The 72,089-nt window shown below is 43.5% G+C and overlaps 2 protein-coding genes and 1 pseudogene across 3 annotated transcripts; 1 reads left to right on the top strand and 2 right to left on the bottom strand.

Moving 5' to 3' along the window:
* Nucleotides 1-39,011: 39,011 nt before the first annotated feature.
* Nucleotides 39,012-43,032, bottom strand: LOC123401806 (annotated as a pseudogene).
* Nucleotides 43,033-44,998: 1,966 nt separating this feature from the next.
* On the top strand, nt 44,999-51,819 carry LOC123401805 (multiple organellar RNA editing factor 3, mitochondrial-like). Its single transcript, XM_045095655.1, has 4 exons — nt 44,999-45,397; nt 50,510-50,607; nt 50,696-50,761; nt 51,452-51,819. Exons 1-4 carry the CDS (start codon nt 45,039-45,041, stop codon nt 51,685-51,687), a joined length of 759 nt encoding a protein of 252 aa, XP_044951590.1. The 5' UTR covers nt 44,999-45,038; the 3' UTR covers nt 51,688-51,819.
* A 3,675-nt stretch (nt 51,820-55,494) lies between these two features.
* On the bottom strand, nt 55,495-58,345 carry LOC123401804. Of its 2 annotated transcripts, none has more exons than XM_045095654.1 (2): nt 57,165-58,345; nt 55,495-55,877 (listed from the first exon to the last, which is right to left on the bottom strand). In XM_045095654.1, exons 1-2 carry the CDS (start codon nt 58,282-58,284, stop codon nt 55,840-55,842), a joined length of 1,158 nt encoding a protein of 385 aa, XP_044951589.1. In that variant the 5' UTR covers nt 58,285-58,345; the 3' UTR covers nt 55,495-55,839. The 2 variants fall into 2 exon arrangements, with proteins under 2 accessions (XP_044951589.1, XP_044951588.1); XM_045095653.1 differs by lacking the exon at nt 55,495-55,877 and adding an exon at nt 56,912-57,072.
* Nucleotides 58,346-72,089: the final 13,744 nt, after the last annotated feature.

Genomic DNA, 72,089 nt, shown 5'->3' with positions numbered 1-72,089 from the left:
ATTTTTTACTTTCCCATAAGAATATTTATGATATATTGATGTCCTATGTGTGATCATGATGCCCTCATGTCCGTATTATGTTTTATCGACACCTTCGTCCCTCAACATGTGGACATGTTTATGGAACTTGGTTTTTGCTTGAGGACAAGCGAGATCTAAGCTTGGGGGAGTTGATACGTCCATTTTGCATCATGCTTTCATGTTGATATTTATTGCTTTTTGGGATGTTATATTACTTGTGGTGCCATATTTATGCCTTTTCTCTCTTATTTTGCAAGGTTTATTTGAAGAGGGAGAATTCAGGCAGCTGGAATTCTGGACTGGAAGAGGAGCAAATCCTAGTCCACTATTCTGCACATCTCCAAATGCCCTAAAAATTTATGTGGATTTTTTCTGGAATATATTACAAATAATGGGCGAAAGAACTACCGGAGGGGAGCCACCAGGGCCCCACAAGCCCCACTCCGCCACCACCCCCCTGGTGGCGGTGGGCAAGCTTGTGGGCTGCCTGAAGGCCCACTAGCCCCCCTCTTTTGCTATATGAAGCGTCCTGGTCTGGAAAAAATTAGGAGGGAGCTTTTTCGTGGTTTCGCCACCGCCACGAGGCGGAACTTGAGCAGATCCAATCTAGAGCTCCGGCAGGCAATCCTGTCGGGGAAACTTCCCTCCCGGAGGGGGAAATCGTCGCCATCGTCATCACCAACACTCCTCTCGTCGGAGGGGAGGCATCTTCATAAACATCTTCATCAGCACCATCTCCTCTCCAATCCCTAGTTCATCTCTTGTAACCAATCTTCGTCTCGCAACTCCGATTGGTACTTGTAAGGTTGCTAGTAGTGTTGATTACTCTTTGTACTTGATGCTAGTTGGATTATTTGGTGGAAGAGTTTATGTTCAGATACTTGATGCTATTCATTACACCTCTGATCATGATTACGATTATGTCTTGTGATTAGTTACTTTTGTTCCTGAGGACATGGGATAAGTCATGTTAATAATAGTCATGTGAATTTGATATTCGTTCGGTATTTTGATATGATGTATGTTGTTTTTCCTCTAGTGGTGTTATGTGAACGTAGACTACATAACACTTCACCATACTTGGGCCTAGAGGAAGGCATTGGGAAGTAGTAAGTAGATGATGGGTTGCTGGAGTGACAGAAGCTTAAACCCCAGTCTATGCGTTGCTTCGTGAGGGGCTGATTTGGATCCACTAGTTTAATGCTATGGTTAGACTTTGTCTTAATTCTTCTTTTGTAGTTGTGGATGCTTGCGAGAGAGGTTAATCATAAGTGGGATGCTTTTCCAAGTAAGGTCAGTACCCAAGCGCCAGTCCACCCACATATCAAACTATCAAAGTAACGAGCGCGAATCATATGAACATGATGAAACTAGCATGACAGAAATTCTCGTGTGTCCTCGGGAGCGTTTTTCCTCCTATAAGACTTTGTTCAGGCTTGTCCCTTGCTACAAAAGGGATTGGGCCACTTGCTGCACCGTTGATACTACTTCTTACTTGTTACTCTTTGCTTGCTACATTTCACCTCGCTACACAATCACTTGTTACCGCTACTTTCAGTGCTTGCAGTTATTACCTTGCTGAAATCCGTTTATCAGAGCCTTCTGCTCCTCGTTGGGTTCGACACTCTTACTTATCGAAAGGACTACGATTGATCCCCTATACTTGTGGGTCATCACGGCCTCCCCCCTGGTCACGCCTAGGGGGCTTGTGGGCTCCCAGCTGGCCCTCTGGCTCCCCCCTTTTGCTACAAGAAGGGTTCCGTTCCAAAAAAAATCAAGAGGAGGCTTTCGGGAGGAATCGCCGCCGCCACGAGGCGGAACTTGAGCAGAACCAATCTAGAGCTCCGGCAGGATGATCCTGGCGGGGAAACTTCCCTCCGAGAGGGGGAAATTGTCACCATCGTCATCACCAACACACCTCTCATCGGAGGGGACTCATCACCATCAACATCTTCATCAGCACCATCTCATCTCCAAACCCTAGTTCATCTCTTGTAACCAATCTTCATCTCGCGACTCCGATTGGTACTTGTAAGGTTGCTAGTAGTGTTAATTACTCTTTGTAGTTGATGCTAGTTGGATTACTTAGTGGAAGATTAAATGTTCAGATCTTTGATGCTACTCATTACCTCTCTGGTCATGAATATGATTATGCTTTGTGAGTAGTCACTTTTGTTCCTAAGGACATGGGATAAGTCATGCTATAAGTAATCATGTGAATTTGGTATTTGTTTGATATTTTGATGTGTTTTATGTTGTTTTTCCTCTAGTGGTGTTATGTGAACATCGACTACATAACACTTCACCATTATTTGGGCCTAGAAGAAGGCATTGGGAAGTAAAAGTAGATGATGGGTTGCTACAGTGACAGAAGCTTAAACCCTAGTTTATGCGTTGCTTCGTAAGGGGCTGATTTGGATCCACTAGTTTAATGCTATGGTTAGACTTTGTCTTAATTCTTCTTTCGTAGTTGTGGATGCTTACGAGAGGGGTTAATCATAAGTGGGATGCTTGTCCAAGTAAGGGCAGTACCCAAGCGTCGATCCACCCACATATCAAACTATCAAAGTAGCAAACGCGAATCATATGAACATGATGAAAACTAGCTTGACAGAAATTCCCATGTGTCCTCGGGAGCGTTTTACCTCCTATAAGAGTTTGTCCAGGCTTGTCCCTTGCTAAAAAAGGGATTGGGCCACTTTGCTGCACCGTTGTTACTTTTGTTACTTGCTACTTGCTACGAATCATCTTATCACACAACTATCTGTTACCGATAATTTCAGTGCTTGCTGAGAATACCTTATTGAAAACCACTTGTTAGATCCTTCTGCTCCTCGTTGGGTTCGACACTCTTACTTATCAAAAGGACTATGATAGATCCCCTATACTTGTGGGTCATCAAGACTCTTTTCTGGTGCCGTTGCCGGGGAGTGAAGCGCCTTTGGTAACTGGAATTTGGTAAGGAAACATTTATATAGTGTGCTGAAATTTATTGTCACTTGTCACTATGGAAACTATCTTTGAGGAGCTTGTTCGGGGTATCTTCACCTCGAACGTAAGCAGAAGGAGTTGCTCCTCAACCTGCTGCACCTACTGAAAATATTTACTATGAATTTCCTTCGGGTATGCTTGAGAAACTGTTGGCTAATCCTTTTTCACGAGATGGAACATCACATCCCAACTTGCATCTAATCTATGTAGATGAAGTTTGTGGTTTATTTAAGCTTGCAGGTTTGCCCGGGGATGAGGTCAAGAAGAAGCTCTTTCCCTTATCTTTGAGGGATAAGGCGTTGACATGGTATAGGCTATGTGATGATACTAGATCATGGAACTACAATTGGTTGAAATTGGAATTTCATCAAAAGTTTTATCCTATGCATCTAGTACATCGTGATCAGAATTATATTTATAATTTATGGCCTCGTGAGAGAGAAAGCATCGCTGAAGCTTGGGGGAGGCTTAAATCAATGTTCTATTCATGCCCCAACCATGAGCTCTCGAGATAAATTATCATTCAAAACTTCTATGCTCGGCTTTCTCATGATGATCGCACCATGCTTGACACTTCTTGTACGGGTTCTTTTATGAAGAGAGATATTGACTTCAAATGGAATTTATTGGAAAGAATTAAACGCAACTTTGAAGATTGGGAGTTTGATGAAGGTAAGGAGTCAGGTATGAATTTCAAGTTTGATTGCGTTAAATCCTTTGTTGAAACAAATAGTTTTTGTGATTTTAGCGCTAAGTATGGACTTGACTCTGAGATAGTAGCTTCATTGTGTGAATCATTTGCTTCTCATATCGATCTCCCCAAAGAAAAGTGGTTTAAATATCATCCTCCCTTAGAAGTCAACGTAGTTAAACCCAATCCAGTTGAAGAGAAAGTCATTGCCTATAATGATCCTATTGTTCCCAGTGCTTATGTTGAGAAACCACCTTTCCCTGTTAGGATGAAGGATCATTCTAAAGTTTCAACTGTGATACATAGGGGCTACATTAGAACACCTACACCCCCTGAGCAAATTAGAGTTGAACCTAGCATTGCTATTATCAAAGATCTCCTGTCCGACAATGTTGATCGCCATGATATTCACTTTTGTGAAGATGCTGCTAGAATTGCTAAACCACATGCTAGAGACAAACATAGGCCTGTTGTTGGCACGCCTGTTGTTTCTGTTAAGATAGGAGATCATTGTTATCATGGTTTATGTGACGTGGGTGCTAGTGTTAGTGCAATTCCTCAATCCTTATATGATGAAATCAAAGACGAGATTGCACCTGTCGAGATAGAACCCATTGATGTCACTATTCAGCTTGCCAATAGAGATACTATCTACCATGTGGGAATTGTTAGGCATGTTGAAGTCTTGTGTGGTAAAACGAAGTATCGTGCTGATTTCCTCGTTCTTGCTACCATACAAGATAGCTTTTGTCCCATCATATTTGGCAGACCCTCCCTCAATACCGTCAATGCTCATATTGATTGTGAGAAGCAAACTGTCACTGTTGGCTTTGAAGGTGTGTCACATGAGTTCAATTTCTCCAAGTTTGGTAGACAACCTCATGAAAAGGAGTTGTCTAGTAAGGATGAAATTATTTCCCTAGCTTCTATTGTCGTGCCTCCTGCTGATCCTTTAGAGCAATACTTGCTTGAGCATGAAAATGATATGCATATGGATGAAAGGGATGAGATAGATAAAGTTATCTTTGAACAATATCCCATCCTTAAGAATAATTTGCCTGTTGAACTGCTTGGAGAACCACACCCACCAAAGGGTGATCCTGTGTTCGAGCTTAAACAGTTGCCAGATACTCTTAAGTATGCTTATCTTGATGAAAAAGAGATATCTCTTGTTATAATTAGTGCTAGCCTCTCGGAGAATGAATAAAAGAAGTTACTAAAAACTCTGAGGAAGCACCGTGCTTCTATTGGATATACTCTTGATGATCTTAAGGGCATTAGTCCCACTCTATGCCAGCACAAGACTAAAACCGATCCTGATTCCAAACCAGTTGCTGATCATCAAAGGAGACTAAATCCTAAGATGAAAGAGGTAGTAAGAAAAGAAATACTAAAGCTCCTGGAAGCAGGTATTATCTATCCAGTTGCTTATAATGATTGGGTAAGTCCGGTGCATTGCGTCCCTAAGAAGGGAGGTATTACCGTTGTCCCTAATGATAAGGATGAATTGATCCCTCAGAGGATTATTACTAGCTATAGGATGGTGATCGATTTTAGGAAATTGAATAAGGCCACTAGGAAGGATCATTACCCTTTGCCTTTTATCGACCAAATGCTAGAAAGACTATTGATACGTCTCAAACGTATCTATAATTTTTGATGGTTTCATGCTGTTATCTTGTCATCTTTGGATGTTTTATGTGCCTTTTATATCTTTTTTGGGACTATCTTATTAATTCAGTGCCAAGTGCAAGTTCCTGTTTTTTCTGTGTTTTTGGCTCTTTTCAGATCTGATTTTGGAACGGAGTCCAAACGGAATAAAATCCCTGAAATGATTATAGAAGATCAGGGGGCTTGTGGGCCAAGCCAGGAGGGCTACAGGGAGCCCACAAACCCCCACTCCGCCACCAGGGGGCGGCGGTGGGCAGGATTGTGGCCTCCCTGGCGCCCCCCTGACCTAGATCTTGCGCCTATATATTCCCTAAAAATCAGAAAAAATCAAGGGATCCACGAAAATACTTTTCCGCCGCCGCAAGCTTCCGTTTCCGCGAGATCTCATCTGGAGACCCTTCCCGGTGCCCTGCCAAAGACGTTTCCGATGTAATCTTCTTTGGCGGTGTGTTTGTCGAGATCCGATGAATTGTGGATTTGTGATCAGATTATCTATGATATGTATTTGAGTCTTTGCTGATTTCTTATATGCATGATTTGATATCCTTGTAAGTCTCTCCGAGTCTTGGGTTTTCTTTGGCCAACTAGATCTATGATTCTTGCAATGGGAGAAGTGCTTGGTTTTGTGTTCTTACCGTGTGGTGACCTTTCCCAGTGACAATAGGGGGAGCAAGACACACATCATGTAGTTGCCATCAAGGGTAACAAGGTGGGCTCTGTCGTAGATATGAGATTGTCAACCTACATCATGTCATCTTGCTTAAGGCGTTACTCTGTTCCTTTGGACTTAATACACTAGATGCATGCTGGATAGCAGTCGACGTGTGGACTAATAGTAGTAGATGCAAAAAGTATCGGTCTACTTGTTTTGGACGTGATGCCTATAGATATAATCATTGCCATAGATGACGTCACGACTTTGCGCGGTTCTGTTAATTGCTCGATAGTAATTTGTTCACCCACCGTCTACTTGCTTTCATGAGAGAAGCCACTAGTAAACACTACGGCCCCCGGGTCTATTCACACCTATCATTTCCACTTTCGCTTTTACTTTGCTTTGTTACTTTCTTGCTTTCAGTTCTCACTTGGCGAACAATCTATAAGGGATTGACAACCCCTTCATAGCGTTGGGAACAAGCTTTTTATGTTTGTGCAAGCTCTTGTGATACTCCTTCACTGGATCGATACCTTGGTTCTCAAACTGGGGGAAATACTTACCACCGCTGCGCTACATCACCCTTTCCGCTTCGAGGGAACACCAAAGCAAGGCTCCAAGGCTACGGGGGAAATCCTTTGCATATTTTCTTAGGAAGTCCCTTAAGGCGTAGCCGTAGCAGAAGGATTCCTGGTGCCGTCAACACACCTATTTCTGGCGCCATTGGAAGGTCTTTTGTTGCAGTAGCAGAAGTATTTCTGGCGCTGTTGCCGGGGAAGGAGAGATCTATCCAAGTAGGTCTCACAAACTCATCTCTCGCATTTACTTTTTTTCTAGTTGCCTCTCGTTTTTCTCTCCCCCACTTCACATTTGCCGTTTTCATTTGCCTTTTTCCTTTGTCGTTTTCTTTTGCCTTTGTCGTTTTCCTTTGTCGGTTTTCTTGCTTGCTTGTGTGCTTGTTTGTTTGTTGAAGTCATCATGGCTGAAAACACCAAACTTTGCGACTTCTCGAGTACCAATAATAATGATTTTATTAGTACTCCGATTGTTCCCGCCACTAGTGCGGAATCGTATGAAATCAACGCAGCTTTGATGAATCTTGTTATGAAAGAGCAATTATCTGGCCTTCCTAGTGAAGATGCCGCATCCCATCTCAATACCTTCATTGAGCTTTGTGATATGCAAAAGAAAAGAGATGTGGATAATGACGTGATTAAGTTGAAACTTTTTCCTTTCTCGTTGCGAGATCGCGCAAAAACTTGGTTTTCTTATTTGCCTAAAAATAGTATCGATTCTTGGGATAAGTGCAAAGATGCTTACATATCCAAGTATTTTCCGCAGGCTAAGATCATCTCCTTACGTAACGATATCATGAATTTCAAGCAACTTGATCATGAACACGTTGCACAATCTTGGGAGAGGATGAAGCTTATGATTAGAAATTGTCCCGCTCATGGCTTGAGTTTGTGGATGATTATACAAATCTTTTACGCTGGCTTGAATTTCGCTTCTTGCAATATCTTGGACTCTGCCTCAGGTGGAACGTCCATGGAAATCACGTTAGGAGATGCTACAAAACTCCTAGACAATATCATGACCAACTACTCTCAGTGGCACACTGAAAGGTCACCTGCTAGCAAAAAGGTACACGCTATAGAAGAGATTAACTCGCTTAGCGCTAAGATGGATGAGTTGATGAATTTGGTTGCTAGTAGAAACGCTGGTGTAGATCCTAATGACATGCCACTATCTTCCTTGATTGAGAGTAGCAATGCTAGTTTGGACATGAATTTTGTTGGTAGGAACAATTTTGGCAACAACAATGCTTTTAGAGGAAACTATGTTCCTAGGCCTTTTCCTAGTAACTCCTCTAACAATTATGGCAATTCCTACAACAACACTTATGGAAATCACAACAAATTACCCTTTTATTTAGAGAGTAATATCAAAGAGTTCATCAACTCTCAAAAGATTTTCAATGCGTCCATAGAGGAAAAACTACTCAAAATTGACGATTTGGCTAAGAGCGTTGATAGGATGTCTTGTGATATTGATGCTTTGAAAGTTAGATGCGCTCCTCCCAAGGTCAACTTGGATGAAACTTTGAAAGCTATGCGTGTCTCCATGAATGAGAGCAAAGAAAGAACCGCCCAAATTCACGCTAGGCATGAATGGTTTAAAAGGGTGCGTTCTAGTGATGCAAATCACGAAGATCTTAAAGTGCTTGGTGTGTCTCCTCTTGAATCTTTGTTTTCGCGTGTCAAACCTATTTATGGAGGGGCTGGATATGAATCCACTTTGGTTGAAAAACGCCCCAATGATTCGGAGTCCACCCATCTTGATGATAAAGGTGTGGAGAGTGGAGTAGAAGAAATCAAAATTTTGGGTAGTAATGAAACTCCCACTTTGGATTTCAAGGAATTCAATTATGATAATTGCTCCTTGTTTGAATGCATTTCTTTGATGCAATCCATTGCAAACTCTCCACACGCTTATAGCCAAAGCAAAGCCTTTACCGCGCATATCGTAGATGCTATGATGACATCTCTTCAAGACAAGCTCGAACTAGAAGTCTCTATACCTAGAAAACTTCATGATGAGTGGGAACCTACTATCAAAATCAAGATCAAAAACTATGAGTGCATTGCTTTGTGTGATTTGGGTGCTAGTGTTTCCGCGATTCCAAAGTCTTTATGTGATATTCTTGGTTTTCATGAGATTGAAGAGTGTTCTCTTAATTTGCATCTTGCGGATTCTACTGTCAAGAAACCCATGGGAAGGATCGATGATGTTCTTATTGTTGCAAATAAGAACTATGTACCCGTGGATTTCATTGTACTTGACATAGATTGCAATCCTTCATGTCCCATTATTCTTGGTAGACCTTTCCTAAGGACTATTGGTGCTATCATCGATATGAAGGAAGGGAATATTCGATTTCAATTTCCTTTAAAGAAGGGCATGGAGCACTTTCCTAGAAAGAAAATAAGATTGCCTTATGAATCTATGATGAGGGCTACTTATGGTTTGAGCACCAAAGATGACTATACGTGATTCTATCACCTTTTGCCTAGCTAAGGGCGTTAAACAAAAGCGCTTGTAGGGAGGCAACCCAATGAATCTATCCTTTTTCTTTCTGTTTTGTGTTTTCCACACTTTCATAATTCTGTTATGATTGTGTTTCTTTTTGCGTTTGTGCCAAGCAAAACCGTTATGATTAGTCTTGGGGATGATCGTTTGGTCATGCTGGAAAAAACAGAAACTTTCTGCTCACGAAAATAATTTTCATTTTTTCTGTAAGAGCTTTTGAGTTGATTCTTTTTTCTGCTGATTTCTACACAAATACTTCAGACTGTCGTAATTTTTCAGAATTTTTGAAGTACCAGAATTATACGAAATATATAGTTTGCTACAGACTGGTCTGCTGTTAACAGATTCTATTTTTGTTGTGTTGGTTGCTTATTTTGATGAAACTATGGATAGTATCGGGGGTATTAGCCATGGAAGATTGAAAATACAGTAACCCAACATCAGCATAAGCAGAATTTAAGTTTGCTACAGTACCTAAGGAAGTGGTGGTTTGCTTTCTCATACTAATGTTATCACGAGTTTCTGTTTAAGTTTCGTGTTGTGAAATTTTCAAGTTTTGGGTGAAGTTCTTATGGAAAAAGACATAAAGAGTGGCAAGAGATCAAGCTTGGGGATTCCCAAGGCACCCCAAGAGATTCAAGGACGCCGTAAAAGCCAAAGCTTGGGGATGCCCCGGGAAGGCATCCCCTCTCTCGTCTTCAATCCATCGGTAACGTTACTTGGGGCTATATTTTTATTCACCACATGTTATGTGTTTTTTCTTGGAGCATCTTGTATCGTAGGAGTCTTTTATTTTTTTTGTGTCACAATCATCCTTGCTGCACACCTAGAGAGAGATACATGCACTCACCGTGATTTTGTCGAGCTTCACTTATATCTTTTGGTAGACAATTCAGCCCACATGTGCTTCACTTATATCTTTTGAGCTAGATACTTTTGCTCTGTGTGCTTCACTTATATCTTTTAGAGCACAGCGGTGCGTGGCTTGGTAGTTGATCTATGCTTTGAAAGTAGTCTCAAAAGTGTTAGTTATCCAAAGGGATACGAAAACTTCCACCTTCATGTGCATTGAATAGTTAGAAAAGTTCGATTCATCTCAATTAGTTTTGAGTTATCGTTTTGGTAATATTGAAGTTATGCTAGTAAGGTGTTGTGGATCTAGAAATACTTGTGTTGAAGTTAGTGGTTCCCGTAACATGCACCTATGGTGAACCACTATGTGATGAAATCTAAGCATGATTAGTCTATTGATTGTCATTCTTTGCGTGGCGGTCGGGATCGCGCGATGGTTTATACCTACCAACCCTTCCCCTAGGAGTATGTGTTGAATGCTTTGTTTCGGTTACTAACAAAACTTTTGCAACAAGTATATGAGTTCTTCATCATAATTTTGAGTCCATGGTTTAGATGCACTTTCACCTTCCACCATCACTATCTTCTTAGTGTCGTGCAACTTTCGCCGGTGCACAAAACCCACCATTAGCCTCCCTCAAAACAGCCACCATACCTACCTACTATGGCTTTTTCAAAGTCATTCCGAGATATATTGCCATGCATCTACCACCATGACATGTGCCATCACGTCTACATTTCCATTGCATGATCGTAAGATAGCTAGCATGATATTTCCATTAATGTCTATGCCATGCTAGATAATTGTCACGGTACACTACCGAAGGCATTCCATATAGAGTCATCATTGCTCTGAGTTTTCAGTTGAAAGTGTGATGATCATCATTGATGGAGCATTGTCCCATGTGAGGAAATAAAAGAGGCCAAAGAAGCCCACCAAAATAAATAAATAAATAAATAAAAGTCCAAAGAGCCCACCAAAAAATGAGAGAAAAAGAGAGAAGGGACAATGTTACCACTTTTCCAAACTTGTGCATATTAAGCACCATGATCTTCATGATTGAGAGTCTCTCATTTTGTCACCACCATATAGCTAGTGGAAAATTTTCATTATATAACTTGGCTTGTATATTCCAATGATAGGCTTCCTCAAAATTGCCTTAGGTCTTCGTGAGCAAGCAAGTTGGATGCACACCCACTAGTTTTCTTTAAGAGCTTTCACATACTCGTAGCTCTAGTGCATCATTTGTATGACAATCCCTACTCATTCACATTGATATCTATTGATGAGCATCTCCACAGCTCATTGATATGCCTAGTTAATGTTACCATCTTCTCCTTGTTTTGTCTTGCAACCTCCACCACACTCCACACCATCTATAGTGCTATAACCATGGCTCACGCTCATGTATTGCGCGAGAGTTGAAAAGGTTTGAGAAAGTAAAGGTGTGAAACAATTACTTGGCCAATACCGGGGTTGTGCATGATTTAAATTCGCTGTGCAATGATGATAGAGCATAGCCAGACTATATGCCTTTGTAGGGATAACTTTCTTTTGGCCTTGTTATTTTGAAAGTTCATGATTACCTTGCTAGTTTGCTTGAATTATTATTGTTTCCACATCAATAGCAAACTATTGTTTTGAATCTAATGGATCTGAACATTCACGTCACATAAGAGGAGTTACAAAGGACATCTATGCTAGGTAGCATGAAAGCATCAAAAATTCATTCTTTATCACTTCCCTACTCGAGGACGAGCATGAGTTAAGCTTGGGGATGCTTGATACGTCTCAAATGTATCTATAATTTTTGATGGTTTCATGCTGTTATCTTGTCATCTTTGGATGTTTTATGTACCTTTTATATCTTTTTTGGGACTAACTTATTAATTCAGTGCCAAGTGCCAGTTCCTGTTTTTTCTGTGTTTTTGGCTCTTTTCACATTTGATTTTGGAACGAAGTCCAAACGGAATAAAATCCCCGAAATGATTTTTTTCCCGAACAAAAGAAGATCAGGTGGCTTGTGGGCCAAGCCAGGAGGGCTACAGGGATCCCACAAGCCCCCACTCCGCCACCAGGGGGCGGCGGTGGGCAAGCTTGTGGCCTCTCTGGCGCCCCCTGACCTAGATATTGCGCCTATATATTCCCTAAAAAATAGAAAAAAAATCAAGGGATCCACGAAAATACTTTTCCGCCGCCGCAAGCTTCCGTTTCCGCGAGATCTCATCTGGAGACCCTTCCCGGTGCCCTGCCGGAGCGGACTTTGGAGTTGGAGGGCTTCTACATCAACATCATCGCCCCTCCAATGACTCGTGAGTAGTTCACTTCAGACCTACGGGTCCGAAGTTAGTAGATAGATGGCTTCTTCTCTCTCTTGGATCTTTAATACAAAGTTCTCCATGATCTTCATGGAGATCTATCCGATGTAATCTTCTTTGGCGGTGTGTTTGTCGAGATCCGATGAATTGTGGATTTGTGATCAGATTATCTATGATATATATTTGAGTCTTTGCTGATTTCTTATATGCATGGTTTGATATCCTTGTAAGTCTCTCCGAGTCTTGGGTTTTGTTTGGCCAACTAGATCTATGATTCTTGCAATGGGAGAAGTGCTTGGTTTTGGGTTCTTACCGTGTGGTGACCTTTCCCAGTGACAGTAGGGGCAGCAAGGCACACATCGTGTAGTTGCCATCAAGGGTAACAAGGTGGGCTCTGTCGTAGATATGAGATTGTCCATCTACATCATGTCATCTTGCTTAAGGCGTTACTCTGTTCCTTTGGACTTAATACACTAGATGCATGCTGGATAGCGGTCGACGTGTGGAGTAAAAGTAGTAGATGCAGAAAGTATCGATCTACTTGTTTTGGACGTGATGCCTATAGATATAATCATTGCCATAGATGGCGTCACAACTTTGCGCGGTTCTATCAATTGCTCGACATTACTTGCTTTCATGAGAGAAGCCACTAGTAAACACTACGGCCCCCGGATATATACACACCTATCTTTTCCACTTTCGCTTTTACTTTGCTTTGTTACTTTGTTGCTTTCAGTTCTCACTTGGCGAACAATCTATAAGGGATTGACAACCCCTTCATAGTGTTGGGAGCAAACTTTTTGTGTTTGTGCAGGCTCTTGTGATACTCCTTCACTGGATCAATACCTTGGTTCTCAAACTGAGGGAAATACTTACCACCGCTGCGCTACATCACCCTTTCCGCTTCGAGGGAACACCAACGGAAGGCTCCAAGGCCACGGGGGAAATCCTTTGCATATTTGCCTAGGAAGTCCCTTAAGGCGTAGCCGTAGCAGAAGGATTCCTGGTGTTGTCAACACGCCTATTTCTGGCGCCATTGGAAGGTCTTTTGTTGTAGTAGCAACTGTCTAAACACACACACTTCTGCTTTCTAGATGGTTATTCTGGTTTCTCCCAAATACCAGTTGCACAATCTGATCGGGAGAAAACCACTTTCACGTGCCCTTTCGGTACCTTTGCTTATAGACGTATGCCTTTTGGCTTATGTAACGCACCTACCACCTTTCAAAGATGTATGATGGCTATATTCTCTGACTTTTGTGAAAGATTGTTGAGGTTTTCATGGATGACTTCTCCGTTTATGGGTCTTCTTTTGATGATTGCCTTAGCAACCTTGATCGAGTCTTGCAAGGATGTAAAGATACCAATCTTGTCTTGAATTGGGAGAAGTGCCACTTTATGGTTAATGAAGGCATCGTCTTAGGACATAAAATTTCTGAAAGAGGTATTGAAGTCGATGAGGCTTAGGTTGATGCAATCGAGAAAATGCCATGCCCCACAGATATCAAAGGTATAAGAAGTTTCCTTGGTCATGCTAGTTTCTATAGAAGGTTTATTAAAGACTTCTCTAAGATTTCTAGGCCTCTTACCAATCTCTTGCAAAAGGATATTCCTTTTGTTTTTGACGATGACTGTGAGGAAGCCTTTGAAATACTTAAGAAGGCCTTGATAACTGCGCCTATTGTTCAACCACCTGATTGGAACCTACCTTTTGAAATCATGTGTGATGCTAGTGATTATGTTATTGGCGTTGTCCTAGGACAAAGAGTTGATAAGAAGTTGAATGTTATTCACTATGCTAGTAAAACTCTAGACAGTGCCCAAAGAAACTATGCTACTACTGAAAAGGAATTTTTAGCAGTCGTGTTTGCATGTGAAAAGTTCAGGTCTTACATTGTTGATTCCAAAGTCACTATTCACACTGATCATGCCGCTATTAAGTACCTCATGGAAAAGAAAGACACTAAACCTAGACTTATCAGATGGGTTCTCTTGCTACAAGAATTTGATTTGCATGTTCTCAACAGGAAGGGTGCTGAGAACCGAGTAGCAGATAACTTGTCTAGGTTGGAGAATGTACTTGATGACCCACAACCTATTGATGATAGCTTTCCTGATGAGCAACTGAATGTCATCAATACTTCACGTAGTGCACCGTGGTATGCTGATTGTGCAAATTATATCGTTGCCAAATATATACCACCTAGTTTCATATACCAGCAAAAGAAGAAATTCTTCTTTGATTTGAGACATTACTTTTGGGATGATCCTCACCCTTATAAGGAAGGAGTAGATGGTTTTATTAGACGTTGTGTACCTGAACCTGAACAGGGACAGATCCTACAGAAGTGTCACTCCGAGGCCTACGGAGGACACCATGTGGGAGATAGAACTGCACACAAGGTATTGCAATCAGGTTTCTATTGGCCCACTCTCTTCAAGGATGCCCGTAAGTTTGTCTTGTCTTGTGACGAATGTCAAAGAATAGGTAATATCGGTAAACGTCAGGAAATGCCTATAAACTATTCACTTGTCATTGAACCATTTGATGTTTGGGGCTTTGATTATATGGGACCTTTTCCAAAATCCAACGGGTATACTCATATCCTAGTTGCTGTTGATTACGTTACTAAGTGGGTAGAAGCTATCCCGACTATTAGTGTTGATCACAACACCTCTATCAGGATGCTTAAAGAAGTTATTTTCCCTAGATTTGGAGTCCCTAGATATCTAATGACCGACGGTGGTTCACATTTCATTCATGGTGCTTTCCATAAAACTCTTGCTAAGTATGATGTCAATCATAGAATTGCATCTCCCTATCACCCTCAGTCCAGTGGTCAAGTAGAGCTAAGCAATAGAGAGATTAAACTAATTCTACAAAAGACTGTCAATAGGTCTAGAAAGAATTGGTCTAAGAAGCTCGATGATGCACTGTGAGCTTATAGAACTGCCTATAAGAATCCCATGGGCATGTTTCCATACAAAATGGTATACCGTAAAGCTGTCATTGACCTCTTGAGCTAGAGCATAAGGCTTATTGGGCAATCATAGAGCTCAACTTTGATTTCAAACTTGCTAGTGAGAAGAGGTTATTTGACATTAGCTCGCTTGATGAATGGAGAACTCAGGCATATGAAAATGCCAAGTTGTTCAAAGAAAAGGTTAAGAGGTGGCATGCTAAAAGGATACAAAAGCGTGAATTCAATGTAGGTGATTATGTCTTGCTATATAATTCTCGTTTAAGATTTTTTGCAGGAAAGCTTCTCTCCAAGTGGGAAGGTCCTTACATTGTTAAGGAAGTATATCGTTCCGGTATCATCAAGATCAACAACACGGAAGGTAATTTTCCGAGAGTGGTAAATGGGCAAAGAATCAAGCATTATATCTCAGGTACTCCCATAAATGTTGAAAGCAATACTATCAACACCATAACTCCGGAGGAGTACATAAGTGATATTTATCAGCCTGTTTCAGACTCCAAAAATGAAGAGGTATGTGATTCGGTAAGTAAACAGACTCCAAAACATTTCCAGTAGGAATTTTTCTCCGTTTTGGATTTTTTAGAAAAATAGAAAAATATAAAGTAGTCCGGAAAGCGCACGAGGAGGCGACAAGCCTGCGAGGTGCGGGCCACCCCCCCCCCCCCCCCGCCCCCAGGCCACACCTGGGGGGCTTGTGGCCACCTCGTGTGCCTCCCGGACTCCGTTTTCTTGCGGAGTACTCCTTCTCGTATGAAAAAAACATTATATATTCTCCCGTAAGGTCTGACCCTCGTATCACGCAAATTTCCTCTGTTTTTGTTTCGAGTCTGTTTTCTGCCGCAGATTTAGAGCAAGATGTCGTCTCAGGAATCTATGGGGGAGAACGATCTCCCTCAAGTCTATGGAGAATTAAATGCTGATCTGAAAAGAATGGAGGTCATGGAGGCCAAGGAAAGGCTACCTAAAGAAACCAAGGGCAAAACTAAGGAGGAGAATCAGGCGTGGGACGAAGGGCAATCTGTGTTCAACAAGGAAGAAGTTGAAGAAGTGGATTTCCTTCAACCCTACCTCCACCTATTGTCTCCATCCTTGATTGAAATCTTAAGTTTTGTGAAACAACTCGTGTTCGCAATACTTTTCTCACTCGTGAAGTTGTTTTGCTGAAACATATCATAGAGCTCCAAGGTATAAATCGAAGATTGATGGCCCTCTTGGAATCAAAGGACAAAACAACTCCACCACCATCACCTCCAAAGGAAGACAGCTAAGCATGGGTATGCGCAATCCCCTTGGCTTGTGCCAAGCTTGGGGGAGTTGTCCCGGTATCGTATCACCATCACATCTTGTGCCTTTACCTTTCTTAGTTCGTTCCTTTTTGGTTTTATCTTTCTCTAGTAGAATAAAGTTCTTAGTGTTTTAGGCTTGAGTTTTGCTTTGTGTCACCCCTGATGTATTCGAGCTCGTGAGCCATATAATAAAGAGTGTCTTAGTTAAGGGCCTTGCCTCATTCCATGATCAAGAGAATGAGAAAAGAACAAAAGCATGAAAGATCATGTAATGATCTTATGGGAAGTGATGGCTTCACATATAAAAGAATGTTGATTGAAACTTGTTGAGGGTAGACAAACGTAGACCTTGGTCATTGTTGCAATTAATAGGAAGTGATAGAGAAGGAGAGGTTCACATATAAATATATCATCTTTGACACTATCTATGATTGTGAACACTCACTAAACTATTACATGCTTAGAAGTAGATGTTCGACAAGGAAGATAACATAATGGATTATGCTTGCTTGGTTCCGAACAATGTTATATGACTAGAGATCCCTTAGCATGTGACGATTGCTCCCACCTCATATTAGCCAAAACTCCCGCACCAAGTAGAGATACTACTTGTGCATCCATAAACCTTCAACCCAGTTTTGCCATGAGAGTCCACCATACCTACCTATGGATTGAATAAGATCCCTCAAGTAAGTTGTCATCGGTGCAAGCAATAAAAATTACTCCCTAAATATGTATGATCTATTAGTGTGTGGAAAATAAGCTTTGTACGAACCTGTGATGAGGAAGACATAAAAGTGACATACTGCATAATAAAGTTCTTTATCATAGGAGGCAATATAAAGTGACGTTCCTTCACACTAAGAGGACACGCATCCAAACCTCAAAAGTGCATGACAACCTATGCTTCCCTCTGCGAAGGGCCTATCTTGTACCTTTAATTTTTGTCCCTAAAAGAGTCATGGTGATCTACACCAATTCCTTATTCCGCCTTTATCTTGACTAACATCATATGCTAGGGAAAGATCTATATTCATATGTCAACTTGGAAGTAAGTATTCGTGAACTATTATTGTTGACATTACCCTTGAGGTAAGTGGTTGGCAGGTGAAACTATAAGCCCTTATCTTTCTCTGTGTTCGGCTGAAACTTTGATCTCATGAGTACCACGTGAGTTGTAGCAATTGTAGAAGATAAAAGGATGATTGAGTATGTGGATTTGCTTTACAAGCTCTTATTTGACTCTTTTTGATGTTATGATAAATTGCAATTACTTCAATGACTAAAGGCTATCGGTTGTTAATTCTCGGTAAGGCTCTTGACCCATACTTTACCTTGTGAAGGAATTGTGACTTTAGCATAAGAGTTCATACGATGGTATTGCTATTCTGACAATGATCATGATGCCTGCATGTCCGTATCTTGTTTGGTCGACACATCTCTCTCTAAACATGTGGGCATATTTATTGATCTCGGTTTCCACTTGAGGACAAGCGAAGTCTAAGCTTGGGGGAGTTGATACGTCCATTTTGCAACATGCTTTCATGTTGATATTTATCGCTTTATGGGCTGCTATTACACTTCAGGGTACAATACTTATGTCGTTTCTCTCTTATTTTGCAAGGTTTACATGAAGAGGGAGAATGCCAACAGCTGGAATTCTGGCCTGAAAAAGGAGCAAGTTTGAGATACCTATTCTGCGCAACTCCAAAAGCCGTGAAAATCAACGAGGATTTATTTTGGATTTTATAAAAAATACTAGGCCGAAGAAGTACCAGAGGGGCGCCAGCACGAGGCCACAAGCCTGCTAGGCGCGGTCTCCCCCCTGGCTGCGCCTAGGGGGCTTGTGGGCTCCCAGCTGGCCCTCTGCCCCCCCCCCTTTCCTACAAGAAGGGTTTCGTTCCATAAAAATCAAGAGGAGTCTTTCGGGAGTAATCGCCGCCGCCACGAGGCAAAACTTGAGCATAACCAATCTAGAGCTCCGGCAGGACGATCCTGCCGGGGAAACTTCCCTCCCGGAGGGGGAAATCATCGCCATCGTCATCACCAACACTCCTCTCATCTGAGGGGACTCATCACCATCAACATCTTCATCAGCACCATCTCATCTCCAAACCCTAGTTCATCTCTTGTAACCAATCTCCGTCTCGCGACTCTGATTGGTACTTGTAAGGTTGCTAGTAGTGTTAATTACTCTTTGTAGTTGATGCTAGTTGGATTACTTGGTGGAAGATTATATGTTCAGATCTTTGATGCTACTCATTACCTCTCTGGTCATGAATATGATTATGCTTTGTGAGTAGTCACTTTTGTTCCCGAGGGCATGGGATAAGTCATGCTATAAGTAATCATGTCAATTTGGTATTCGTTCAATATTTTGATGTGTTGTATGTTGTTTTTCCTCTAGTGGTGTTATGTGAACGTCGACTACATAACACTTCACCATTATTTGGGCCTACAGGAAGGCATTGGGAAGTAATAAGTAGATGATGGGTTGCTAGAGTGACAGAAGCTTAAACCCTAGTTTATGTGTTGCTTCGTAAGGGGCTGATTTGGATCCGCTAGTTTAATGCTATGGTTAGACTTTGTCTTAATTCTTCTTTCGTATTTGCGGATGCTTGCGAGAGGGGTTAATCATAAGTGGGATGCTTGTCCAAGTAAGGGCAGTACCCAAGCGTCGGTCCGCCCACATATCAAACTATCAAAGTAGAGAACGTGAATCATATGAACATGATGAAAACTAGCTTGACAGAAATTCCCATGTGTCCTCGGGAGCGTTTTACCTCCTATAAGAGTTTGTCCAGGCTTGTCCCTTGCTACAAAAGGGATTGGGCCACTTTGCTGCACCATTGTTACTTTTGTTACTTGCTACGAATCATCTTATCACACAACTATCTGTTACCGATAATTTCAGTGCTTGCAGAGAATACCTTGCCGAAAACCACTTGTCAGATCCTTCTGCTCCTCGTTGGGTTCAACACTCTTACTTATCGAAAGGACTATGATAGATCCCCTATACTTGTGGGTCATCATTTGTGTGCGTCTAAGAGGATGTCAGGTTATGTGGTTGATGCCAAATTTGAGTTGCAATCAGTTAATGCTTGTGTCAACTCCATAAGGTTGTACATAATTGTACTAACTTTTATGTATTATATGTCATTAGTTTCATTAAACAAAAGCATGTAACCATTATGTATTGGTATTTTCATAGCAGTGCATTCATAAGACACAAGTAACACGTTGAACTTAAATAATTCCTTGATGTGGCTATACACTCTACAGGGCCATCAACATTAGATTTTGGCCCTCTTTTGATGGTGATACGATTGAGGAACTATACCTATGTTTAATTTGTGTTTTCATGATTAAGCTATGGAAGAGGTTTGAATAACAGTTATACTGGATACACATGCATGTTTAACATAATGATTTCCTACAGAGTGGTAAAGATGGCATCATATTGCATATTAGTTGGGATACATACTTGAGAATTTTATATGTAAACAAGACACCAAACTATAGGTTTTAGCTACAATATGTAATAGAGAATGCAAAAAGTCGTATATCTAGAGAATCTAGGTTTTGTATTCTCTTATAGGGAATAAGATAGCATGAGTCTTTTTCATTGATGAGAGGTGTGTCAAGAAAATAATGAGAATATTCTTTTACCATGTGAGAAATTGGAAAATATTATGACAATTTCTGGGCTGAAAACATGTAAAAGTTGTTTGGAATGATCGTCAATCCTGATTTTGAGCTCCTTTTTTTTCTAAGGATGCCGGCAAAAGAAATGTAATAGAAGCATTGTTTCCCAACTGCCAAGGTTGCATTTCAATGGTGTGATGACACATAGTGGTGTTATTCATGTCATCAAAGCCTAAAATAGATTCAGGTCATTGGTGATTTACCAACATGGTGAAATTTGCATCCACAATATACTTGATCTTCTTCGTGGGCAAAGGAAAGTCTCGAGAAGAAGCAGAACTGTAACAGCCCGATGCTTCAGAAGATTTCCCTTTATTTCGGTTGTCGCCGTGTTGTTTTGTTGTCGCATTCATCATTGCATCATTCGCATCATATGCATTGCATCGTCACTCCGTTGCCGTATGTTTTCAAACTTGCATTCGTTATTAGTTGTCGGTTCTCTCTGTTTTCGTCGTTGACTGTTTTGATCCCGACCACACTCGCACGCACCCGTGGCATCGTTAAAATATTGTTTTTAAAAGTGCATGAAAAATATTCTCGGATTGGGTTGAAACTTGGCGTGCGGTCTTAATATAGTGTAGGTAGGCCGCCTGCCAATTTTCATTGCAATCGGAGTTTGTTTTGACACCCCAACCGTTAAATCTATAGCGGCAATATAGCCGGTGATTTTGTCGTACATTTTCGGTTTATAAAACTCTGTGTCGGGTCGCAAACTTCCCTTACTTCTCGCATCCCGAACACTCTATACAACCCAACACCACCCACCTAACCCCCTCGGCTTTTGAACCGTCTGATAAAAATCCGACGATCCGAAACGGGTGATACTAGCTAACCCTAGGCATACCTGCTATAAATAGAAGCCTATCCGTGCCTAAGTTGAAAACCTAGATGCACACCTCTATTTCCCGCCTCACCAGCCCCAACCACCACCTAGTCGTCCATGTCTCCCACCTCCAGCCGCCAAGCCCGCCTGGACCCAGATCGGGCCCTGGGAAGTGATAAGTCTCCAACATATCTATAATTTTATATGGTTCCATGTTATTATCTTGTCAACTTTGGATGTTTTATATGCATGAATATCATATTTTATATATTTTTTGGGACTAACCTATTAACTCAGTGCCAAGTGCAAGTTTCTGCTTTTTCTGTGTTTTTGACCTTTTTCAGAGAAGAATATTAAACCGAGTCCAAACGGAATAAAACCTACGGGGTGATTTTTTTCCATAACAGAAGATACGCATGGGACTTGACAACCAAGGCAGAAGACCCCGGGGGAGGTCACAAGCCCCCTAGCCGCGGCCTGGGGGCGCGCCTAGCAGGCTTATGGCTCCTTTGCCCTACTTCTATCGCCTATAAATTCCCTAAAAATCCAGAACCACCACAGAGAGCCACGAAAATACTTCTCCGCTGCTACAAGCTTCTCTCTCCGCAAGATCCCATCTCGGGACCGTTCTGGTGCCCTACCGGAGGGGGATTCGGACATAGAGGGCTTCTTCATCAACACCATTGCCTCTCTGATGATGCGTGAGTAGTTCACCACAGACCTTCGGGTCCATAGCTAGTAGCTAGATGGCTTCTTCTCTCTCTTGGATCTTCAATACAAAGTTCTCCATGATCTTCATGGAGATCTATCCGATGTAACTTTCTTTTGCAGTGTGTTTGTCGAGATCAGATGAATTGTGGATTTATGATCATATTATCTATGAATATTATTTGAGTCTCCTCTGATCTCTTATATGCATGATTTCGTATCCTTGTAATTCTCTTCGAGTTGTGGGCTTCATTTGGCCAACTTGATCTATAATTCTTGCAATGGGAGAAGTGCTTGGTTTTGGGTTCATACCGTGCGGTGTCCTCACCTAGTGACAGAAGGGGTAGCGAGGCATGCATCGTGTTGTTTCCATCAAGGGTAAAAAGATGGGGGTTATATCTATTGCATGAATTTATCCCTCTACATCATGTCATCTTGCTTAAGGCGTGACTCTGTTTGTTATGAACTCAATACACTAGATGCATGCTGGATAGCGGTCGATGTGTGGAGTAATAGTAGTAGATGCAGAAAGTATCGGTCTACTTGTCTCGGACGTGATGCCTATATGTATGATCATTGCCTTAGATATCATCATGACTTTGTGCGATTCTATCAATTCCTCGATAGTAATTCGTTCACCCACCGTAATACTTGCTATCATGAGAGAAGCCTCTAGTGAACACTATGGCCCCCGGATCTACTTCACATCCTATTTTCAGATCCACAAAATTACTTTGTTGCACTTTTCACCTTTCAGATCTCACCTTGCAAATAATTGTGAAGGGATTGACAACCCCTTTATAGCGTTGGGTGCAAGTTTGTTTGTTTTTGCGCAGGTACATTGGTGCCTCATCTTGATACTCCTACTGGATTGATACCTTGGTTCTCAAACTGAGGGAAATACTTAGTGCTACTGTGTTGCATCACCCTTTCCTCTTCAAGAGGAAAACCAACCCAAGATCAAGAGGTAGCAAGAAGAATTTCTGGCGCCGTTGCCGGGGAGTATTCAAAGTGAAGCTTACCCAAGTGACTATCGCAAACTCATCTATTGCATTTACATTATTTTCCTATTGCCTCTCTTTTTCCTCTCCCCCATTTCTGAAAAAACAAAATTTACAAAAATATTTGCCTTTTTCGTTCGCCCTTTTCTTTCGCTTGCTTTCTGTTTGCTTGTGTGCTTGTCTTCTTGCTAAGTCACCATGACTGAAAACACCAAATTGTGTGACTTCTCGAATACTAATAATAATGATTTTATTAGTACTCCGATTGCTCCCACCACTAGTTCGGAATCATATGAAATCAATGTTGCATTGCTGAATCTTGTTATGAAAGAGCAATTTTCCGGCCTTCCTAGTGAAGATGTCGCATCCCATCTTAATACCTTTATTGAGTTATGCGATATGCAAAAGAAGAAAGATGTGGATAATGATATGATTAAATTGAAGCTATTTCCGTTCTCATTACGAGATCGAGCAAAAACTTGGTTTTCATCTTTACCCAAAAATAGTATTGATTCTTGGAACAAGTGTAAATATACTTATATTTCCAAGTATTTTCCATCGGCTAAGATTATCTCTCTCCGTAATGATATCATGAATTTTAAGCAACTAGATCATGAACATGTTGCACAATCTTGGGAGAGAATGAAATTGATAATTAGAAATTGTCCCGCTCATGGCCTGAGTCTTTGGATGATTATACAAATCTTCTTTGCTGGTTTGAATTTTGCTTCTAGAAATATCTTGGATTCCCCCTTCGGTGGAACTTTCAAGGAAATCACACTAGGAGAAGCCACAAAACTCCTAGATAATATCATGACAAACTATTCTCAATGGCACACTGAAAGGTCACCTACTAGTAAAAAAATGCATGCTATAGCAGAAATTAACTCTTTGAGTGCTAAGATGGATGAGTTAATGAAATTATTTGCTAGTAAAAGTGCTCCTTTAGATCCAAATGATATGCCTTTGTCTTCCTTGGTTGAGAATAGCAATGAGAGCTTGGATGTTAATTTTGTTGGTAGGAATAATTTTGGCAACAACAATGCTTATAGAGGTAACTTTAATCCTAGGCCTTTTCCTAGTAATCCCTCTAATTACTTTGGCAATTCCTACAACAATGCTCATGGAAATTACAATAAATTACCCTCTAATCTTGAGAGTAATATTAAAGAGTTTATCAACTCGCAAAAGATTTTCAATGCGTCCATAGAATAAAAACTTCTCAAAATTAATGACTTGGCTAGGACCGTTGATAGAATGTCTCTTGATATTGATGCTTTGAAATTGAGATGTGCTCCCCCCAAGATTAATATGGATGAAACTTTGAAAGCTATGTGTGTTTCCATGAATGAGAGTAAAGAAAGAACCGCCCAAATTCGTGCTAGACATGAATGGCTTAAAAAGGCGTGTTCTCGTGATGAGAATCACGAAGATCCTAAAGTGCTTGGTGTGACTCATATTGAATCCTTGTTTTCTAATGTCAATCCTAATGATGATGGGGCTCGATATGAATCCACTTTGGTTGAGAAACGCCCCCAATGATTCGGAGTCTATTTATCTTGATGCTAAAGGCACTAAAAGTGGAGTAGAGGATATCAAAACTTTGAGTAGTGATGAAATTACTACTTTGGATTTCAAGGAATTCAATTATGATAGTTGCTCTTTGATTGAATGTATTTCCTTGATGCAATCAATGCTAAACTCTCCACATGCTTATAGCCAAAATAAAGCCTTTACCGATCATATCGTTGATGCTATGATGAAATCTCTTGAAGAGAAACTTGAGTTGGAGATATCTATTCCTAGAAAACTTCATGATGAGTGGGAACCTACTATCAAAATCAAGATTAAAAACTATGAATGCAATGCTTTGTGTGATTTGGGTGCTAGTGTTTCCGCTATTCCAAAGTCTTTATGTGATGTTCTAGGCTTCAATGAGATTGATGAGTGCTCTCTTAATTTGCATCTTGCTGATTCTACTATTAAGAAACCTATGGGAAGGATCAATGATGTTCTTATAATTTCAAATAGGAACTACGTGCCCGTAGATTTCATTGTTCTTGATATTGATTGCAATCCGACATGTCCTATCATTCTAGGTAGAACTTTCCTTAGGACTATTGGTGCTATCATCGATATGAAGGAAGGGAATATTAGATTTCAATTTCCATTAAAGAAGGGCATGTAACACTTTCCTAGAAATAAAATAAGATTGCCTTATGAATCCATGATGAGGGCTACTTATGGTTTGAGCACCAAAGATGACGACACTTGATTCTATCGCCTTATGCCTAGCTAAGGGTGTTAAACAATAGCGCTTGTTGGGAGGCAACCCAATGAATTTATCTTTGCTTTTTGCTTTCTGTTTTGTTGTGTCCACACCATCATAATTCTGTTATGATTGTGTTTTTATGTTTATTTTTGTGTTTGTGCCAAGTAGAACCTTTATGATCAGTTTTGGTGATGTTTGTTTGATCGTGCTGAAAAAGACAAAAACTTTCTGCTCACAATTTTTTTTAATTCCTATCCAGAAAGAGCTTTTGAGTTGATTCTTTTTGCTGATGGTTCATATACAAATTGCCCTAATTTTAATAATTGTTGAGAATTTTTGGGATACCATAGGTATACGAAGTATACAGATTGCTACAGAGTGGTATGTTTTTGACAGATTCTGTTTTTGTTGTGTCGATTGCTTATTTTTATGAAACTATGGATAGTATCGGGGGGTACTAGCCATGGAAAAGTGAGAATACAGTAATATAACATCAATATAAATAGAAATCAAGTTTACTACAGTACCTAAAGAGTTGGTGGTTTGTTTTCTTATGCTAATGATATCACGAGTTTCTGTTTAAGTTTTGTGTTGTGAAGTTTTCAAGTTTTGGATGATGTTCTCATGGACAATGGGATAAAGAGTGGAAAGAGATTAAGCTTGGGGATTCCCAAGGCATCCCAATCCAAATTCAAGGACACCAAAAAGCCTAAGCTTGGGGATGCCCCGGGAAGGCATCCCCTCTTTCGTCTTCAATCCATCGGTAACGTTACCTGGAGCTATATTTTTATTCCCCACATGATATGTGTTTTGCTTGGAGCGTCGTGTATTATAGGAGTCTTTTCTTTTTGTTTTGTCACAATCATCCTTGCTGCACACCTTTTTGAGAGGGACATGCACTCATCGTGAATTTGCTAGAATACTCATTGAGCTTCACTTATATCTTTTGAGTTAGGCAATTTAGCTCGCATGTGCTTCACTTATATCTTTTGAGCTAGATAACTTTGCTCTAGTGCTTCACTTAGATATTTTTAGAGCAAGGCGGTGTCATATTTTGAAGAAATAAGAACTCTCGATCTTCACTTATATCTTTTTGAGAGTGCTCTCTCTAAGTAACTTGGTAATTGGCGTGTGCTATGAAGTAGTCCTAAAGATGATAGGCATCCAAAGAGGATATAATAAAAACTTCTATATTCAAGTGCATTGATTAGTAAAGAGAAGTTTGATTCCTCTCAATTAGTTTTGAGATGTGGATATGGTAATATTAGAGTTATGTTAGTAGGGTGTTGTGAATCTAGAAATACTTGTGTTGAAGTTAGTGATTCCCGCAACATGCACGTATGGTGAACCGCTATGTTAGGAAGTCAGAGCATAATTGATTTATTGTTTTTCATCATTTGTGTGGCGGTCGGGATCGCGTGATGGTTAAACACCTACCAACCCTTCCCCTAGGAGTATGCATTTAGCACTTTGTTTTGATTACTAATAAAACTTTCGCAATAAGTATATGAGTTCTTCATGACTAATGTGAGTCCATGGTATAGATGCACTTTCACCTTCCACCATTGCTAGCCTCTATAGTGCCGCGCAACTTTCGCCGATGCACAAACCCACCATATACCTTCCTCAAAACAGCAACCATACGTACCTATTATGGCATTTTCATAGCCATTCCGAGATATATTGCCATGCAACTCCCACTGTTCCGTCTCATGACATGTGCCGTCACTTTCATATTGCCATTGCATGATCGTAAGATATCTAGCAAGATGTTTCAACGTCATACGCTAAGCTAGATCGTTGCACATCCTGGTACACTGTCGGAGGCATTTCCTATAGAGTCATCATTGTTCTAAGTATTGAGTTGTAAGTAAATAAAAGTGTGATGATCATCATTATTAGAGCATTGTCCCATGTGAGGAAATAAAAAAATGCCAAAGATGCCCACCAAAAAAAATTAAAAAAGAGAGGCCAAAGAGCCCAAACAAAAAAAGGAGAGAAAAAGAGAGAAGGGACAATGCTACTATATTTTTCCACACTTGTGCTTCAAAATAGCACCATGTTCTTCATGATAGAGAGTCTCTCGTTTTGTCACCTCCATATACTAGTGGGAATTTTCATTATATAACTTGGCTTGTATATTCCAATGATGGGCTTCCTCAAAATTTCCCTAGGTCTTCGTGAGCAAGCAAGTTGGGTGCACACCCACTAGTTTTCCTTTTGAGCTTTCACACACTTATAGCTCTAGTGCATCCATTGCATGGTAATACCTACTCATTCACATTGATATCTATTGATGGGCATCTCCATAGCCCGTTGATATGCCGAGTCAATGTGACCATCTCCTCCTTTTTGCCTCACAACCTCCACCACACTCTATTCCACCTATAGTGCTATATCCATGGCTCACGCTCATGTATTGCATGAGAGTTGAAAAAGTTTGAGAAAGTAAGAGTGCGAAAACAATTACTTGGCCAATATCGGGGTTGTGCATGATTTAAATTCGTTGTGTGGGGATGATGGAGCATAGCCAGACTATATGATTTTGTAGGGATAACTTTCTTTGGCCTTGTTATTTCAAAAGTTCATGATCACTTTGCTAGTATGCTTGAAGTACTATTGTTTTCATGTCAATAGTAAACTATTGTTTTGAATCTTACGGTTCTGAACATTCATGCCACAAGAAAGAAGTTACAAAGGACAAATATGTTAGGTAGCATTCCACATCAAAAATTCGGTCTTTATCACTTCCCTACTCGAGGACGAGCAGGAGTTAAGCTTGGGAATGTTTGATACGTCTCCAACGTATCTATAATTTTTGATGGTTCCATGTTATTATCTTTTCAACTTTGGATGTTTTATATGCATAAATATGCTATTTTATATCTTTTTTGGGACTAACCTATTAACTCACTGCCAAATGCCAGTTTCTGTTTTTTCCATGTTTTTGACCTTTTTTGGAGAAGAATATTAAACGGAGTCCAAACGGAATAAAACCTGCGTTATGATTTTTTCCATAACAGGAGATACGCAAGGGACTTGAGAACCAAGGCAGAAGACCCAGGGGGTCACAAGCCCCCTAGTCGCGGCCTGGGGGGCGCGCCTAGCAGGCTTGTGGGCCCCATGTGGCTCCTTTGCCCTACTTCTTTCGCCTATAAATTCCCTAAAAATCCAGAACCACCAGAGGGAGCCATGAAAATACTTTTCTGCCACCGCAAGCTTCCGTGTCCGCAAGATCCCATCTGGGGACCGTTCTGGTGCCCTACCGGAGGGGGATTCGGACACGGAGGGCTTCTTCATCAACACCATTGCCTCTCCGATGATGCGTGAGTAGTTCACCACAGACCTTCGGGTCCATAGCTAGTAGCTAGATGGCTTCTTATCTCTCTTGGATCTTCAATACAAAGTTCTCCATGATCTTCATGGAGATCTATCCAATGTAACTTTCTTTCGTGGTGTGTTTGTCGAGATCCGATGAATTGTGGATTTATGATCAGATTATCTATGAATATTATTTGAGTCTCCTCTGATCTCTTATATGCATGATTTTGTATCTTTGTAATTCTCTTCGAGTTGTGGGTTTCGTTTGGCCAACTTGATCTATAATTCTTGCAATGGGAGAAGTGCTTGGTTTTGGGTTCATACCATGTGGTGTCCTCACCTAGTGACAGAAGGGGTAGCGAGGCATGCATTGTGTTGTTGCCATCAAGGGTAAAAAGATGGGGTTTATATCTATTGCATGAATTTATCCATCTACATCATGTCATCTTGCTTAAGGCGTTACTCTGTTTGTTATGAACTCAATACACTAGATGCATGCTGGATAGCGGTCGATGTGTGGGGTAATAGTAGTAGATGCAGAAAGTATCGGTCTACTTGTCTCGGATGTGATGCCTATATGTATGATCATTGCCTTAGATATCCTCATGACTTTCCGTGATTCTATCAATTGCTCGACAGTAATTCGTTCACCCACCGTAATACTTGATATCATGAGAGAAGCCTCTAGTGAACACTATGGCCCCCGGGTCTACTTCACATCCTATTTTCAGATCCACAAAATTACTTTGTTGCACTTTTCACCTTTCAGATCTCACCTTGCAAATAATCGTGAAGGGATTGACAACCCCTTTATAGCGCTGGGTGCAAGTTTGTTTGTTTTTGTGCAGGTACATTGGTGCCTCGTCTTGATACTCCTATTGGATTGATACCTTGGTTCTCAAACTGAGGGAAATACTTACTGCTACTGTGATGCATCACCCTTTCCTCTTCAAGGGAAAAACCAACGCAAGCTCCACAGGTAGCAGGAAGCCCATCTGGGCCCAAAATCGTTGTCGCCCGCATGCCATCACCGCTCCGCGGAGTTGAATCTCCCGCGGCTGCAAGGGAAGGAGGCCCTCGACTCCGTCGTCGTGCCACTCCGGCAAGCAGCCGCCGCCAGCGACCACCATGCCGGTGCCCTGCGCCCCCCATCCCTCTGCTTCCCCATTCCCTAGGTCTCTCTACCCCCCCCCTCGTCAGTATCAACCTGTAGGAAAGCCGCCGCCGCCATGGAGTTCCGCCTCCTCCCGTGCTTGCACCCTACCGGCCTCCGGCGCTGGATTCGGCCGCCCCGGCCTTGCCCCACCCGGATCTACCCATCCCCACCGGCGTCGGCCCCTGTCTCGCCTTCGTTGGAGCTCCCCTACGCCGCCATCCCTTGTGCCCTACCTGCCTCGAGTCCGTTGAGTGAGGAGGAGGACGAGCCGTAGCCTTGCCCGTGCGTGGCCTCCTGGGCCGCCCTGTACCCCGTGTATGGGCCGCGGCCTCCCTCTGCCTGGTGGGCCGGCCCAGCCAAAGCCAGCAGGCCAGCGCACCTCAAGCCTGCATCGCTCTCAGCCCAGCTGAGAGCCAGACCGCCTCCATCTAATGGGCCCAGCCCATTGGTGAGTCCTTTTGCCCCACCTATGCCTTGCTTAGGCGTCTTTTAGCTAACTGTCGCCCACCAGATTCGGCCCGATATTATTTTGTTTAAACCGGTGAATTTTTTTCCAGGAAAAATGCATATTTTCAAACGCCCGTAGTTTATAAATCGTGCGTCGGATCGCGACAAATTATATATGTAAAACATGTAGAATTTCGCGTAGATTAATATTTTCCAACTCCCATGCATATTTAAAACTGTTTAGCATGCTCTTTGCATTGGTTTATGTGTCGATGTGATAGAAATGGTTTAATTCGTAGCTGGTGATCCGTAGCTCCGTTGGAGATGAGACATATATGTAAATGGACTAGAACGACGAGTAGAATCACGTGACCCATTTTTTCATGTAACAAACATAAAATGTGATTAGGACAAATTTGGATAGATTACAAAGTTAACAAGTGGGGTCAGTTTGAAGATGACGTATGTCGTTTTCGGCCTCATTTAAAATGCCTAGATAGGTAGATTATTTGTGTATCACCCCCTTGCCATGTTTAACAACATTTAATATTTCCGTGTAAATAAATAGGAGTGAACTAAATAATTAAACATGGAGTTTCGTCAATATGCAACTTGTTGCATATTGAGCTTCACTTAATGTGTAGTATATGTTTGTGTGATTTGCCATGCCATGCCTTGCATATTTTAAAACCGATCATGCATCATATTAGGGTGTGCACCGTGTCGTGCATGTGCCATGGTGGATATTGTGTGTTGATTGTTGTTTCAGTTTGTTTCATCTCGATAGAGTTCCGATCCGCTTCAGAGTGTGAGGATCCGTTCGACTATGTCGATTCGTTTGCTTCACGGAGTCGTTCTTCTTCCAAGCGAGATCACAGGCAAGATGAACATTTCCCTAGATATCATTACTATTATTGCCATGCTAGTTGTCTCGTTTCTTTCGTTATGTCTCACTGCCTACCACCTGTTAAATATCAGCCTCCCAACATTGCCATGAAAACCTTCAACCTTTCTACAACCTATCAAACCATTGATCGGCTATGTTACCGCTTGCTTAACCATTGGATAGCATTGCTAGTTGCAAGTGCAGTTGCTTCCATGTGCAAACATGGGTTTCTTCTTATATCACCATATTATTGCTAATTAACTTAATGCACGTGTATACTTGGTAAAAGGTGGAAGGCTCGGCCTTTCTACCCTGGTGTTTTGTTCCACCTTTCTCGCCTTAGTTTGGGCTACCGGTGTTATATTCCATAAATGAGCGCTCCTAACATGCTTGGGGTTGTTATGGGGACCCCCTAGATTCTCGTTTTGGGATAAAGCTCGTCTGACAAGGCCCAATATTGGTACTATATTTTCCAACATAATAATCCTGTTAATACTGAAAAATATAGGGCACCATGAACCCGAGGAGTAATTCAACATAATACAGGGAGGGCCAGTGTTGATGGTGCTGGTCCAAAACAGAGCACAGTGCGGGGCCAACCCGGGGCAACTCGGGAGATTTCTATCACGCCACTGTACGCGTCGCTCATCTGTTGTGTCCTGAGAACGAGATACGCGGCTCCTATCGGGATCATCGACACGCCGGATGGCCTTGCTGGACTTGTTTTACCTTTCTCGAGCATCTTGTGCGAGGGATTCCGAGGATACTTTGGGCTATCTCGAGGTTGAGGTTTTCCAAAAGGAACCCGAGGAGATCACGGGTTTTCCCTGATCGAGGTCATTCTGGCGTAGCATGTGGTAGTTTGTGATGGACTAGTTGGAGCACCCCTGCAAGGTTAAATCTTTCGGAAAGTCATGCCCGCAGTTATGTGGCAACGTGGAACTTTGTTTAACATCTGGTTCTAGATAACTTGAAGTAAACTTAATTAAGAACTTGCCAACTGAGTGTGTAACCGTGATTGTCTCTTCTTGTGAGTTCAGTAGGACATGGTGGGGTTATGTCTAACATAAGTAGGTGTTCAGGATCACTCATTTTATCATCAGTAGTTCACGTCCGCTATGCGTAGATCATTCCTCTCTTTTATTCTTGTACTCGTAAGTTAGCCACCTCAAAAAAATGCTTAGCGCTTGCTGCAGCCTCACCATTTAACCATACCTCACCCATTAAGCTTTGCTAGTCTTGATACCTTTGAAAATGACATTGTTGAGTCCCCTGTGGCTCACAGATTACTACAACACCGGTTTCAGGTACAAGTAAAGAGTTACTTTGACGTGAGCGCGTTCAATGTGCTATTTGGAGTTTCTTCTTCTTCGTCATCAATCTAGGATGGGTTCCAGGCCGGCGGCCTGGGATAGCAAGGATGGACATCGTTCTTGTTTTCGACCGTAGACGACCCTGCTCTTCTTCATGATGACTGATTATGTTGTTGTATTGATGTGATTCTGATGTAGCTTGTGGCGAGTGTAAGCCAATTCCATATACTCATTTATTCTATACATGTACTTGTAATGATATCCATTCTTGCGAAATTAGGAGATGCGCTTCTATCCTTGTTGAGGTCCTCATGCCGAAATAAGGATAGGATCGCATCTTGGGCGTTACAAGAACTTATGGAGCTACTCAACGAGGATCAGAAGGATGACCATGATGGGGGAACAAAATATGTTTTCGCCAGGGAAAAGATGACCATGACAAACCCATGTGATGTGCATGAGGATCCTAAGGTATATGTTAGACATGATAAATGTTGAAGCCCCCTTGCCCCCGCGTTGTCCCCTCGTGGGCGACCCGGGCGGCGGCGCCGGATCCGCCCCCAGTGACGCCCTCCACCTTCCCCTGTCGCCGCCGCCGGCCGGGCCGCCAGGGCAAAGCCCCTCGCGGTGGCTCGCTGTGGGGCACCTTCTCCCCTCTCCCCTCGGTAGTGGTTCGCGCGAGGCAACCGGGCGGAGCAGAGGCGTCGAGCGGACGCAGGGCCTGACGGCGGCGACGACGACCCGTGGCAGTGGTGCGGTAGCAGTTGTCGCGTCGTGGCGGTGGGAGCATATGCTCGAGGTGCAGCGGGTGCATCCTGGAGCAGCGGCGTGGGTCCAGATCCGGATCTCCGCAGCTTCGGGAGGCTCTGGTGGGCTTGCTTAGTTGGTTGGCTTGCTGCTGGTCGGCCGACGGTGTGGGAGAGGCATTGAAAGTGCATTATATCGACTAGAGGGGGTGAATAGGAGATTTTTAAAATTTCATCACTGAGGAAATTCCTTTTGAGGAAATTCCTCACTGATGACTAAGTTGCAGCGGAAACAGCAAAGGATCAGGAGTGCAAAGTATCACTACAGCAGTTTTCAAGGTGAAGAATATGAAAATCAGTTTGCACAGTATGCAGGCTCAGAGAAAGCAGGTGAGGATTAACTCGCGTGAAGAATTTGAGGTTGAGGAATTTCAGAGAAAGTCTTCAGCAAATTCTTCAAACAGTGACAATGAAAATCTTCAACATACAATATGAGGAATTGAAAGAGTTGAAGAAATAGAACCCGTTTCACAGTGAAGACAATGGTTGATGACCCAGTTCCAACTGTTGTGACAGTTGTACATCTGGTTTGGAGCGGCTTGGTATTGAAACCAAAAGACACACAGTCCCGGGACACACAGTCCCTACCGTATTCTCCTTGATCTAAGAACACACAGTCCTCGCCCAACACTCGTGGTAAGTCTTCACGACAGACTTCCAAACCCTCACAAACTTGGTCACCCGGCGATCCACAATCGACTGTTGGATTGCTCTAGACCATGACGCCTAACCGTCTGGAGGATGCACAGTCCTCAAAGGTAAAAGGCTTCGGTCCCCCACAGGAACAAATTCTTCAGTGATGCTCAATCACTTGGTTTTGGTTTGTGGTTTGGTGTTTGGGGTATTTCCTCACTGATGATTTACTCTCGAAGACTCTGAGGAATTTGGGTTGCTCTTATGACAAGTGTCGGTTTCTAACGGAGCAGCCAACCAGCTAATGGTTGTGGGGCGGCTATTTATAGCCTGGGAGCATCCCGACATGATTTGACATTAATGCCCTTAAATAATATGCCGTTGGTGTGGATAAGATCAGTGATGTGGCGCGAATTGCGGTAACGGTCGGGACCATCAACTGTGAGAGTCCTCATGTCTCTCATATTCCTCACATGAGGCTTTTGGTAGGATTAGGCATGGGTTGAGCATCATGAGGAAATTCATTCCGAAGTGTTACCTCGACCCCCTTTAACAGTACGGTGTTCCTATTACTCAAGAGTGAAGAAAATAAAACAGAAAGAATAAATCTTCATGCTTCAAAGTCTTCAGATTGATTTTCTTCAGGACACACTGAATTCCTCATCTTCAATATCTTCATGAGGAATATCAATTTCATCGCAATTTCTTCGGATCAAAGTCTTCAGCAGAAGACCAATTTCTTCAGCCGAAGATATACATTTTTAGGGGTCGATATTCATCAAATATTTCAAACTCCTCAACGACTTATAGATCATGTGTACACTCATGAACACATTAGATACTTAACCTATAAGTCTTCAAACCACCAAAATCACTAAGGGGCACTAGATGCACTTACAGGCATGCCTAGTCACGGCGGCTGGATCAGGCCGACAGGCGGTGCGGGCCGAGGCGGCCTTGGCGGCACGCTGTTATTTTGCTCGCAGGCGGCAGTTGCTGATGGCGCTGGTGGTGGCCCTAACATTCTTCTTCAGCCAAATCTTCTTTTTACCTCTTGGATCTGGCAGCTCGCGAGTTCCGGTCTTTTCTGACAGAGATCTATATAGATTGTCTTATATCACTCTTGGATATCTACATTGGAAAAGCTCAGGTCGCACATGTTCTTATTATCAGCCAACACAGCCTTAAGAGGACGCAACGTGAAGCTTCGCTCTCTTAGTCTCTCTTAGTGGTGTCATGGGACATGTCTAAGTTAAGATTCTCATGGCAATGACGGAGGTGGGGAAAGTCATGGCGGCTGTGATTGTAGGTCTTCAAGTTTCGATGAAAGAGTATTTTGGATGTGACGAAGATTGTGTGCTTGGTGTATGGTGACTTGTTTTAGTGGCCTTGGTTAGAAAGGGTGGCAACACTGGAAGACTGCACTTTTGGTGGCACACCTCGAGTACCGAGTCTCAATTCCCAGGGTGGAAATCCAAGGTCTGGCCTTTATTGGTTGTACCTCGCAATAGCCTTGTGGAAGGCATTGTTTTTAAAGCCCAATATCTTCAATCGGGAAACGACAACGCTTGTGCCTTATTTCCTCGTTGGAGGCGTTGCTTTCAGAGAACCTCTTTGTATTTCGAGTGTTGTCTTCGGTGGTGGTTAGAGTGCCACTGCTGCTAGTGATTGTTCACAGTGGCGGGGTCTTTTTTTCTTTTTATCTTTCTTTTGTTCTTTTTTTTGGCTATGTGTATCCTTGTTGTCTTTAAACATCTTACTGGTACAGAGGCCGGGTGTAATTGGTATCTTCGCGATATTAATATATTCCCGTTGTTGATTTTTTTTTATAAATGTTGAAGCACTGGAATATGTATGCCCCCGTTGCAATGCACATGATTATCACGTCTTAGTTTTCATCTTCCAAAACCAGTATATTTTTGATACGCTTGGTTTGACCCGGGAATGGAAGTATGTTCAGCTCAAGAAAATCATAAGAAGCATTTATGTGAATGGTCTGATAGTCCAAAATCCAGTAGTTGATAAACACACACCTGCATATGGGTGTTTTCAATCCATAAAAATAACAGTTGACAAGCATGGTAAGCGCTAGCTTATCATGTCACAATGAAACTCTAGAGCAAGTATAGTGATGACATGAAAGCTAGAGCAAGTAGTAGACCAAGATAAAAGAAGGTGAAGGAAGATCAAATTATTTCTTGTTGGTGCGGTGCGAGAAATAAGATGTGTGTGTTAAGAAATTTTAGACCCAACGGATGAAGAGATAAAGCAGTCGGGATAAATACAACGAATCAATATTGTTATGTTATCCCGTGGTTATCTTTTTTATACATGTGAAATTTTACATGCATTATGTTTATATATGTAAGCATAATTAAAAAAAATTAAAAGACGATGACAACGTATGGGCATTCTACTAGTTGCACGTAGTATTACTGTAAGCCAAGGACATCACATACGGAGCAAACATCAAGAGCACCTGCTCTGCACCTGCACAATCCACGTACCACAGCACTTGTCGCATCCTATCATCAGTTATACCATGCGTCCGTAGCAATACATAAATGCCAGATTTATGGGTAGCACATCGGGCTTCAAATCTACAGTACTGTTCAGTAGCAGATGGACCATTGCATGAAGATGCATGGCCGATCATCACTGATCCTACAGAAGAGCCCTCCCCCATCAGCCAACGTGCATGCATATCTGGCCGAGCAGCGCAAGCAGAACCTCCCAAGAAAAACGAGAATTCATGTATATAGATCTAGAAGGAAGCTTATTAGGATCCAGCTACTACTACTAGAATATTTGCAGCTGGGCTTCCATCTATACCCCTGTCGGTCGGTCGGTCGATCGGCATTGCCATAACTCGAGACCATGCCTCGGATATTGATGAGTTTTTAGCAGCAGCAAAACCCACTGAATCATTGATATAATCCACACCCCACCATGTTACCCGAGGCCCCCTTGGGTTTTTATTGGTGCCATGCATGCCGGATTATTTCAGCTGGTCGCAGCTGCCCCCCGCACAACACAACACATGCATGCTGCGCTGAATCCATCATGCACGCACGCGCAGCCCACCCAGCCACGTCGCCTAGCAGGTGCGCGCGCGCGCTGGCGTCTGGAAATTTTTCGCCCCGTTTTACCGTGATGATCCAGACGAGGGAGCAGAGCAGATCCATCTCATGATCTCAAGATCGTCCTGCTCTGCAGCAGTTTGATGTGGCCGCGTTACTGCCGCGTCGATCGGTCCCGTCGATCGATCGATCAACATCACGACATGCTATGCCTTGAAGAAGGGAGTTGGAGCGTGGATCGGGCTATAAACCCGTCGCGAATCTGAAGCGAATCTAAGGCTCGGCGAGGACGGCAGTAAAGAGAGCATGCACGCATGCATGTCCTAGACGTTCACAGAGCTCGCCGGCCTTCAAACTGTGCAGCCTGTAACCAGTGGATGGATAAAGAAAGAAAGAAACCGTATTGCACTGTTGGGCGCGCCAGCAACCGCGAAACAGTAGCGCGAGCGCTGTTGTACCGATCGAGTCGGGGAGGATCGGAGGAGCTACGGCGGCGCCATGCAAATTGTACCCCTCGACGTTCGTGTGCAACAGCAACAGGAGTGATTGCATGCTGCGAGAGCCAGTAGTGGTAACTTGGGTTTGGCAAATGGTAGTAGAGTGGCCGGTCGTGCGTACCGTAACCAGCAGCGCCAGAGTGGAATTACGGTGCCTGGCCTGGAGCTTGGAGGGATGATCAGGAGGACCACCCCCAGACACGGGTTCGATTGCCGTGCTTGTTGGAGGGACAAGGCCGATCTTACCCTCGGTGTCCACCGATCGCATCGCATGCATGTGAGCCGCGCATGCAGTGATAGATAGTAGTACTCCGGTAGTGGAGTAGATCCTAATAATCCCACAGATTCACGGGTCGAGCCGGTGCGTGGCGCGGCGGTTCGCCGGGTGCGCGCGACGTGCACGCAGCGGTGCGGGCATGCGTCGCGTGTCTGCACTGCATGTGCGGCAGAGCCGAGAGGCCTTTTATAAATGCGCGCGGCGCGGACGCGGCCAAGGCCATTTTCATGCCGCCGCCGCCGCGCGATCGACCGGTGCGTGGTCACCAGCCTCGACGCCTACGTGCGCGCGCGCTCCGGCCCATCCTACCCGCGCGCCCCCGGCCCGGCCTCGCCGCCGTGCGTCCCAATTCCCAACGCACGGGGCGATCGCGTGTGCTAGCAGGCGTGTACCACCAGTCCTAATCTACGTATCGGCAGCTCTACTTCCTCGTCGACCCCGATCGATCGATCCAAGGTGGAAGGAAAAAAAGAAGCGCTTCGTACGGATCGGGAGGGAGGGGATCGGATGCCGCGGGCGTAGCGCCTGGATCGGGTGCTCCTTTTCGCGCGCGTCATGTGTGGGTGCTGAGTGGCACGTCTACTGTGTCACGTGCGGGCGTGGCGCCGATCGGCCATCGATCGGGTCAAGAGTGCATATGTATGTATGCCTCGATCGGCCTCGGGACGTGGGCAAAGAAGATTCAGCGGCAGCCCACGCGGACGCGCCGTGGCAGCCGATCGCGGCGATCATGTGCCGGGGCATTATCGCCTGGTGTTATGTGGGTCGAGTGGGTGTGCTCTCCTCGGTGGGTTCCCCCATCCCGGCGCTGACGCTGGTCTCTCCTCCACTGTCGGCGATCTCAGGCTCCGTTTTTTCTGGTCTCTCGCGTTCTGGCTCCACTCCTTTTGTGCGTCCAGCAGCAAAGGCTAATAACTGCTCGACAGACAGCTGGGTTCGTTCTACAGTACAGAGACTCGATCAGGCGCAACGGACACCGGCACGTCGATTCAGCTGGGCGTGGTACTGCAGCTCCAGCGCTGATGTTGGGGACAGACCAGGGGCCGGGGGTAAACGCTGACACGAACTGTCCATCGTCTCCGGCATGGATTCCTTGAAGATCATCAATTTGCATCTCTTCCATCATGCAAGGATCATCCACCCCCTCCATTACCCCTCGCGCTGCCGGCCCTCTCTAACTACGGCGATGCCCCGCCATGGTTTCCGCTGCAATCGAACGGTGGCGGCACCGGTGAGGCACATTATGCATGTACCGGATCATTGGCAAGCATCATGTCCATGAACACACGGCTGACTTCCTAGTGAACTGACTCCGTTTGAAAATCATCGGAGACCATCATGGCCGACCCTGGCGCCCAGTGACCCAGAACACATTTCAATGTATTCTGAACCACTGTTTATCGAAACAGACGGAGAGGGGTAACCAATATGCAGTTCAGGCTCGAAAGAGAAAACGAGAAAAACTTTCCAATTGTGTCCAGAAACTCAGTACACTGCTAGCTGATGCCGCTTCACAAGACAAGGAAAACACTGAACGGCAATATTTCCTTCAGAAAAATGGAAATCGCATAGGACCCACATAATTCTAGAGTAAGTTTCATGTAGCCGACTCGAGCATTTAACCAAACAGCAACAGAAGTACGCCTGGTATGCTAAACAGAGATACAGTTTGCTGATCAGAACGAATTCGACACGACAACCATAGTGACGCTTAAACCGCATAACAGAGATAAGAAACCAACTTCAGAAACCGAAATACAATTCTCTAGCCACATCATCACGATGAACTGAACGAGGACAACCATGACTGATCCCAATTGACTTGCACCTTCATGCTTAAATTCCTTGAAAGAAACGAAACAACCTGATGTTAGTAGCTTGGAATAAGCCAACGGCAGCAGACTAAAGATGATGGGTTTGTCCATCTTACAATGCATTGCGTATTGAGCGGTACGTCAGAGATCAGTGAGTCTTCGCTAGCGCCAACAATCTGCCACGATCTGAAAAAAAATACCAAGCACAAAACTCTTAATTAACTGTCCGTCTCAGAACCTACAATGTGATATGTGAGCTTCAGCTATGCCAGAAAGTAACTTGATGCATCTTAACGATAAAAATTGAAGCAAGGTAAAGTGATAATATAATATCAACAAGGTTGACTACATATTTAGCAATCTCTATTTTAGGCTAGCAGGCACGTCATACTTTCTACTATTTTACCAATCAACAGCAGCAGCGAAAAGGAGACATTTCATCCCATGGATCGCTCCACATAATAGCACAAGATCTTCAGGTAGAAGAATAACCGGACCTGAGTCCAGAATTCAGAAATGGCCACAGGAACAAGGGGTGACTTCTATTTTATGACGTCAAAACCTGACATCAGTTTCCAACTTCTAGTAAAAGTGAAAAACATCCCAGTCCCACACCTGTCAGAATCTCAGGCCCGTCTACAAGGGTGGTCAAATTGGCCGACCGCACAGGGCCCCTGAAATTTTGGGGCCCCCAGTCGAAGCACAAAGGATACGCCTGCCCTGCCCTCCCCTCTCGTGATTGATTTTTTTGATTTGCCATGAATTTTTATGTTGCTGAATGTGCATAACGCACATACCCTCTGGCGACTGATTTGAAGCCTGTATACATGCACACACAATCCATTCCAAGGCCCCTACAGCGATCGATTAGATTATAGCCTACACATGCAGGAAGAGGCCGGGACTACTATTAGAGATCCATTTGATACGTTTACTCAGCCGAAAGATCGATTAGAGGATTACTCGATTACCTATCGCACATCGCTGGAATTTCAGTCGGCTTGGCGATCTCTTCTTTTTTCTTGAAAAAGGAAACCGAGCTGGGTTGCAGGGCAACTGGCCGATGGCAGCAGGCGGCAGTTGCATGGCACAACGCCACCGACACCATACCATGATCAGAGAAGAAAGCATCCAGTGCCCAGGGGAAGTCTAATCTTTGATACAAAACTTCAAAACCCTATCCTTTTACTAATATAACACATCCAAATTTTCAATGTAGTTTTTATAATCAAGTTCATATTTATCTATTTTAGATCATCTACCTAAAGCCTATAATTAATTAAGTATATGTCATGGTTATATAGCCATTTAAGAATAAACATTTAAAAAAAATTTAGGACCTCATTTCGATTTTCGTCCCGGGCCCCTAAATTTCAGGAGACGGCCCTGCAGAATCTATTTACAAATGATAAATGTTTTGTGGCGAAACTAAGTTATGAGTTGGATCCTTGTATCACAAATTGTTTGTCCAGAAAGTCTGTCACTGCTACTTGACAGCTCTTTTGAAGACGAGATCAACATTGAAGTCATATTAAAATGTCATGAAAGGGAAACGACATAGATCATTACACAGAATTTTTGTTCCAAGTAGCTGGGCCAAGCATTAGGCAAACAGTAACTGAAATATGCCTCACATATTAATTTGACATAAAACTTTTTGGACATTACGATCAGGATGAATTCAATAAGACAACAACAGCTGATCATAAGGACTTGCACAATTTGTATGTAAACTGCTGACCAGAGAATAGACGATTTGATACATATTAGTAGCAGCTCGGAAAGAAACCAGCATTGCACTTTGTTTAGTTAATCCTTGTTACAATAACAATGTGCCATGATCTAAAATATAGCATGCACAAAACCCATAACTAACTAAAGTCAGCATTCCACTTTGGTGAGCTATGTGCTAGTACCGATTTCAACGGTTACAAGACTGAGAGTTTGAGATGTGACCTTCAGCTATGCCACAAAGTACTCCCTCCGGTTCCAGTTACTTGTCTTAGATTTGTTTAGATATTGATGTATCCAACACTAAAACATGTCTAGATACGACAAGTAATATGAACCGGAGGGAGTAACAGATATTTTTTTAATAAGAAAGTCTGAAACAAGGTAATATGATTCAGATCAACATGTTTCTGTGCATATTCGTCCAATGCATGGTCATGATCCGTAACAAGTCAAATCTCATAACATAAATGACATTATGTTTTCCGGTGTCATATACTCATATACTCCCTCTGTCACAGAAATGGATAAAAATGGATGTATCTAGAACTAAAAATATGTCTAGATACATCCAGTTCCACAACAAGTAATTCCGGACGGAGGGAGTATTAAGTTTTCTCCAGCACAGAGAATTGCCCGTTGCAAGCTCCATACGTGAATATATAACAAACTCATATTACTTGCATCATGACTAACTATCACAAACAACAACCAAGTAATTAAGCAAACATACAGAAGCTGTAACAAAAATGCAAGACAACAGACAGGAAGCAAGGGCTAGCACCTATACCTGGAGTGTAGAAGCTCATGTAGGGTAGAACGCTAAGGTACTGTCCGGGCTCGTCAACCTTCCTGGCTCGCCCTGACTTTAGCTCTATAGTGAATAAGCCAACATATGTGCTTATGAAGATGACACCCACACCCTCTGCGGAACCAACCACAAATGGTTCCCATTTGAGATCGACATCGGGTATAATTTTCTCGAGCTCGATGACCCGGCATTGTACCCATTCTGCAGCTGCTTCTGAATCCACCTTCCGTGACCACAAACAAAGGCTAGAATTATTGATGCAGGCAAACCCCAGCGAACTGTCCTCCATCACCATGAGAGTCATTGGGGTCAAATCATGTGGCGGCTGGTTAATCATGGAGAAGCAGCTGTTTGGCAAGTTGTACTTGATGATTTTGTCAACCGACTGAAGAGTGAAGTAGACTGCATCTCCAATGACAGCTACTCGGCGAGGCATGACATAAGGTAGGTGGTAGAAGTATTCTGCAATGTCATCTCGCTTGAGCTGGGCATAGCCTTCACAACCTCAACCATCGTCCAGGCATACTGGCGCACTCCACGCACCTGTCACCGATGAGTACACTCTTGCCTTAACGACACGGTCGGCGCTACCGGTGGCCAGGAAGGCCACGCGGAAGGGGCCGCCTTGGCAGTCGAGATGTTGGCAGCCATCGGCGACGCAGAACACCGCGGCGGTCCAGATGAGCGAATCGAAGTCCAGCGCGGGCACGACGTGTCGGTCGCCCGTGAGGGGGTCCGAGACGACGAAAACCAGGCTCCTGTCCTGCACCATGTGGACGAGCACGCGGCCGTGGCGGCAGTCGAGGGTGGTGGGGTGCTCGCCGTCGCGGTCGGAGCCCGGGTAGGGGAAGTCCGGCATCGACGTGGTGGAGGCAAAGCGGTGCGCGGGGCCTCCTTGGAGGACCTGGAGCATGTGGAGGAGGCCGAGGAGGGGAGGGGCACCATGGAAGTCGCGGTAGCGGCGGCAGAAGGCGGGGTCGCAGACGATGCGGAGCCACGACTTGCAGACGATGGCAGCGCGGAAGAGATGCTCGGGCTCGTCCGGAGGGAGGCGTAGGAGTACCTCGCCGACGAGCTCGTCCAACAGCTCCGTCGGCGGCGCCATGGTACGGTAGTGGTCGGCGGAATGGATGGGGGTCGCCGCCGCCCGCCGGGTCGGGTGGGGAGGAGACGAGGAAGTGAGTGACGGCAAGGCACGCACGGCCCGTTCTACTTGGTTCGGTTCGACCAGGGTCTGGGCCGCAGGCTGGGTACATCTTATTCGGAGAAAAAAAATAAGAACATCGAGATGCAATTTTTATTCTTTTTAACACAATACAAACACAAACATTCATATTTTTTTATTTTTCTGTGGGGTCTTTGTTCTTTTCTCCATGTTTTTTGGACTATCTTTTCTTTTTCTATTTTCTTTACATATCTCTGGTTTTTTGTTTCTTTCTTAATTTTCATCCGTTTTGTTTTGTTGCTCCTTGTTTTCTCATGGGTTTTCATGGTTTTCTTAGGGTCTTTCATTCCTTGATTTTCTATCACTTTTCTTTGTTTCCTTTATTTTTCCTTGAACACATGTCTACATTTTTATACACATTTTAAAATTTTATGTACACATTGGAAATATTCATACACATTTAACATTTTCAAATACATAATTAACATTAAAAATATATTTGATGATTATTATTTTCATACACATTGTACATTTGTGGTATATACTTCCTCCATTCTTAAATATAAGTCTTTTAAAAAGTTTCACTAGGAGACTACATACGGATGTAAATAGACATACTTTAGAGTATATTTTGCTCCGTATGTGGTCCCTATTTAGGAATGGAGAGAGTATAAGAAAAAATAATAAACATGTTTAACCTTTTTTAAATATATGAGTAACATTTTTAATACACAATCAAGATTTTTTTTAAATGCCTTTTACATTAAACTTTTTAAATACATATTCTACATTTTTCATACAAATTCGAAATATATCTTTTTGTACACATTTAATTTTCTAGAAATACTACATGATTATTAATATTTTCATTTTTTTTGTCTTTGGTGACTACATTTTCAGACATATTGTACATTTTTTGTATATACCAGGAACATTTTTCTATACACGGATAAAGTTTTTGCAATATATGATTAACATTTTTCTTATACACGATCAACACTTTGTAAAATTATGTTTTACGTTTAATTTTTAATACATGTTCTATATTTTTTGTATACACAGGAATATTTTTTGTACACATTTAAATTTTTTAGAGAGATGATTAGTTTTTTTTAAATGCTTGATTAATATTATTTTAAATCCAGGACAAAAAAATTCACACAATGTATTTTTTGTATATATTTTTAGTATACATTAGAAACACTTTTATCCACGCAATTAACATTTTACAAATGCTTTGTTTTCATTTTTTTCAAAACAAATGTAATTTTTTTTGTTATATACATTTTGAGATATTTGGAAGTATAAGAAAAATTATGAAAGAAAAGCAAACAACAGCAAAAAAACATGAAAATAAAAACAAGATGTTGCCACCCGCGAGCTGGGCGGTCTAGTCTCGCGCTCGATATAGTGAGCTTATCCTAGGTCTTGTGTCATGCGAGACATAGTAGCCCCCTAAATTTAAACCAAACATTCAAAATTTATTTCACGTGTAACAATCCCTGCTAGGTTGGCCCACATGGATTAGGAGGCCACGACCTCGGCCAATCTACGTGGATTAAGCCCAGACCCTTTTTAAAAGAACACCACACTTTACTTATCAAATAAGTTTACTGGGATACATAGGTGATCCATGGATCATTAAACCACATCTAGCGATCTTACAGAGTGTAATGACAATCTAGCTAGTCTGTGTGTCTTATCACTGCTTGCGCGGTACTCATTGACAAATACTCACTCCGTCTTAAAATTCTTGTTTTAGGTTTGTTGAGAAATTGATGTATCTAAATATTAAAACTTGACTAGATACATTTATATATATATACAAATCTAAGACAAGGAATTTTGAGACGGAGGGCAAATTCACAACTCTGGAGTTGCCTCTGGGCCCGAACTAAACACGGCTAGGGACTCTGGGCCTGAGCCCAGACACATCGGTCTCGCGCACCAGCATAGCCTGCGCCGGCAAGTGCAAGCCCCTAAAAAAAATAGTGCAAACCCTCCTATTCCGACCTTCCCAAATTCCCCAACCATGGCGGCTGTAGCTGTTACACGCCGCAGGCTCTCGGCGCTCCTCCTCTCCCCCCGTGCGATACCCCGTCGCTTCCTCCTCCTCGCCGGCGCCGCTGCCTCCGCGTCCTCCGCCCACCCCTCTCCGTGGGCGCCGCCGTCGCGAGGGGCGAAGACGGCGTTGCCGGGAAGGCCCGGCCATTCTCCGCTTAACGACCCGTCCCCGAACTGGAGCAACCGGCCGCCCAAGGAGACCATCCTGCTGGATGGCTGCGACTACGAGCACTGGCTCATAGTCATGGAGTTCCCCGCCGACCCAAAGCCCTCCGAGGAAGATATGGTGGCCGCCTACGTCAAGACCCTCACCGCCGTGCTCGGAAGGTATGCGCACTTCTCTGGTTCTGCTATTCATCAGTCTGCGTTTATTTAGATTCTTCGAAAGCATTCTGTATGTCCGGGAACACCGGCCTTGTCCTTGCTGCTTGGTGTGATTTCATCTTCAGGCATATCCGTTCTTTTACGACTAGGGCGGATCATTCATAGTCCCAATCAGTATTAGAGAAACTTTAGTAGAGTCAGCTATATCCCCGGTCATGTATGGGATATGGAGGCCGTGCCAGCGACCGCTGTGCGCAAACACAGAGTTGCCATAATGCGGCCTTCATATCTTTTCTTTTCTGTTCTTTTGTTGCATCAACTCAAAAATCCACACACTCAATTTGAGGTACTAAAACACTAATTTGTGATAACATTGCATTACAAAGTGGTTAAGTAGAAGTAGAAAAGTTGATTGGCGACATTTATTTACTATGTCTTGGAGAAGCACTAGTTGCTCCCCACCGCGACTATGGTGAATGCAGTGCAAGCACACATGCATATGTGACGAGTCGACTGGTCCTCTACGCACGACGGTGTGACGGTCCAGCGACCACGTCTTCGTCCCATTCCTGCCGGCGGTAGTCAAGGTCGGAGACAGATTTTTCAAGACGGGCAAGCCCCAATGTGGTGCGGCTTGTCTCGATGAATGACACCATGTTCATATCGATTGTGTGCCATCTGATGCGCTCCCTCTCAGCCGCCGAGTCCATTTGTTGATCCTTGTAATGGAGCCGGATGGCACGGTCTCTCTTCGCCCGCAACGCCTTCCCAACGCCGGTATGCTTGAAGATTTCTCCGGGGCGGATGGCTGAGGCGTGGGCGGCGTAGCGCTCATCCAGTGCCTCCTTAACAGAGAGGCGGCAGGGAGCACGTGGTGCCCGGTATGAGCTGCGTGGGCGAGCCCTCGCGTGCTCATATGGGATTTGCACTTAGTCGTGTTGGATATCCCAAACAACGCAATGTGTTTTGGGATTTCAGTCCGACCACTCCTCCTGCGCGGGATCCTACAACGCGGCATCCTGCTCCATGGCCTCCTCCATCGCCTTGCAGCAATGCCACTCCTGCTCCTCGGCGATGAGGTCAGCCTTCTCCGACGCTTCCTCCTCATCAAAGATCCACTCCTCCTCCGAGAGCGAGACCCAGTTTCACCCAGGGAAGCGGCATAGTTTCACCCGGGGAAGCGGCATGGTGCAAGGAGAAAGAAAGTGGCTACAGGCAGCGGTGTTGGAAGTGGAGGTTGTGAGCTATCCGGCCATGGGACGACCTTTTTATAGCCGTGGGCGGCGGGCAGCGAGAAAATGCGGTGGGAGTGTCCATAGGCAGTTGGCACACGACAACCGCCATTAATTGTCACGCTTCCCGTTGCCATGGGTGAAAGGAGATGGGCCGTGTGGGAGGACGAGGATGGCGGTGAAACTTCCCTTCCGCGCAAGCGGTTGGCGATGGAGCGCCCTTCGAACCAACGCCCACAATTTCCAAGTATGGAGGCTCGTTGGCCTATATGGAGCGCCCTCTAAAAATTATGGTGACTCGGCACTCTGCTAGAGTAGCCTTTTGGGCCAGAATTGCCATATTGGCGGTTATTATGACGATCGGGCCGATACGTCGACTCTGCTATAGTTTTTCTTACCCTTTTACTTGAGGAGGTGCACAGTGCACTTTTTTCATTATTCTTCTAATTTTATTTCACAGTATCTCTTCACTTTAAGCCACCTGAAATGACCATTCTTCCTTACGTTGGCTAAAAATACGAACAGGTATTATTAGTGAAGATTAGGCACATCACAATGTCTGCCCAGGCTTTCTTCTTCCTTAAATCTGTTAGGAAGTATTAATATTAGTCTAGGAGTCCTTATTAGTCTATTAGTATTAGTCTAGGAGTCCTTATTTGTCTATGTTTACTTTCCTTGCACCTCAAGTCATGTGTAATATATATACGCCCCTTGGGCCTTCAATACAGAGAAGTTGCTTTCCTAACATGGTATTAGAGCTTAGGTTAATTTTTTAGCACGCACAACTCGTGCAGATTCAATCTCGCGCCGCCACCAACCTCCTCTTGGCCGGACGTCCCTCCCCTTGCGATGCCGCCATCGTCCTTTGGCCGTCTCGCGCTGCTCTCCCTCCCCCTTCACGCGCCCTGCCCAGGTCCTTCCTGGTCAACGCTCTCTCCAGGTCAGGAGATTGGGCCGCCCCAGTCAAGGTTGGCTCCAGATCTTGCGGAGGGAGGCGAGAGGCTTCTTCTTCCTGCTCCCGTCGGATCCCGCTGCAGTCCTTGCCATCGGTCTTTAGGATCCCGCCGCAGGCCCGCTCTCTCCTGGATCCAGCCGCTCCAGGTCGCGCCGCCTCCACTCCAGGTCGCACCGCCCCATCTCCCGCCGCTCCAGGTTTCGCCGCCTCATCTCCCGCTGCTCCAGGTCGCGCCGCCGGACGGTGACCCTGCTCCTGGACTCCCCATCTCCTACCGCTGGACCAGGATTGTCCCGATCACGATTGGATCCGGATCTCGCCGGATTCTGATTCTCCAGGATGCTCACCATCACCGTGATCTGCCCGACGCGTTACAGCCGCGTGGGCGCGTGACTGCTCATGCATCTGCCTTCGGCATGGGCAGCAGTTCCTGCTGCTACGTGGTGCTACTCCTGCTACTACGTGGTGCTCCTCTTGGCCGCCGCTGCCTCTGCTCCGCACGTTGCTGCTGCGTGCTACCTTGGCACGACGTGTGCTGCTTTGCTTTCGTGTGCGTACCTGTTGCTATCTTCCGCTACGCTGGCTGCTGCATGCTTGTCTGCGTGCTGCTGTTTTGCTGTTTGGGCTGCCGCTCATCCGTGCAACTCTCCTGCTGCTATCATGTGTTGCTTGCCTACATGCTTGCTGCTTCGTGTGTTAGCTCTTTCTCGTAGCTACTTCCACTGCCATCATCCTTATTCTAGTTTTTTTTGGGTTTTCCGCTGCGTCCACCAAATCCGTTGATATTTTGTGTTTTCTCATGCCATGCGAGTCCACCATACCTTAGTTCGTCAGCCTTTCTCAGGTCCTGATCCTTTCTGTGCAACTTTTGTGGCCTACTTGCCCTTGTTGTTTTCTATAGGATTTTCTGGAATTCTTTTGCATTGTCGATCTACGTCCATCGTGCCTTATCCGCCGAGCTTTCACCGACGGTTGTCGTGGACTATGATTTTCTGCGCAATGCTTTATTCTCTTGATGTGCCATCTTCTTTTGACAACCCATCTTCTCTTGATACTTATGTTGTATCTTCAAGTGATGCGGTGTCTACCTCTGATGTGCCATCTCTTCGTTATCTCCTTCGGTGACTCGACAAGTTTTGAAGACTCTTCATGCTACGACGACACTCTCAAGATGCGGATTTGGATTATCATTTTTTTAGTATTACACTTCTTCAAATGCAATGCTATTGCATACGCTTTGCATTTGAGGGAGGGTGTTAGGAAGTATTAGTATTAGTCTAGGAGTCCTTATTAGTCTATTAGTATTAGTCTAGGAGTCCTTATTAGTCTATTAGTATTAGTCTAGGAGTCCTTATTAGTCTATGTTTACTTTCCTTGCACCTCAAGTCATGTGTAATATATATATGCCCCTTGGGCCTTCAATACAGAGAAGTTGCTTTCCTAACAAAATCATGTTTTCATTTCCTGTCCCATAGCTGAGGATATCATGGGGTTGATGCCATGTGCCTTCGCTTTGCTTGGATTTGGTGAAACCCTTAAATGGTAGACGAAGTACAACTCATCACATTGAAGAGAGAATGAGAGATAAAGCAAATTAATTGTTGGATAGAAGAAACACAGCATGCAAACCCTCATCTTCACCTCCTTGCATTCTGTCTGAAGCAATCACCATTAGTTTTATTGTTGTTGGTTCAAAACGGGTTAACTTGTCAATTGGGTGGTAAGGCAAGTCTCTGATTTGACGAGAGGCTTAAGGAACTTCTTTTATTTCACTCTTTGATTGATCACGGGGTCCATGCTGATCCAAGAAGTATAATTTACAACTTAACTAACACATTTGATCTCCAACTTTCTAATTAATACGTCTCTTTTCCTATTATTGTAACTTTTTCCCTATGAATATAATATGTGTTTCCAGATTACCAATAGCTGTATGGGCTGTGCTGTTTGCATTGGCTTGTCACACGTTAACCATAACAATTGCTCACAGGAACAGTACCCTATGTTACTTATGCAATCCTTAAGGTTGTGCTTTTCCCGTGTGTTTATTTCCGATTAGCTTATATCCTCAGAATCATGTTTCCTAGTTATCTAGGTGCCATCAATTAGAGATGAATAAGCAAAATGAAAGTCTAAACAAGCTAATCTCAAGTCAAACACTCGCTTAGCCGTCCTTCCTTGGAAGTAGTTATCTCCTAGAAATTATGGCGAGGATTAACCAGCTTATACGCGAACATGTCCGGCCTATAAGCATGAAAAGCTTGCCCTTTAGGTTACCTAAGTATGTCCAAAGACTGCTTGCCACTACCCAAGTTGTAAGACTCTTGGAGCGGTTTTTCTGTTTGAAAAGTATCCAACACAATACCCCTTCAATTTATTTGTTTTCATGATTCTGGCTCTAGCAAAGAAAATCAAAGATGACTCTCTTCTGCCCTATCTGAGGACTTAAGAGACAGCTATCTCTTTGTGCCTTGTACTACAAATATTGTTAGTCCCCAAATTGTGGGATATCATTATCATGTAGGAAATCTAGTTGTCTCAACAGAACAGCCTTTAATTTCTGGACCACCTTATTACTTGAAGTTGGTCAGAATATGAGAGTCCAGCCATTTTAAATGCTTATGTCTATCTCTCCATGCGTACTGGTAGTTGAAAGTTTTTTTTCTTTGCTATGACGAAGTAAAATGCTTGTTAATTTTGTGTGAACAAGGCTGTCCATCATCGGAGATCTGTTTCTGGGATTTGAATGTATTATGTTTACCCTTATGGATCCATTCCTTAGATTTATGCATCATGCTCTAACTACTAACTTTAGGCTATGTGTATCTTCTAGTGCATTCTTCTAGGTTGGCATGTGCTTTTTTAGTGAATTTTCATGCTCTAATAAGTAATAACTGAATGGATATGTATTTTAATTCCTTTATGCAGTGAGGAGGAGGCAAAGAAGAAGATCTACTCAGTATGCACTACAACTTACACAGGGTTTGGTGCGTTGATTTCGGAGGAGCTATCGTACAGAGTTAAAGGTGAAAACTGCATGGCTCTACTTTTCTTGTAAGATGTTGCCAAATCATGTTTCAACTGAATTTTGTATCCTTAATGTTGCTACTTAAGGATTGCCGGGAGTTCTTTGGGTATTACCTGATTCATATTTGGATGTGCCTAACAAGGATTATGGAGGTTAGTACTTGTCATTACTTTCTTATTCTCATGTACCAACTTCCACACCTGGCTTAAACGCTTTGATCATATTACGTTGAATATGCAAAACCACTTGCATATGTGGTACATTTACTACTTAGCCCTCCATATGTACCGTGATGTTTTGCAGGGACTTTTTTTGTAAGATGGGATTGTTGTGTTTATGGAAGTCTAAATTAATCAAATTACGTCCTATCATTATTTTTCATCTCCACCCAAACTATATATTGTTATCATTCGGGAAGCGGCGATTTGGCTCTCGAGCTCAGCTGCACCCGCGTCGACGAAAAAAATCAAAACAAATAGTAAAAAAAATTTAAAAAAACTTTTTTTTTCGTGTGCTCGATAATTTGATGCGTGAGGTCCGCTTTAAATTTCAACTTATTTGGATATCTGAGCACCTCTCAGCAAAAAAGACAAATCGGGGTCTGGAAAAAGGTTAGTTGTTCACGAACTGTTCTGATCCGATTTGTCTTTTTTGCCGAGAGCTGCTCAGATATCCAAATAAGTTAAAATTTGGAGCGGACCTCACGCATCAAAATATCTACCACACATTTTTTTTTAGTATTTGTATTAAAAAAAATCTGACTGGGAGCAGATGAGTCCGGAAGCAGACTTGGATTTTCGTATCATTCGCTCTTACTTATATTAGGCTACTACTTCAAGCAGGTGATCTCTTTGTAGATGGCAAAGTCATTCATAGGCCACAATTTCAGTTCACCGAGAGGCAGCAGGTAAGGAGTAGGCCTCGCCCCCGCTATGATAGGCGACGAGAGACTATGCAGGTTGAGCGAAGAGAAAGTATGCAGAGAGGTCCTTCAATACAAGAGCACAGACCTCCATTTTCTCAGCAGGTTGCTCACAATAATGAGCAGCATGAAATCATACCGCCAAGAAGGAGCTAACTTCATTCTACCTTAGTATGGATAATGAGGTTGGGAGTTACCCTTCTCTTTTCCTTATTTCTATGTTGAATATACTGAACTTTGTTTTGCATTGTAGCAACAAAAAATGAGAGGGACCTGTGGTTGGAGTTATCTGTGCAATGCCATGAGTTGATGCTTTTCAAAACTTGTTTTTATGCTAACGAGGAAGGAAATGATTTTTTTCTTGAATCAACAAAAGCAAATTTATAACTTTCAGCACTCCTTAAACTTGATTTAAATTGTCAAGACTATAATTCAGTAAGTTTTAATCTATTTGGTTCTCACATACCCCTTAGTGTTCTAATTTTATTTGTTTGTCGGACATGTCTTTTTTATTTCCAGGCACCTACTTGAATTTCTATAATATATGGGAAAACTTTTTTCCTTTTCCTCCTTACATGGGCTCAATTTTCTAAGCCCGATTCCTTCCCTCCATTCTTTCCTCGAGCATTTAGCGATTATTGTTTCTTTTGTGTGTGTTATAATCCTTTTTTTCCTTTTATTGTTTTCTCCTATGTTTTTGTTACATTTATTTTCTTCTTATTTTCATATTCATTTTTCTTTGTTTTTTCAAAGATTATTTATTGATGTTATTGTACAAAAATGTTCATGCAATTCTTTCTTGCCAATGTGTACAATGTAGGAAAATCTATATTGTGCACTAAGCACAGCCGTGTTCTTGTGCACGGTGGACAAACCATCCTGGCAACTGAATGTAAATAACGCGACAAGCCATATAAAATGACATGGCAAATTGACACAATTAAGCAGAGCAAATCATTGTGTGCAAACGTGGCAATCTGTATGAAATAACATGACTACTGGGCACAATTAAATTGATAAGTACAACAAACAATTCTGACAAGGTGTAAACAACACGACAAACTGTAAAAGAAATAAGAATATCATGTGCTTGTGAATAATTTCAGCTGCTACATGCTCAAAAGTTGCGCGGTCGATCTGTAGGGGAAACTGGGATCTCTGAGCAAATTGACAGTGATGTCGATCTGGCCTGTTGATTAGAGACTCGGAAGGAAAATTATCGTTCTTGCTCGAGACCTGGGGTACAGAAGGGTATGCATATATAGAAAGCAATAATGCTAAAGATGTGTTCGCGATGTGCAACTCCGGGGATTCGCAGAGATTGGCTTTCACAACCGTGTTTGCCATGAAATCAGTGAGCTTATTGGAGGGTTTGTGTGCTTTGCCTTGTGCAATGTGAAGCTAACAAAGCAGCTCACCGATGCGCCAAACAAGCCAGGAGATGTGTCGGATAAATAATTGGCTTAGACCAAATGGAGAAGTTGCAATCATATAAAGGACGCAGCTATCCTACTTACAACGAAGGAGGCGCGGACGTTTCGAAAATGACCTGCTCCCCCATGCCATTTGGCTCCGTGACCGCGACGCTTTCCTAGACTCCTTTTGAAAGTCCATCGTGGTCGTGTTGGCGCACAGTGATCGGTATAACCTACAACACTTCTCAATGTATTATGAACCACGGTTTGTCCAAAGGAATGAAGAGGGCGGAATCCGCATGGGATTCAGGTTCGCAATGGAAACCATGACTTCCAGGTCAACTCCAACTCCGAATCCAAAAACCACAGGAGCGATAAGAGCCGTTTTTTTAGCGCCAACGATGCAAAATCAGTCCAGCCGTGCTTCCAACTCTTCTTTTAGCGTCGGTTTAGACCAAAATAACAGTCGGCGAATCCGAGACGAACCCACCCCCTCGGGGGACGTCTGGTAGCGCCGGTCGAAGCGAAAAGCCAAACGGGCCCGCTCTGTCGGCGGTAGCCGACCTATTACCGCCGTTTTCTCCCCCTTCCTCCTCCCTTTCCCTCCATTTCCCCGCCTCCTCCCACCATTCTTCTCCCGCTTCCGGCATCCGGTCGTCATGCCACCGAAGAAGAAGTACACCTTCCCCCGCCCCGTCACCGCTGCCAATTCCAGTCACCCGAAGCAGAGGAAGTTGATGCCAGGCCGGCGGGTGTTTCGGACGCCGAGTGGAGGGTGGATGTCCAACGTCGGGAGGCGGTCACAACAGACCGACGAAGGAGGCTCGACGCCAAAAGGATCAGGGACGCGGCGAAAGCCGTGACGACGGCGGTCACGGTCGATTAGAAAGAGGCGTCCTGCAAGGGGATGATGAATCCGCCCGGCTGCAACCCGCAGGATGCATGGAGGGGGCGCCAGGGCGTTGCGTCACCGGCCAACCTCTCGCCAACAATGCCGCATTGGGGGTATGTGCCCTCGCCTGGCTACTCCGACGACGACGCGCATGACGGCTTCAATCCCAACACCACCTTTCTGCATGGCGTGCCGCAGCGTTCCTCCCTCATCGGTTTCGCCCACGACCCACGCACTCCCTCACCCGCGTTCAGCACCGGCCTCAACACCCAGTACAGCTACTCGTCGTCAGCGTACTCGTCAGCAGCCTCGCCTGCGCCGTCTCTGTGACGTGGCGTCCTTTCATTCGCGCCCGTGACCGAAGTTTAACTATACCGACGCCGACATGGACGAGATTATCACGAGCGGCTCTAGGGGCGAAACCTGAGGACGTGGCTGGAAACTTGCTCGTTCCAGGACGAAAATAACGCGGACGCAACGCCAAAAAGGCTTTCGTCGGAGTGCGCTGGGGCAGATGCTCATATAACGACATAACTTTCCATTGTGTCCAGAAACCCTTACACCGCTAGCTGACAGACATTTTTCAAGACTAGGAAAACACTAAATGACATATCGTGCGGCAAGCGTGGTCAGCAATCGTCAAATCATTAAAAAAAGGATACCACATAATCCTAGTTTCGTGTGGCCAGCTCGAACGTTTAACCATATAGTTTGGCTTGGCTAAAATCGCACAAACTTTCCCCGCTCTTTTCTCTCACTCGCTGCGACCTGCGCCCAACGTCGCACGAGCTCTCAGCTCTCCGGAGCTGCAGCTTGATTTGGTCCCAAGACTCTCATGATGTTATCCTAGAACTGGAAAACCTGTGTCTTTTGCTGGTTGTTGTCTTCTTGAATATGCAGGTACAAGACAAACGGACGGGACATATCGATGGCAAGTCTTTGACCTGCAACTCCGCATACAAGGCAATATGGCGTTGCAAGCCCGTGGATCACTTCGCTCCGACCATCTGGAAAAACTATGCACCCAATCGATGCATAATTTTCTATGGCTGGCGTGTAAAAAATCGCCTCTTCACCAATGAAAGACCCTCAATAGAGGGCTTACAGACTCCAACAGCTGCCCCTTCTATACAGTGCCTGAATTTACTGAACACCTTTTCCTTTACTGTGGGCACCTTGTCTCCTTTGGCAGGAGCTGACGTCCTTGTCGGCTTCTCCATCAACGGATCTACCTCCACCAACGGATCTACGTAATCTATGGGGTCCTCAACTCACCAACAAGACCCGCTCCACAATCATCGTTGTTGTTCTATGGAACATCTAGAAGAGAAGAAATGCCAAAGTCTTCCGAGGGGACCTGCAACCTATTCACCTTATCGCTCGCTCGACGGCGGATGACGTTATGCTTTGGTCAAATAGGTGTTCGAGTGAGCAGCCCATGCTTATTTTACGAAACTGGTGTACCATGTTGTTCCACTTGTCTGAGAGATTGTAACCTTTCATTGTAACCCTCTCTCGACCTCTCCTCCCCCTCCTCTACAACAACAACCCCCCCCCCCACCCACTCCTGTGTATATGTTTTTTTTTCTTATTAATGGAAAGGTTCAGGCCGGCGTAAGCCCGCCGTAGCACCGTCAAAAAAAAAATCGGGATGGGTTCTACTAAGGCTGAGACATTTATTTTGAGACAAAGGGAGTACATGACAATCACAACCGAACGCGATGACATCTACGCTCCACACCTAAAACTGCATGACAGATAAGAAACCAACCTAATAAACTGAAAGACAATTCTCTAGCCACATTATCATGATGAACTGAACGAGGACAACCACGACTGATCACAATTGACTTGCACCCTTTATGCTTGATAATAAACTGCTCAACAGAAACAAACACAACCGAATACTCGTAGCTCGAAGAAGACAACAGTAGCTGACTAAAGATGATAGGTTGTCTTGTCCATTTTGCAATGCATCACTATTGAGCAGCACATCGGAGATCAGTGAGTCTTCGCTAGCGCCAACAATCTGCCACGATCTGAAAAAAGAAAAAGAATACCAAGCAGAAAAATCGTAAGTCATAACCAACTGTCCATGTCATAATTTGTAATTTGATGTGCTTTACAAAGGTTACGACACTGCATTTGACGTGTGTGTGTTTTTGGCAAACTCATTTGACATGTGAGCTTCAGCTATGCTAGAAAGTAACTTAATGCATCTTAATGGAAAATTTGAAGAAAGATAAACTGATAATACGATATCAACAAGGTTGACTAAATATTTAGCAGTCTATATTTTAACTTAGCAGGCATTTCATGCTTCGATAATTATCTGAACAATCAAAAGCAGTAGCGAAAAGGACACAACAACAAGATGAGACACGCCGACATCAGTGTCCAAGTTTTTAGTAAATAAAAGTGGAAAACAATTGAGTCCCACATCTATCATAATCTATTTACAAATGATAAACACTTTGTGGCGAAACTAAGTTACGGCTAGGATCCCTGTATCACCAATTTTTTGTCCAGAAAGTCTGGTACTGCTGCTTGACAGATCTTTTTAAGACGAAATAAACATTGAAGTCGTACTAAAATGGCATGGAAGGAAAACGACATAGATTACACATAATTTTTTGTTTCAAGTAGTTGACTCGAGCATTAGGAAACAGAACTGAAATATGCCTTCGTATTAATCTAAAAAATAACCTTTTGACATTATGATCAAGGCCAATTTGATAAGACAACGACAATTGATCGTAAGGACTTGCACAATTTGGAAGTGAACTGCTGAACAGAGAATAAAAGACTTGATACTTACTAGTAGCAACTCTAAAAGAAACCAGCATCACACTTTGATCAGTTAGTCCTTACTACCAATAACAATGTGCAATGATCTAAAATACATCATGCACAAAAGTCATAACCAACTCCAAGTCAGCATTCTCCATTTTGGTGAGCTATGTGCTAGTACTAATTCCAGTTGTTTGAGTTACGACCTTCAGCTAAACCACAAAATAACAGATCTTTTTATAATAAAGTCTGAAGCAAGGTAACAGGATAATGCGTGCATATTTAGCAATTCGACCAATGCATGGTTATGGTCCTCAACATGTCAAACTCAAACCTCATAACATAAACACCACTATGTTTTCCAGTGTCATACATTAAGTTTTCTCTAGCACGTAGAATTGTCCTTGGCAAGCTCCATATGTGAATATAGCAAACACATATTACCTGTATTATGTCTAATTATTCGCAAACCACAACCAACTAATTAAGAAAACATACAGAAGCTGTAATGAAAATGCAAGACAACAGATAAGAACCTGGAGTGTAGAAGCTCATGTAGGGCAGGACGCTAAAGTACTCTCCAGGCTCATCAACCTTCCTGACTCGCTCTGACTTCAGCTCTACTGTGAACAAGCCAACATCTGTGCTCATGAAGATAACACCCACACCTTCTGCGGAACCAACCACAAATGGTTCGTAATCTGGATCGACAACGGGTATAATTGTCTTCAGCTCGATGACCCTGCATTGTATCCATTCTGAAGCTGCTTCTGAATTCACCTTCCTTGACCACAGACAAAGAGTAGAATTATCGATCCAGGCAAACCCCAGTGAACTGTCCTCCATCACCATGAGAGCAATTGGGTACACAATGTGTGGCGGTGGGTTAATCATGGATAAGCAGTTGTTTGGCAAGTTGTACTTGACGATTTGGTGAGCCGACCGAAGTGTGAAGTAGACTGCATCTCCAATGACAGCAACTCGCCGATGCATGACATAGGGCAGGTGGTAGAGGTTTTCTGCAATGTCATCTCGTATGTGCTGGGCATAGCATTCACAACCATCGTCAAGAGTTACTGGCGCACTCCACGCACCTGTGACCGATGAGTACACGCTCGCCTTAACGAGCAAGTCGTGGTCGTCGGTGGCCAGGAAGACCGCGCGGAAGGGGCCGCCTTGGCAGTCGAGATGTCGACAGCCATCGACGGCGCACAACACCGCGGCGGTGCCGATGATCCAATCGATGCCCGGCGCGGGGAAGACGCGCCGATCACCCGTGACAGGGTTCCATACAAGGAGAACCCGCTTCCTGTCCTGAATCATGTGGACGAGCACGCGGCCGTGGCGGCAGTCGAAGGGGATGGGGTACTTGCCGTGGCCGTCGGAGCACGGGTAGGGGAAGTCCGGCATCGACGTGGTGGAGGCGAAGCGGTGCGCGGGCCTTCCTTGGAGGACCTGGAGCAGGTGGAGGAGGCCGAGAAGGGGAGGGGCTCCGTGGAAGTCGCGGTAGCAGCGGTGGAAGGCGGGGTGGCAGACGATGCGGAGCCACGACTTGCAGACGAGAGCGGAGCGGAAGAGGTGCTCGGGCTCGTCAGGCGGAAGGCGGAGGAGAACCTCACCGACGAGCTCGTCCAACAGTTCCGTCGGCGGCGCCATGGTACGGTAGTGGTCGCCGGAATGGATGGGTCGCCCCCGGGTCGTGGGGAGGAGACGAGGAAGCGTGAGACGGGTAGCGGGATAGGCACGCACGCACGGCCCGTTCTACTTGGTTCGGTTCGACCAGGGTCTGGGCCGCAGGCTGGGCGCATGGCCTCGCTCAATAGCAAACGTTTGTTTTTTGTTTTGATTCTCAAAAGTAATAATTTGGGACGTCGATAACCATCATGCGTATGAGTAACACCCGATCATATGCCTCATGAACACAGATTAGGTCAATGTCATCGCATGCATGTACGAGTGATGAAACTGCTGATGTTAGCAGGACTCATTCGGATTTTCTATTTTTAAAATATTTGTTTTATCTCTTAAATGAAAAATCTGATTAAAAAAATATTTTTTATTAAATCCTCCGCGATGCAACTTTCGAAACTAGATCTCATATCAATATTTCGTTGACTTTTCTTAAGTTAAAAGTTGGCATATCTATTACATATAAATTGTCATGATCTTTACATTAAAATTGTCATAATATGTTCCAGCTACTTTTTCTTATGTTTAAAGTAAATTTAACATGTTATAAAACAAGGAGCTAAGAAACTAAATTTGTCATGATCCATGAAGTAACTTTGATATAATTCATAATTAAAACATATATATCTCGTCGATTACTTTAAAAATACATGGTCAATGACTCAAAGTTGCCATCATCCATATCTAAAATTACCATCGTGAATTACTTAAATTTCTCATGATACATGCACTAAAATTTGTCATGGTTCATACAAAAATAATTTTCCTGGTCGAGAAACTAGAATTGCCATGATAAAAAATACTAAAATTGCCATGGTATTGCCATGCTGAATTACTAAAAATTGTCATGATTCAGGAATTAAATTTTTCACAATTAATTACTAAAAATTGTCATGGTCAATTAATAAAATTTATCGTGAAAAATAGTTTAAAATACAACGATGGTTTTAAAGTTAGAAGAAAAAGATAGATGAAACATATCATGACAATTTTAGAGTAAGCTATATGGCACCTACAGTGTAAATATCATGGCAACTTTTGCCCCCTAAAAAAGTCGTCGAAACATATCAATATGGAATCTATTTTTGACGATCTCGTCGAGCCGGATTTAATGATAAATATGTATTTTTAATTGGATATTTTTATTTAAGAGATAAGATATTTTCAAGTCCAAAATATCAAAAGATTCTCTTGATGCCATCTGTTTGACGTGGCAAGATGGATGATGATGGGCCGTTTGGACCATGTTGCTTCATGTCACGCATGCGACACTTATCATTTGAGATAATTTGTAAATGTTTTTTAGTAATAGTAAATGTTTTCGTGCAAAACAAATAATCTAAGAGAGAGAAAACATCGTTCCCTAAAAAACATCGAGACTAAGATTTTCCTTTAAAAATGTCAACCTTTTTCATTTCCCTAGAAAAAGGTTCAACCTTTTCAATTGAAGTTGATGCATATTTTTTTCTATTATAAAGTATTTGTTACTTAATAAGATTGACAATATCAGTTTTGAAACCTTGAAAATTTTAAGATATGGTCTATGGCTCAACCGCAATAAGGAAAATAGATGCGGTTGGAAGTTTGCATAACTAAAAAGAGCCATGTCGCATCGAAACCCTAGTTGCGAATGTGAACAAGAGAGAGGAGGGAGTTGTATTTTGGTGGCGACTAATAGACGTGTACCAAGGTCTTCGACATCATCGGGGTTCCCTCACCTCATGAACCACTCCAATGGATGCGGGAGGGAGGGGAACCCAAGGACCTCGGTACACGTCTGTTCAATACTCTTAGGACGTGTTTGGTAGACTCATATAGTTCAATCACACCCGTGCGGGACGAAATTGGGTTGTTTGGTGGCCTACATTCATTATTGTCCCGTATAGCACGAACCTCAAAGCATCTCTTCGATGGGTCCTGTTGCATGTGAGGAGGCTGGAGGGATGCGACCTACTATACATCCTATACGTGCTATCTTCTCATACCTCCACCAACCTCCTCTCTAATCCCCTTCCTCCTCGTCCCTTGCGATCCACACAATGATGCTTCCATTCGAGATAAGCTCTACACGAAAAAGATGCACAACGATCTTATAGTTCCATTCATGCGATCAGTTCGTAGTTTCGTCGAGTGTAAATGCTTAATTTCGTGTTCTTGGTTCCATCCATGCACTTTGATACGGCCTCTTGGATGTTGTACCATCGATGGTTGAGGGTCTTTGATTCACGGTTGTGCACGGCTGCGTCGGAGTAGGGGTGAAATGCTTGTGTTCGTGGAACTAAGTATGAATGTTGTTCCAAAAAGTTGTGCCCATTTGCTCCATACTATGGATCATATCAAGGCTAGTGGCCTACCATGCATCACATATCAACTCATACTCCTGCATGTTGAAGCTTTCTCCTCTACCCTTCTGTTGGAAATATGCCCTAGAGGCAATAATAAAGTAGTTATTATCATATTTACTTGTTCATGATAATCATTTATTGTCCATGCTATAATTGTATTGATTGGAAACTCAAATACATGTGTGGGTACATAGACAACAAAGTGTCCCTGACATGTCTTTGCTGGATTAGCTCATTGATCAAAGATGGCTAAGGTTTCCTAGCCATAGACATGAGTTGTCATTTGATAACAAGATCACATCATTAGAAGAATGATTTGATAGACAAGACCCAAACCTTAAGCATAGTGTTTGATCGTATCCAGTTTACTGTCATTGCTTTCTACATGTCAATATATCTGTTTCTATGACCATGAGATCATGCAACTCACTAACACCGGAGGAATGCCTTGTGCGTATCAAACGTCCCAACGTAACTGGGTGAATATAAAGATGCTCTACACGTATCTCTGAGGGTGTGTGTGGAGTTGGCATGGATCAAGACTGGGATTTGCCACTCTGTATGACGGAGAGGTATCTCGGGGCCCACTCGGTAACACAACATCACAACAATCTTGTAAGCAATGTGACTAAGGAGTTAGTCATGGGATCTTGTATTACGAAACAAGTAAAGACATTTGCTGGTAACGAGATTGAACTAGGTATGGAGATACCAACGATCGAATCTCACGCAAGTAATATACTAATGGACAAAGGGAACTACATACGGGATTAGCTGAATCTTTGACATCTTTGGTTCGACCGATACAAATATTCATAGAATTTGTGGGAACCAATATGGGCATCCAGGTCCCGCTATTGGTTATTGACTATAGAGGTGTCTCGGTCATGTCTGCATAGTTCTTGAGACAGGGTCTACACACTTAACTTTCGGTGACGATTTGGTATTGTTGACTTATATATGTTGGTGACCAAAAGTTTTTCGGAGTCCCGGATGAGATCCCGGATGTCACGAGGAGCTCTAGATGGTCCGTAGATAAAGATTTATATATAGGAAAGTGGTATTCGGGTTCCGGAAATGTTTTGGGTGTTTTCGGTATTGTACCGGGAGTCCGAAAGGGTTCCGAGGGTCCACTGGAGGGGCCTGTTGGGGAACGTTGCATGGGAAACAAAAAAATTCTACACGCACGAAGACCTATCATGGTGATGTCCATCTACGAGAGGAGATTTGGATCTACGTACCCTTGTAGATCGCACAACAGGAAGTGTTAAGAAACGCAGTTGATGTAGTGCAACGTCCTCACGTCCCTCGATCCGCCTCGCGAACCGTCCCACGAACTGTCCCGCGATCTGTCCCACGATCCGCTCTGATCTAGTGCCGAACGGACGGCACCTCCGCGTTCAGCACACGTACAGCTCGACGATGATCTCGGCCTTCTTGATCCAGCAAGCAAGACGGAGAAGTAGATGAGTTCTCCAGCAGCATGATGGCGCTCCGGTGGTGGTGAAGGCTCTACTCCTGCAGGGCTCCGCCCGAGCTCCGCAGAAATACGATCTAGAGGTAAAACTATGGTGTCTAGATCTGAGTTGCACGTGGCAAAAGTTGTCTCAAATCAGCCCTAAATCACCAGTATATATAGGAGGGAGGGTGAGGGACTTGCCTTGAGGGCCAAGCCCCCAAGGTGCGCCGGCCAAGAGGAGGAGGAGGAGTCCTACTCCAATCCTAGTCCAACTAGGATTGGAAAGTGGAGTCCTTCCCTTCCTTCCCACCTTTTCTTTTTTTCTTTCTTTGGTTTTTTCTCTATGGCGCATAGGCCTTATTGGGCTGCCCCACCAGCCCACTAAGGGCTGGTGCACCATCCATAAGTCCTTTGGGCTTCCCCCTCCTGGTGAACTTCCGGAACCCATTCGTCACTCCCGGTACATTCCCGGTAATGCCCGAAAACTTTCCGATAACCAAATGAAGTCATCCTATATATCAATCTTCATCTCCGGACCATTCCGTAAACCCTCATGATGTCCGTGATCTCATCCGGGACTCCGAACAACATTAGGTAACCACACATATAACTCAACTATACTAAAACATCGTTGAACCTTAAGTGTGCAGACCCTGCGGGTTCGAGAACTATGTAGACATGCCCCGAGGTACTCCTCGGTCAATATCAAATAGCGGGACCTGGATGACCATATTGGATCCTACATATTCTCCGAAGATCTTATCGGTTGAACCTCAGTGTCAAGGATTCATATAATCCCGTATGTCATTCCCTTTGTCCTTCGGTATGTTACTTGCCCGAGATTTGATCGTCGGTATCCGTATACCTATTTCAATCTCGTTACCGGCAAGTCTCTTTACTCGTTATGTAATACAAGATCTCGTGACTTACACTTAGTCACATTGCTTGTAAGGCTTGTGTGTGATGTTGTATTACCGAGTGGGCCCCGAGATACCTCTCCGTCACACGGAGTGACAAATCCCAGTCTTGATCCATACTAACTCAACGGACACCTTCGGAGATACCTATAGAGCACCTTTATAGTCACCCAGTTACGTTGTGACGTTTGATACACCCAAGGCATTCCTTCGGTGCCAGTGAGTTATATGATCTCATGGTCATAGGAACAAATACTTGACACGCAGAAAACTATAGCAATAAAACAACACGATCAATATGCTACGTTCATAGTTTTGGTCTAGTCCATCACATGATTCTCCTAATGATGTGATCAATTTATCAAGCACCAACACTTTGCACATAGCCAGAAAACCTTGACTATCCTTGATCAACTGGCTAGCCAACTAGAGGCTTGCTACGGACATTGTTGTGTCTATGTATCCACACATGTATCTATGTTTTCATTCAATACAATTATAGCATGGATAATAAACGATTATCACGAACAAAGAAATATAATAATAACTAATTTATTATTGCCTTTAGGGCATATTTCCAACAGTCTCCCACTTGCACTAGAGTCAATAATCTAGTTCACATCACCATGTGATTTCAATGAATCCAACACCCACATAGTTCTCGGGTCTGATGACGTCTTGCTCGTGAGAGAGGTTTTAGTCAATGGTTCTGAAACTTTCAGATCCGTGTGTTCTTTACAAATCTTTATGTCATCTTATAGATGCTGCTACCACGTGCTATTTGGAAATACTCCAAATATCTACTCTACTATACAAATCCGTTTTACTACTCATAGTTACTCGGATTAGTGTCAAAGCTTGCATCAACGTAACCCTTTACGACGAACTCTTCAACCACCTCCATAATTGAGAAAAATTCCTTAGTCTATTAGTTACTAAGGATAACTTTCACCGATGTTCAGTGATTCAATCCTGGATCACTCTCTGTACCTCTTAACAGACTTGTGGCAAGGCACACATCAGGTGCGGTACACAGTATGGCACACTGTAGAGTCTACGGCTAAGGCATAGGGGACGACCTTCGTCCTTTCTCTTTCTTCTGTCGTGGTCGGGCTTTTGAGTCTCACTCAAATTCACACCTTACAATACAGCCGAGAACTCCTTCTTTCCTGATCTATTTTGAACTCCTTCAAAAACTTGTCAAGGCATGCATTTCATTTGAAAGTTTTGTTTAGCATTTTGATCTATCTCCATAGATCTTAATGCTCAATGTTCAAGTAGCTCTATCCAGGTCTTCCTTTGAAAAACTCCTTTCAAACAACCTTTTATGCTTCACAGAAATTCTACATTACTTTCGATCAACAATATGTCAACCACATATACTTATCAGAAATTCTATAGTGCTCCCACTCACTTCTTTGGAAATACAAGTTTCTCATAAACCTTGTACGAACCCAAAACCTTTGATCATCTCATCAAAGTGTATATTCCAAATCCGAGATGCTTGCACCAGTCCATTGAAGGATCGCTGGAGCTTGCATACTTGTTAGTATCCTTAGGATCGAAAAAACCTTCTAGTTGTATCACATACAACCTTTCCTCAAGGAAACCGTCGAGGAAATAATGTTTTGACATCCTATGTGCAATATTTCATAAATAATGCAGCAACTACTAACGTAATTCCAACAGACTTTTAGTATCGCTACGAGTGAGAAATTCTCATCATAGTCAACTCTTTGAACTTGTCGGAAACATCTTTGCGATAAGTCAAGTTTTTCTTAATGGTGAATAGTCACCATCATCGTCTGTCTTCCTTTTAAAGATCCATCTTTACTTAATGGTCTTACTACCATCAAGTAGTTCTTCCAAAGTCTAGACTTTGTCTTATTACATGGATCCTTGATGACCCACAAGTATAGGGGATCAATCGTAGTCCTTTCGATAAGTAAGAGTGTCGAACCAAACGAGGAGCAGAAGGATCTGACAAGTGGTTTTCAGCAAGGTAAAATCTGCAGGCACTGAAATTGTGGGTAACAAGTGATTGTGTGGTGAGATTTTTCGTAGCAAGCAACAAGTAACAAAAGTAGCAACGGTGCAGCAAAGTGGCCCAATCCCTTTTGTAGCAAGGGACAAGCCTGGACAAAGTCTTATAGGAGGAAAAACGCTCCCGAGGACACACGGGAATTTCTGTCATGCTAGTTTCATCATGTTCATATGATTCACGTTCGTTACTTTGATAGTTTGATATGTGGGTGGACCGGCGCTTGGGTACTGCCCTTACTTGGACAAGCATCCCACTTATGATTAACCCCTCTCGCAAGCATCCACAACTACGAAAGAAGAATTAAGACAAAGTCTAACCATAGCATTAAACTAGTGGATCCAAATCAGCCCCTTACGAAGCAACGCATAAACTAGGGTTTAAGCTTCTGTCACTCTAGCAACCCATCATCTACTTACTACTTCCCAATGCCTTCCTCTAGGCCCAAATAATGGTGAAGTGTTATGTAGTCGACGTTCACATAACACCACTAGAGGACAAACAACATACAACATATCAAAATACCGAACGAATACCAAATTCACATGACTACTATTAGCATGACTTATCCCATGTCCTCAGGAACAAAAGTAACTACTCACAAAGCATAATCATATTGATGACCAGAGAGGTAATGAGTAGCATCAAGGATCTGAACATAAACTCTTCCACCAAGTAATCCAACTAGCATCAACTACAAAGAGTAATCAACACTACTAGCAACCTTACAAGTACCAATCGGAGTCGCGAGACGGAGATTGGTTACAAGTGATGAACTAGGGTTTGGAGATGAGATTGTGCTGATGAAGATGTTGATGGTGACGAGTCCCCTCCGACGAGAGGAGTGTTGGTGATGACGATGGCGACGATGTCCCCCTCCGGGAGGGAAGTTTCCCGACAGGATCGTCCTGCCGGAGCTCTAGATTGGTTCTGCTCAAGTTCCGCCTTGTGGCGGCGACGAATCCTCGAAAAAGCCTCCTCCTGTTTTTTTTTCGGACGAAACCCTTCATACAGCAGAAGGGGGGAGCCAGTGGGCCAGCTGGATGCTCATATTGATTGTGAGAAGCAAACTGTCACTGTTGGCTTTGAAGGTGTGTCACATGAGTTCAATTTCTCTAAGTTTGGTAGACAACCTCATGAAAAGAAGTTGCCTAGTAGGGATGAAACTATTGCCTTAGCCTCTATTGCCGTGCGTCCTACTGATCCCTTAGAGCAATACTTGCTTGAGCATGAAAATGATATGCATATGGATGAAAGGGATGAGATAGATAGAGTTGTCTTAGAACAATATCCTATCCTTAAGAATAACTTGCCTGATGAACTGCTTGGGGATCCACCCCCACCAAAGGGTGATCCTGTGTTCGAGCTTAAACAGTTGCCTGATACTCTTAAATATGCCTATCTTGATGAAAAAGAGATATATCCTGTTATAATTAGTGCTAGCCTCTCAGAGCATGAAGAAAAGAAGTTACTAAAACTGTGAGGAAGCACCGTGTTGCTATTGGATATACTCTTGATGATCTTAAGGGCATTAGTCCTACCCTATGTCAGCACAAGATTAAAACCGATCCTGATTTCAAACCAGTTGCTGATCATCAAAGGAGATTAAATCCTAAGATGAAAGAGGTAGTAAGAAAAGAAATACTAAAGCTCCTGGAAGCGGGTATTATCTATCATGTTGCTCATAGCGATTGGGTGAGTCCGGTGCATTGCGTCCCTAAGAAGGGAGGTATTACTGTTGTCCCTAATGATAAGGATGAATTGATCCCACAGAGGATTATTACTGGCTATAGGATGGTGATCGATTTTAGGAAATTGAATAAAGCCACTAGGAAAGATCATTACCCTTTGCCTTTTATCGACCAAATGCTAGAAAGGCTGTCCAAACACACACACTTTTGCTTTCTAGACGGTTATTCTGGTTTCTCCCAAATATCATGTAACGCCCCAGACACACCCGCCGGTGGTCGTTACTCCTGGCGGGGTCTAGACTAGCCCCACATATCAATACTAGTCTTTTCTGCGTACTTTTTTCTCACTCATGCGCACCCGGGATGAACTTCCCGGTCGGTCACACATCCTAGAACTATTCCAAGCCGAGCACGCTTAACCTGGGAGTTATGTTTGAATGGGCTCCCGGAAAAGAAGGAATTCCTTATTGATATGAGTAGTCTATCATCCCTAATAAGCCAGGCTATCACATACACCACCACTCAAAGGAACCGACGTCCTCGTCGGGCCACAGGAGCGTTCCCTCTTGGTACAAACGTGTGTGCATACAGTCCAGTACATGTACCATGCCGTGTGCCACAACGGGTCACAAACGTCACGAACAACATGACCGCACACTTGTCTGCAAACATCCGTGTAACCGCAAGAACCTGGCTCTGATACCAAACTTGTAACGCCCCGGACACACCCGCCGACGGTCGTTACTCCTGGCGGGATCTAGACTGGCCCCACATATCAATACTAGTCATTTCTGCGCACTTTGTCCTCACTCATGCGCACCCGGGATGAACTTCCCGGTCGGTCACCCATCCTAGAACTATTCCAAGCCGAGCACGCTTAACCTGGGAGTTCTGCTTGAATGGGCTCCCGGAAAAGAAGGAATTCCTTATTGATATGAGTAGTCTATTCATACGTCTCCGTCGTATCTACTTTTCCGAACTCTTTTGCCCTTGTTTTGGACTCTAATTTGCATGATTTGAATGGAACTAACTCGGACTGACGCTGTTTTCAGCAGAATTGCCATGGTGTTGTTTTTGTGCAGAAATAAAAGTTCTCGGAACGTCCTGAAAATTTACGGAGATTTTTTCTGGAATAAAAGAAAAATACCTGCGCAAAGATCCACCGGAGGGGGCGTGCCAGTGGGCCACAAGCCCACAGGCCGCGGCCAGCCCCTATGGTCGCGCCATGCAGGCTTGTGGGGCCCACGTGGCACCACCGCCCCCAATCTCAGCTCTATATCTTCCGTTTCGCTTGAAAAAAAAAATCAGAGAGAAGATTTCATCGCATTTTGCGATACGGAGGCACCGCCACACCCTGTTCTTCATCTGGAGGGCAGATGTGGAGTCCGTTTCGGGCTCCGGAGAGGGGAAATCGTCACCATCGTCATCATCAACCTTTCTCCATCGACAATTACATGATGCTCTTCATCGTTCGTGAGTAATCTCATCATAGGCTTGCTCGACGGTGATGAGTTGGATGAGATCTATCATGTAATCGAGTTAGTTCTTGAGGGGGATTGATCCCTAGTATCCACTATGTTCTAGATTGATGTTGCTACTACTTGGCTATGCTTAATGCTTGTCACTAGGGCCCGAGTGCCATGATTTCAGATCTGAACCTATTATGTTGTCGCCAATATATGTGTGTTTTAGATCCTATCTTGCAAGTTGTAGTCACCTACTATGTGTTATGACCCAGCAACCCCAGAGTGACAATAGCCGGAACCACTCCCGGAGATGACCATAGTATGAGGAGTTCATGTATTCACCGCGTGTTAATGCGTTGGTCCGGTTCTTTATTAAAAGGAGAACCTTAATATCCCGTAGTTTCCATTAGGACCCCGCTGCCACGGGAGGGATGGACAATAGATGTCATGCAAGTTCTTTTCCCTAAGCACGTATGACTACATACAGAATACATGGCTACATTAGATTGATGAACGGGAGCTAGTTACATATCTCTGCATGTTATAGGTGTTACATGATGAATCACATCCGTCACACTCATCCATCGTCGATCCACTGCCTACGAGTCTTTTACTACTGGTTCTCGCTATGTTACTTTGCCTAGGCTTGTCCCTTGCTACCAAAGGGATTGGGCCACTTTGCTGCTGCTGTCACTATTGCTGTTACTTGTTACTTTGCTACTGCTGCTACTACTGTTCCTTACTACTCCGATGTTACTTGTTGCAAGACTTTGTTGGCGCCGTTGCCGGGGAGGCCAGGTAAGCGGCACTAACATCCCGTCAGCAAGGCTTTTTCTGGCACCGTTGCTATCAGACTACCTTGCTACTGATACTTTGCTTGCAGACACTAATCTTTCAGGTGTGGTTAAATTTGACACATTCAGCTGCTAATACTTGAGAATATTCTTCTGCTTCCTGTCTCGGCGAATCAACAAATTTGGGTTGAATACTCTACCCTCGAAAATTGTTGCGATCCCATACGCTTGTGGGACATCAAGGCTTTTTCTGGCACCGTTGCCGGGGAAGCACAACTATATTCTCTGAGTCACTTGGGATTGACGTCTGTTGATCACTATGAGGAATCCGAAAGATCCAAGAACTAAAATCCTGCCTTCCACTACGAGGAGAGGTAAGGAACTGCCATCTAGCTCTGCACTTGATTCACCTTCGGTTTTGAGTATGTTTGCGACATCACCTCCTGCTAGAAATCTTGATATGTCGCCTGTGCTTGATGATGCTACTTCTCCTGCCCATGATGCTTATGATGCTATGCTTGATACTATGCCTGATGATGCCATGCTTGATACTATGCCTGATGATGCTATGCTTGATACCATGCGTGATGATGATATGCTTGATACTATGCCTGATGATGCTATGCTTGATACTGCTTTGCCACTAGGTGCCCTTGATGCGCATATTGCTAGAGTTGCTGCTAGATGTGATGATACTTCTGAAACTGCTGATACTATTGAAGTAGAACCTGCTACTATGCCTGTTATGCCTGATACGCGCTATGTTATGGAGGGAGAGATAGTTGAGGATTTTTCTTGCATGTAAGGATATCTATGATGTTGAGAAACTTATGCGCAAGTGGAAAGAAAAATGTCTGAACGCTAGGATGAAATACGGCCCGAAGTTTGCCACTTCACCTATCTTTGTGACCGATAAGGATTATGAATTCTCTGTCGACCCTGAGTTAATCACTCTGGTCGAATCTGATCCCTTTCACGGTTACGAGTCTGAGACGGTTGTAGCCCATCTTACCAAACTGCACGATATAGCCACCCTATTCACTAGTGAGGAAAAGATCCGCCACTACTACACGCTCAAGCTGTTTCTTTTCTCGCTAAAGGATGATGCAAAGACCTGGTTCACTTCTCTTGCTCCTGGATGTGTGTGTAGCCCCCAGGATATGGTCTACTACTTCTCTGAAAAATATTTCCCTGCCCATAAGAAGCAAGCTGCCTTGCAGGAAATATAAAACTTTGCTCAAGCTGAAGAAGAGAGTCTCCCACAAGCTTGGGGGAGGCTCATCCAGCTACTAAATGCTTTGCCTGATCACCCTCTTGAGAAGAATGAAATACTTGATATCTTCTATAATGGACTTGCCGATGCTTCCAAAGACCACTTAGATAGTTGTGCCGGTAGTGTTTTTAGGGAACGAACCGTAGAACAAGCTGAGATTCTGTTAAATAACATCTTGTGCAATGAGAATGCTTGGACTATTCCCGAACCACCTCCTAAGCCAACTCCAAAGAAAAGAGGTATTCTATTCCTCAGTCCTGAAGATATGCAAGAAGCCAAGAAATCTATGCGAGAGAAAGGCATTAAATCTGAAGATGTCAAAAATCTACCACCTATCGAAGAGATCCATGGTCTCGATAACCCGATACAGGTAGTAGAAGTAAATTCTCTGCGTAGGTTTGCTGAGAGTGATATTCCTTTTTATAAACCTGCTAGCTTATGCATGGATGAATTTGATAACTTTGTTGCCAAACAACAGAGTTTCAATGATTATGTTAGCAGAAAATTGGAAAATAATGCTCGTATGCTTAGTCATTTAAGTGCTTGTGTGGACAGAAACGTCAATGATCTTAAGCTTCTGAGTAAACATGCTTCATTGGTTACTACTCAGGTAGAACAAGTACTTAAAGCTAAAAATGACTTGCTTAATGAGTTGAATGAAAATTCTGTCAGAGTCGTTACTAGAGGCGGTAGAATGACCCAGGAACCTTTGTATCCTGAGGGTCATCCGAAGAGAGTTGAACAAGATTCTCAAGGAGTTAGCACTAGCAACCCCGTTGCTGCTACACCTGGGAGTCCAAACGATGCCTCTGTATCTGATGCTGAAACACAATCTGGTGATGAACATGAGCCTAATGATAATATCAATAGTGATGTTCATGAAGATGCTTAGCCTAGCAATGAAAAGGATGTGGAGATTGAACCTAGTGTTGATCTTGATAACCCACAGCCTAAGACTAAGAGATACGATAAGAATGACTTTGCTGCTAGGAATCACGATAAAGAAAGGGAACCATGGGTTCATAAACCTATGCCCTTTCCTCCCAAACCATCCAAGAAAAAGGATGATGAGGATTTTGAGCGCTTCGTTGAAATGATCAGACCTGTATTTCTGCAGATGCGTTTGACGGATATGCTCAAGATGTCTCCGTATGCTAAGTACATGAAAGATATTGTGACTAATAAGAGGAGGATACCTGATCTCGAGATCTCCGCCATGCTTGCCAATTACACTTTCAAGGGTGGAACTCCGAAGAAACTAGGTGACCCCGGTGTGCCCACTATACCTTGCTCCATTAAAGGTAACTACGTTCGAACTGCTTTATGCGACCTTGGAGCCGGTGTTAGTGTTATGCCTCTCTCTCTTTATCGTAGACATGAACTGGATAAGTTGACTCCCACTGAAATCTCTGTGCAAATGGCCGACAAATCAACTGCTTTACCTATCGACATTTGTGAGGATGTGCCTGTTGTGGTTGCTAACACCACCATCTTAACAGACTTTGTTATCTAGGATATTCCCGAGGACGATGCCATGGCTGTCATCCTCGGAAGACCCTTTTTAAACACTGCAGGGGCTGTTATAGATTGCAACAAAGGCAATGTCACTTTCCATGTCAACGGTAATGAGCATACGGTGCACTTTCCGAAGAAACAATATCGAGTACATTGCATCAATGCTATCGAAAAGACTTCATCGATTCTTATTGGGTGCTTTGAATGCCCTATTCCTCGTGTCAAGATGAAGTATGACTTGCTTGTTGGGGAGATACACATCCCCATTGAG

The sequence above is a fragment of the Hordeum vulgare genome, chromosome 6H (genome assembly GCF_904849725.1).
Source record: "Hordeum vulgare subsp. vulgare chromosome 6H, MorexV3_pseudomolecules_assembly, whole genome shotgun sequence".
Lineage (NCBI taxonomy): Eukaryota > Viridiplantae > Streptophyta > Magnoliopsida > Poales > Poaceae > Hordeum > Hordeum vulgare.
This window is presented reverse-complemented; position numbering and strand designations above follow the sequence as displayed.

Excerpts from the sequence above, each read along its gene's own strand:
- LOC123401804 (XM_045095653.1), bottom strand. The coding sequence starts at position 58,284 with ATGGCGCCGCCGACGGAACTGTTGGACGAGCTCGTCGGTGAGGTTCTC. Across the intron at positions 57,073-57,164 it reads CATGAGCTTCTACACTCCAG|GTAATATGTGTTTGCTATAT; the intron begins GTTCTTATCTGT and ends GACATAATACAG.
- LOC123401805 (XM_045095655.1), top strand. The coding sequence starts at position 45,039 with ATGGCGGCTGTAGCTGTTACACGCCGCAGGCTCTCGGCGCTCCTCCTC. Across the intron at positions 50,608-50,695 it reads GCTATCGTACAGAGTTAAAG|GATTGCCGGGAGTTCTTTGG; the intron begins GTGAAAACTGCA and ends TTGCTACTTAAG. Across the intron at positions 50,762-51,451 it reads GCCTAACAAGGATTATGGAG|GTGATCTCTTTGTAGATGGC; the intron begins GTTAGTACTTGT and ends TACTTCAAGCAG.